General features: G+C 45.5%; 1 protein-coding gene across 2 annotated transcripts; it reads left to right on the top strand.

The window, feature by feature from the left end:
* The first annotated feature begins 1,199 nt into the window (after nt 1–1,199).
* LOC115643864 lies at nt 1,200–49,952 on the top strand. 2 transcript variants are annotated; one of them, XM_030547865.1, is made up of 20 exons: nt 1,200–1,287; nt 1,753–1,817; nt 5,820–5,909; nt 6,381–6,443; nt 8,722–8,814; nt 9,290–9,355; nt 10,520–10,609; nt 11,095–11,160; nt 13,377–13,442; nt 17,384–17,473; nt 17,937–18,002; nt 19,224–19,313; nt 21,798–21,863; nt 27,594–27,674; nt 35,401–35,493; nt 36,028–36,217; nt 41,035–41,145; nt 41,681–41,770; nt 45,057–45,170; nt 49,692–49,952. In XM_030547865.1, exons 2-20 carry the CDS (start codon nt 1,780–1,782, stop codon nt 49,719–49,721), a joined length of 1,593 nt encoding a protein of 530 aa, XP_030403725.1. In that variant the 5' UTR covers nt 1,200–1,287; nt 1,753–1,779; the 3' UTR covers nt 49,722–49,952. The 2 variants fall into 2 exon arrangements, with proteins under 2 accessions (XP_030403725.1, XP_030403726.1); XM_030547866.1 differs by lacking the exons at nt 10,520–10,609; nt 11,095–11,160; nt 13,377–13,442; ... (2 more) ...; nt 45,057–45,170; nt 49,692–49,952 and adding an exon at nt 43,483–43,806.
* Nucleotides 49,953–57,295: the final 7,343 nt, after the last annotated feature.

Below are 57,295 nucleotides of genomic sequence, written 5' to 3'. Positions count from 1 at the left end.
CTGCACTTACATTGCCCTCTCCCATATTACACCTTAAAGTGTCTTGATTTTGCCAGAGTTGGAAAATTGCCATTTTTGTTTAAAGTGGTTTCTGCAAAATGATTGTTCCCGCACATACTGCGAGGGGAGAACAGGGTTTGCTTTTTCACTGACCACTGCTGAACTTGACCTTTCTGCTCATTTGAGTTCACTCGCAGGCACACACACACACGCATGCTGAATCATCCCATGCTCAGCTGCAAAAGCTTGGTCAGTTGTGTTTCTGAGTAAGTCTTAACTACAGCTGTAGTCTCCAAAGCTGGACTTCCCCTAAAATATAAGTCTTGGTTCTGGAGTTTTGGCTCCAATCATTGTATGATGGAGCAAGCTCAAGCTGCACAGTTTAGATCCTGTTTCAGTTTTAAAAGAGAGGTTTTCAACAGCAGTGACACCCAGTGAAGTGCCAGAGAACTGCTTCTTCCTTTAATATTAAAAAATAGTTCATAAGCCAAGGATGGTGTTGAAGCTACAGTCTCAATGAAAAGTATCATTGGTTTCATCCTTGTGTTTTGTTTACCTCTGAACCCTAGAAGAGAATTATAGACTTGCGGTTGCCACTGGCCCCTGCCTTCCTCATGCTTTATATAGGGGAAAGGGATGTCAGATCCTTGCTCAGTCATTAACTGAATTGCAGGAACATCTTGAACCTATAAACCTGAGCTGGAAATCTCTCCAGAACAATATTGGCATTTCTGGTCTAGGAAGAACCAGAGAAACAGAGAAACATCCATGAACTGAAAATATCTTTATAATGTTCCAATTTTTCCTCTCTTCTCGATTCCTAAATGGGATTCTACAAAATAAAAAAAAAAGTGTCTTTAACCAAAAAGAAATCTGCTTTAAGCGAAATAACTAGACAGACTTTTTTCGTAACTGAAATGGTTTTAGATTCAGTTTGAGCTTTGTTTGGTGAGTTCTTACTTATCTTGCACAGTTCAACCTGCCCAGTGATTATTGCTTTATTAACCTATTGTAAGGTTTTATCCTGCCACCCATCATGGTAGTATCTTAGCACTTTTCACATAAAATCAGTTACAATAGTGAAGTCTCAAATGGCTTTCATGGAGACTGGGTAGAAGGTGGTGTTGGTGCTGCCGCTCTTATGCTGGGAAGGCTTCTAATGAGTTAACTGTCATCCCCGATACATCTCTGCCCTACAGAGGGAAAGTGAGCTCCACAGGACAAGCTCACAAATTTGGATGGAACCAAGATGGAACAATTTGTGAATTCTGTGGAAGACAAACTTAGGTAAGTTAGTGATATCAAATTTTATTCCATATTGTACCACTACCCTTGGGGCCCAAACAACTGTTCATGTTCCTAATGGTTCTCTGAGGTTTGCACCGTTTTTGTCATTTGTCCTCCTTGCCCTTTATTGAGATGCCAGCCCCTTTTTGCCTAAAGAGACAATGTGTGGCCCTCCTTGTCTCCAGAGGCTCAATGCTGGCCTTGCACCTTTGCTTGGTGCTGACTCCTAGAGAAAGAGACAGACAGAGGGTGGCTAAGATCATCACAAATCTCCCAAAGGCAGAGCAGCTGTGATCTCTAAGCCACCAGGCTAAGCAGATATGTTTTTAACCTATAAGTCTTGGCTGTTCGGTTTTTTTGCTGAAAGGCTGACTAATAATTTGGAGAGGCTTTAGCTTATGCAGATATTATTACTTTAGGATATTTTATTAAATCTAATCCCTTTTCATTATCTCTGCCCAACAGAAGTGAAATGAATTTCGACTTCAAGGCATGGTGAAACACCTACAGTTTTTGGAAGAAAGCCTCAGGTAAGTGGGGAGGTTCAGGCCTCAATGACAATGAAAATATTGTGATTCCTTCTTAAATATCTACTGTACAAAAGAAGTCTTGAAAATTTCCAAGTGTGGTTTTCCCTCACCAAGTTTACCAAGTGCTTGTGGGTGTTGATACTAAAATATCACATGCCTAGTGACTGGATTAGCTCCATTTCTCCTGGTTGGCATCTCTCTCCTCAGTGGGGTTTGTGCGAACAGAATGCCTGCACATGTTGTATGGTTCTTTCCACCAGTCCAGGGAGTGTTTGACGCCGGAGGGTCAGGTCCAGAAGCTGCCACCAACATCAATTTGTCCTGAAGGGCAAATATGACAGTGTGATGTAACACCACAGGCTGATTATGGCATGTGATTGACATCTTGCAATCCTGTCATGGTGCCAGGCAATACGATGACTTTTATTTCCATTCCAAAAATTTTTCTAAATAAGTGATACCCCCTTGCACATCAGCAGTACAGAGAATAAAGCCACTCATCCTTATAAAATAAGGACAGGTACTAAACTAATTTCGGCAGGACAGTGCAGCTGCCATGATAGCCTACACCTTGGGCTAGAGGGAAGAGAGAATCTTGTACACAGTGACCTCCTAACAGTTAAATAGACAAGCTCCTAAGGGAAGGGTGTCAGCTGGGATTCTGGTGAGGTGGAAAGGGGTGATCTGTGGGGGAGAGAAGAGAGGCTGTACCCTAGAGAGGCATTCCCAAGCATAAAATGCCAAAATGAATCCTCCGAAAAAAATAAAAAATAGTGATCAGAAGTGTGTATTGTATGTTTTCATTTCTATTCTGTAAATTGCCTCTTCACCTGGGGCAGGGCCAGTGCAAGGATGTTTCACACCCTAGGTGAAACTTCCACCTTGCGCCTTCCCCCTGCACCTTCGCCCTGAGTCCCCCCCCACGGCAGCTCCCCCCTCTGCCCTGAGGCACCTCCCCTGTCGCAGCTCCCCACCCCCCACCCTCTGCCCTGAGGCACCCCCACCCCAGTTCACCCTGCTCCGCACATAAGCACGAGCACCCGAGCATGCCATCGCTGCTTCACTTCTCTTGCATACCAGGCTTGCGGAGCAAATCAGCTTAGATGCCACAAGCCTGGGAGGCGGAAGTGAAGCAGCCATGGCGTGCTCAGGGAGGAGGCGGGGCAGGGGTGAGCTGGGATGAGGAGTTCCCCTGCATGCTGCCCCCCCTTACTTGCTGCAGGCAGCCCTCCCCACGCTCCCCTGCTCCAGCTCCCTCCACCTAAATGCGGCGGCGACCGTGGCATCTGAAGTCCAGCTGCCGCAGTTACTGCCTAAGAAAATGGCACCCTCAAATCCCAGTGCCCTGGGATTGCCTAGGTTGCCTAAATGGTTGCACCGGCACTGACTGGCGCCAGTCACCGTCCTCCCATCTATCTAGTGCATCTGTCACCTTTGAACTTGTTGGGACTCTACAAAGACAATATTTCTAACAAAATCCATTAAGGTGCATTTATATGAGGAGAGGGGTGTCAGGACCTTGCTTAATCATTAACTGAAGAGCAGGAACACTTGAACCTATAAACCTAAGCTGGAAATTTCTACAAAACAATATTGGCATTTCTGGTCCTAGGAAGACCCAGGAAACGAGAAGCATCCATGAAACTGAAAAATACCTTCATAGACTCTAGACTGGAAGGGACCTCGAGAGGTCATCGAGTCCAGTCCCCTGCCCTCATGGCAAGACCAAATACTGTCTAGACCATCCCTGATAGACATTTATCTAACCTACTCTTAAATATCTCCAGAGACTGAGATTCCAAAACCTCCCTAGGCAATTTATTCCAGTGTTTAACTACCTGATACTTAGGAACTTTTTCCTAATGTCCAACCTAAATCTCCCTTGCTGCAGTTTAAGCCCATTGCTTCTTGTTCTGTCATTAGAGGCTAAGGTGAACAAGTTTTCTCCCTCCTCCTGATGACACCCTTTTAGATACCTGAAAACTGCTATCATGTCCCCTCTCAGTCTTCTCTTTTTCAAACTAAACAAACCCAATTCTTTCAGCCTTCTTTCATAGGTCATGTTCTCAAGACCTTTATCATTCTTGTTGCTCTTCTCTGGACCCTCTCCAATTTCTCCACATCTTTCTTGAAATGTGGTGCCCAGAACTGGACACACTACTCCAGCTGAGGCCTAACCAGCAGAGTAGAGCAGGAGAATTACTTCTTGTGTCTTGTTTACAACACGCCTGTTAATGCATCCCAGAATCACATCTGCTTTTTTGCAACAGTATCACACTGTTGACTCATATTTAGCTTGTGGTCCACTGACCCCTAGATCTCTTTCTGCCATACTCCTTCCTAGACAGTCTCTTCCCTTTCTGTATGTGTGAAACTGATTGATCCTTCCTAAGTGGAGCACCTTGCATTTGTCTTTATGAACTTCATCCGGTTTACCTTAGACTATTTCTCCAATTTGTTCAGATCATTTGAATTTGACCTGTCCTCCAAAGCAGTGCAATCCCTCCCAGTTTGGTATCGTCTGCAAACTTAATAAGCGTACTTTCTATGCCAACGTCTAAGTTGTTGATGAAGATATTAACAGAGCCAATCCCAAAACAGACCCCTGAGAACCCCATTTGTTATACCTTCCAGCAGGATTGGGAGCCATTAATAACTACTCTCTGAGTATGGTTATCCAGCCAGTTATGCACCCTCCTTATAGTAGCCCCATCTAAATTGAATTTGCCTTGTTTATCGATAAGGATATCATGCGAGACCGTATCAAATGCCTTACTAAAGTCTAGGTATACCACATCCACCGCTTCTCTCTTATCCGCAAGACTCGTTATCCTATCAAAGAAAGCTATCAGATTGGTTGACACGATTTGTTCTTTACAAATTCATGCTGGCTATTCCCTATCACCTTGCCACCTTCCAAGTGTTTGCAGGTGATTTCCTTAATTACTTGCTCCATTATCTTCCCTGGCACAGAAGTTAAACTAACTGATCTGTAGTTTCCTGGGTTGTTTTTATTTCCCTTTTTATAGATGGGCACTATATTTGCCCTTTTCCAGTCCTCTGGAATCTCTCCCGTCTCCCATGACTTTCCAAAGATAATAGCTAAGGCTCAGATACCTCCTCTGTTAGCTCCTTGAGTATTCTAGGATGCATTTCATCAGGCCCTGGTGACTTGCAGGCATCTAACTTTTCTAAGTGATTTTTAACTTGCTCTTTTTTTATTTTATCTTCTAAACCTACCCCTTCCATAAGCATTCACTATATTAGACATTCCTTCAGACTTCTCAGTGAAGACCGAAACAAGAAGTCATTAAGCATCTCTGCCATTTCCAAGTTTCCTGTTACTGTTTCTCCCTCCTCACTGAGCAGTGGGCCTACCTTGTCCTTGGTCTCCTCTTGCTTCTATTGCATTGATAAAAATCTTCTTGTTTCCCTTTATTCCCATAGCTAGTTTGAGCTCATATGTAACTTTATAATGTTACAATCTTCTCCCTCCTTTCTCCTTATTTAAATGGGATTAGACAAAATTAAAAAAAAGTGTCTTAAACAAAAAAGAAAACAGCCGTAAGCAAATAGCTAGACAGAATTTTTTCATAACTGAAATGGTTTTAAATTTAGTTTGAATTTGTGTGGTCAGTTCTTATTTAATCTTGCCCAGTTCATCCTGCCCTAGTGATTACTGCTATCATTAACCCATGTTAAGGTTGTATCCTGCCACCATCATGAGTGTCTTAGCATTTTCCACATAAAGATCAGTAGCAATAGCGAAGTCTCGAAAGACTTTCATTGAGGCTGGCACTTTTCTTTCTGGGATAACATTGCTTGGGGTAGGGTTTTTTATTTTTTTTTTTTTTATATATATATATATATATTTTATTAACTTCCTTTCTTTTCTGTGAGGGTTTGGGTTTACTGGGTAAAGTGGTGTTGGTGCTGCTGTTCTTATGCTGGGAAGGCTTCTAATGAGTTAACTGTCTTCTCTGATACATCTGTGCCCTACAGAGGTGAAAGTGAGGCTTCACTAGGCAAGCTCACAAATTTGGATGGAACCAAGATGGAACAATTTGTGAAATCTGTGGAAGACAAACTTAGGTAAGTTGGTGATATGAAATTTTATTCCATTTTGTGCCCCTACCCTTGGGGCCGCCAAACAATTATTCATGTTCCTAATGGATCCCTGAGGTTTTCACCATTCTTGTCATTTGTCCTCCTTGCCCTTTATTGAGACGCCAGCCCCTTCTTTGCCTAGACAGACAATGTGTGGCCCTCCTTGTCTCCAGAGGCTCAGTGCTGTGGCTAGGCACCATTGCTAGATGCTGACTCCTAGAAAAAGTGACAGAGAAGGTTGGCTAATCATTACACATCTTCCACAGGGCAGGCAGAGCAGTGATCTCTAAGCCGACAGGAAGCAGATATGTTTTTAACTGTGTAAGTCTTGGCGGTTTCGTTTTTTTGTTGAAGGACTGACTAATAATTTGTGAGGGGCTTTAGTTTGTGCAGATGTTATTACTTTATGGATATTTTATTAAATCTAATCCCTTTTCATTATTCTCTGCCTGACAGAAGTGAAATGAATGCCCTATATCAAGGTATGGTGACAGATCTACAGTTTTTGGAAGAAAGCCTCTAAGTGAAGAGGTTCAGGCCTCCGTGACAGTGAAAAATATTGTGATTCCTCCTTAATCTACTATGTAAAAAAAGTCTTGAAAAGTTCTAAGTGTGGTTTTCTCCTCACCAAGTTTACCGAGTGCTTGTGGGTGTTGATACTAAAATATCAATATGCCTACTGACTGGACTAGCTCCATTTCTCCTGCTTGGCATCTCTCTCCATCAGTGGGGGTTGTGTGAACAGAATGCCTGCACAGTTGTTGTATGGTTCTTTCCACCAGTCCAGGGAGTTTACGCTGGAGAGTCAGGTCCAGAGCGTGCCTCTGTTATAAACAGATAAGTAAGAGTTAATAGAACAGAAGTATTTCATCTCTCTTTTGCCTGTAATGAGTTAACAAGTTCAGTGAGTCTGGCTGTCACCTGACCAGAGGACCAATCAGGGTACAGGATACTTTCATATCTTGAGGGAAGGACGTTTTTGTGTATGCTGTTAGAATTTGGTTGTTGTTCACTCTGGGGGCTCAGAGGGACCAGACGTGCAACCAGGTTTCTCTCCAATCTCCCTGATACAGGTTCTTATAGATTCAAAATAATAAGTACTGGGTGATAAGGTGAGATAGGTTTATGTTTGTTTTCTTTATTTGCAAATGTGTATCTGGCTGGAAGGATTTCAAAGGTGTATTTGGCTGGAAGGAGTTCAAATTTGTATTTTGCTGAAAGGATTTTAATTTGTACTTGTTTACTTAGGCTGGGAGGGTATTCCCAGTGTCTATAGCTGAAAGACCCTGTAACATATTCCATCTTAAATTTACAAAGATATTTTTACTGTTTTTTCTTTCTTTAATTAAAAGCTTTTCTTGTTTAAGAACCTGATTGTTTTTTATTCTAGTGAGACCCAGGGGACTGGGTCTGGATTCACCAGGAATTGGTGGGGAGAAAGGAGGGAAGGGAGGGAGAGAGGTTAATTTTCTCTCTGTCAGGATTACTTTCTCTCTCAGGGAGAGTCTGGGAGGGGGAGAGAAGGAGGGGAGAAGTTGAATTTTCCTCTCTGTTTTAAGATTCAAGGAGTTTGAATCACAGTGATCTTCCAGGGTAACCCAGGGAGGGGAAGCCTGGGAGAGGCAACGGTGAGGGAAAGGGTTTACTTTCCTTGTGTTAAGATCCAGAGGGTCTGGGTCTTGGGGGTCCCCGGCAAGGTTTTGGGGGGACCAGAGTGTACAGGCACTGGAATTCCTGTTGGTGGCAGCGCTACAAGTACTAAGCAGGTAATTGAGCTTAGAGGAATTCATGCTGGTACCCCATCTTTTGAACTAAGGTTCAGAGTAGGGAATTATACCATGACAGTCCTTCAATTTGCCCTTCAAATTGTCTGGAAGGGCAAATCTGACACTGTGATATAACACTGCAGCCTTATTATGACATGTGATTGGCATCTTGAAATCATGTCATGATGTGAAGAAAGATGATGACTTTTATTTCCATTCCAAAGAATTTTCTAAGTGAGTAATACCACATGGCACTTCAGCAGGACAGAGGATAAAGCCATCAATCCTGATACAGTAAGTGCAGGTAGTAAACTTATATTTGGCAGCCCTGTGAGTGCACCTGCTGTGGTACCATACACTACTATGGGGACTAGGGGAAGAAGAATCTTGCATACAATGGCCCCCTAACAGCTAATTAAGGGGTAGTTTGGACAAGCTTCTAAACTGAAGGGTGTCAGCTGGGATTCTGATGAGGTGGAAAGGGATGAACTTCGGGGGATAGAAGAGAGACTGTACCCTAGTGACGCAGTTCACTAGCATAAAATGCCAGAATAAATCCTCCGAAAAGATGAAGATTAGTGATCAAAGTATGTATTGTGTATTTTCGTTGCTATTCTGTAAATTGACTCTTTACCTGGGGCCAGTCACCCTCCTCCATCTGTCTAGTGCATCTGTCACCTGTGAAATTGTTGGGACTCTAAAGCACAATATTTCTAACAAAATTCATCAAGGTGCATTTATATGGAGGAGTGGGTTGTCAGATTCTTCCTCAGTCATTAACTGAATTGTAGGAATATCTTGAACTATAAACGTGACCTGGAAATCTCTCCAGAACAATATTGGCATTTCTGGTCCTAGGAAGACCTAGGAAATGGAAAGCCTCCATGAAAATGAAAATATCTTTATAATGATATAAACTATTTCCTCCTTTCTCCTTCTCTAAATGGATTCTACAAAATAAAAAAAAAGTGCTCTTATGCTGGGAAGGCTTCTAATGAGTTAACTGTCATCCCCGATATGTCTCTGCCCTACAGAGGTGAAAGTGAGGCACCACAAGGCAAGCTCACGAATTTGGGTGGAACCAAGATGGAACAATTTGTGAATTCTGTGGAAGACAAACTTAGGTAAGTTGGTGGTATGAAATTTTATTCCATTTTGTACTACTACCCTTGGGGCCGTCAAACAGCTGTTCATGTTCCTAATGGATCCCTGAGGTTTTCACCATTCTTGTCATTTGTCCTCCTTGCCCTTTATTGAGACACCAGCCCCTTCTTTGCCTAGAGAGACAATATGTGGCCCTCCTTGTCTCAAGAGGCTCAATATTGTGCCTTGGCACCATTGCTTGGCGCTGGCTCCTAGAGAAATGACAGAGAGAGGGTGGCTAAGATAATGACAGGTCTCCTACAGGGCAGGCCAAAGCAGTTATCTCTGAGCCAACAGGCGAAGCAATACGTTTTTAACCATATAAGTCTTGGTTGTTTCGTTTTTTTGTTGAAGGGCTGACTAATAATTTTGTCAGGGGCTTTAGCTTTTGCAGATGTTATTATTTTATGGCTATTTTATTGAGTCTAACCCTTTTCATTATTCTCTGCCCAACAGAAGTGAAATGAATGATCGATTAGAAGATATGCTGAAACACCTACAGTTTTTGAAGGAAAGACTCAGGTAAGTGGGGAGGTTCAGGCCTCCATGACAGTGAAATATGTTTCTCCTGCTTGGCATTGCTCTCCATCAGTGGGGCTTGTGCAAACAGAATGCCTGCACAGTTGCTGTGTGGTTCTTTCCACCTGTCCAGGGAGCATTTTACGCCAGAGGGTCAGGTCCAGAGGCAGCCACCAACATCAATTTGTCTTGAAGGGCAGATCTGACATGTGATATAACACCACAGCCTTATTATGCCATGTGATTGGCATCTTTAAATCACGTCATGGTGCCAGGCAATATGATGACTTTTATTTCCATTCCAAAGAATTTTCTAAATGAGTAATACTCCCTTGCACATGTATATTTTCATTGCTATTCTGTAAAATGCCTCTTCATCTGGGGCCAGTCACCCTTCTCCCACCTGTCTAGTACATCTGTCACCTTTGAACTTGTTGAGACTCTACAAAGACAATATTTCTAACAAAATTCATCAAGATGCATTTATATGGGAGGGAGGGGTGTCAGATCCTTGCTCCATCATTAACTGAATTGCAGGAGTATCTTGAACCTATAAATCTGAGCTGGAAATCTCTCCAGAACCAATATTGGCGTTACTGATCCTAGGAAGAACCTGAAAACAAAGAAGCCATGAAATTGAAAAGTATCTTTATAATGTTACAGTCTAGTTCCTCCTTCTCCTTCACTAAATAGGATTCTTCAAAATAAAAAAAAAGTTTCTTTAATAGAGAGATCTGCTTTAAGCAAAATAGCTAGACAGATTTTTTTTCGTAACTGAAATGGTTTTAGATTCAGTTTGAGTTTTGTGTGGTGAATTCTTCTTTTATCTTACCCAGTTCATGCTGTCCAATGATATTGCAATCGTTAACCTATGTTAAGGTTTTATCCTGCCACCCATCATGGTAGTACCTTTGAACTTTCCACGTAAAAATCAGTAGGAATAGTGAAGTCTTGATTGGCTTTCATGGACTCTGGCACTTCTCTTGCTGTGGTAACTTTGCTTGAGGTAGGGTTTTTATTATTTTTATTTTTATATATATTTTTCCTTCCTCTTTTTTTTCTGTGAGGGTACAGGTTACTTGGTAGAATGTGGTGTTGATGTGTCGCTCTTATGTTGGGAAGGTTCTAAGGAGTTAACTCTCATCCTCAATACATCTGTGCCCTACGAGATGAAAGTGATGCTTCACAGGGCAAGCTCACATATTTGGATGGAACCAAGATGGAACAATTCGTGAACTCTGTGGAAGACAATCTTAGGTAAGTTTGGTGATATGAAATTTTATTTCATTTTCTAACCCACCCTTGGGGCCGCCAAACAATTGTTCATGTTCCTGATGGATCCCTGAGGTTATCACCATTCTTGTCATTTGTCCTCCTTGCCCTTTATTGAGATGCCAGCCCCTTGTTTGCCTAGAGAGACAATGTGTGGCCCGCCTTGTCTCCAGAGGCTCAATGTTATGCCTTGGCACTATTGCTTGGCACTGACTCCTAGAGAAAGTAACAGAGAGAGGATGGTAAGATCATCACAGGTCTCCCACGGGGCGGGACAGGGCAGGGCAGAGCAGTGATCTCTAAGCCATGAGGCCAAGCAGATATGATTTTAACCATATAAGTCTTGGCTTTTTGTTTTTTTTGCTGAAGGGCTGAGTAATAATTTTGGGAGAGGCTTTAGCTTTCAGATGTTATTACTTTATGCATATTTTATTAACTCTGATCCCTTCTCATTTTTCTCTGACTGACAGAAGTGAAACGAATGCTCTATATGAAGGTATGGGGAAACATCTACAGTTTTTGGAAAAAAGCCTCAGGTAAGTGGGGAGGTTCAGGCCTCCATGACAGTGAAATATATTGTGATTCCTTCTTAAATATCTACTGTACAAAAGAAGTCTTGAAAATTTCCAAGTGTGGTTTTCTCCTCACCAAGTTTACCAGTGCTTGTGGGTGTTGATAATAAAATCTCAACATGCCTAGTGACTGTACTAGCTCCATTTGTCCTGCTTGGCATCTCTCTCCATCAGTGAGGGCTGAGAATGGAAAGCCTGCACAGTTGTTGTATGGTTCTTTCCACCAGCCCAGGGAGCATTTGATGCCAGAGGGTCAGGTCCAGAGGCTGTCATCAACTTCAGTTTGTCTTGAAGGGCAAATCTGACAGTTTGATATCACACCGTAGCCTTATTATGCCATGTGATTGGCATCTTGAAATCACGTCATGTTGTGAGGCAATATGATGACTTTTATTTCCATTCCAAAGAATTTTCTAAATAATAATACCCCCTTGCACATGAGCAGGACAGAGGATAAAGCCACACAGCCCGATACACTAGTGGAAGGTAGTAAATTTGTATTTAGCAGCGACTGTAAGTGCAGTGCCATGGTAGCCTACACTGCTTTTGAAGCTAAAGGGAAAGAAAATCTTGTATACAGTGACCTCCTAATAGCTAATTAAGGGGTGGCTTGGACAAGCTCCTAAAGGGATGGATCATGGATGTCATTGGATTCTGATGAGGGTGGAAAGGGGCAAACTGTGGAGGAGAGAAGAGAGGCAGTACCCTAGAGATGCAGTTCACACACATAAAATGCCAAAATGACTCCTCCAAAGAGATCAAAAATAGTGATCAGAAGTGTGTATTGTGTATTTTCATTGCTATTCTGTAAATTACCTCATCACCTGGGGCTAGTCACCCTCCTCCCTTCTGTCTAGTGCATCTGTCACCTTTGAAATTGTTAGAACTCTAGAATCACAATATTTTTAACAAAATACATCAAGGTGCTTTGTATGGGGAGAGGGGTGTCAGTTCTTTGCTCTGTTGTTAAATGAATTGCAGGAACATCTTGAACCTATTGCACTCAGCTGGAAAACTCTCCAGAACAATATTGGCATTTCTGGTCCTAGGAAGACCCAGGAAACAGAGAAGCATCCATGAAACTGAAAAAATCTTTATAATGTTACAACCTTTTCCCTCATTTCTTCTTATTTAAATGGGATTAGACAAAGTTATAAAAAAGTGTCTTTAACAAAAAAGAAAATGGCTGTAAGCAAAATAGCTAGACAGATTTTTTTTCGTAACTGAATTGGTTTTAAATTTAGTTTGAATTTTGTATGATGAGCTCTTATTTAATCTTGCCCAGTTCATCCTGCCCCAGTGATTATTGCTATTATTAACCCATATTAAGGTTTATCCTGCCACCCATCATAGTAGTGTCTTAGCACTTTCCAGTAGAATAGTGAAGTCTCGAGTGGCTTTCATTGAGGCTCTGGCACTTTTCTTTCTGGGGTAACTTTGCTTGGGGTAGGGTTTTTTATTTATTTTATTTTTTATATATATATATATATTTTATTAACTTCCTCTTCTTTTCTGTGAGGGTATGGGTTTACTGGGTAAAGGTGGTGTTGGCGCTGCTGTTCTTATGCTGGGAAGGCTTCTAATGAGTTAACTGCCTTCCCTGATACATCTGTGCCCTACAGAGGTGAAAGTGAGGCTTCACACGCAAGCTCACAAATTTGGATGGAACCAAGATGGAACAATTTGTGAAATCTGTGGAAGACAAACTTAGGTAAGTTGGTGATATGAAATTTTATTCCATTTTCCCCTACCCTTGGGGCCGCCAAACAATTGTTCATGTTCCTAATGGATCCCGGTTTTCACCATCTTGTCATTTGTCCTCCTTGCCCTTTATTGAGATGCCAGCCCCTTCTTTGCCTAGACAGACAATGTGTGGCCCTCCTTGTCTCCAGAGGCTCAGTGCTGTGGCTAGGCACAATTGCTTGGTGCTGACTCCTAGAAAAAGTGACAGAGAGAGGGTGGCTAATATCATTACACATCTTCCACAGGGCAGGGCAGAGCAGTGATCTCTAAGCCAACAGGAAGCAGATATGTTTTTAACCATGTAAGTCTTGGCTGCTTATGTTTCTTGTTGAAGGGCTGACTAATAATTTTGTGAGGGGCTTTAGCTTTTGCAGATGTTATTACTTTAATGGATATTTTATTAAGCTAATCTCTTTTCATTATTTCCTGCCCGACAGAAGTGAAATGAATGATCTATCTGAAGGCATGCGGAACCACCTACAGTTTTTGAAAGAAAGCCTCAGGTAAGTGGGGAGCTTCAGGTAGGGTGACCAGATGTCCCATTTTTTTTATAGGGACAGTCCTGAATTTTTTGTCTTTTCTTATATAGGCTCCTATTACTCCCGACCCTACCCCATCCCGATTTTTCATGTATTCTGTCTGGTCACCGTTGGTTCAGGCCTCGATGTCAGTGAAAAATATTGTGCATCCTTCGTAAATATCCACTATACTAAAGTAGTCTTGAAAATTTCCAAGTGTGACTTTTCCTTACCAAGTTTACCGAGTGCTTGTGGGTGTTAATACTAAAATATCAACATGCCTAGTGACTGGACTAGCTCCATTTCTCCTGCTTTGCATCTCTCTCCGTCAGCGGGGGTTGTTTGAACGAAAAGCCTGCACAGTATTGTATGGTTCTTTCTACCTGTAGAGGGAGCATTTGACACCGTAGGTCAAGTCCAAAGGCTGCCACCAACTTCAATTTGCCTTAAGGGCGAATCTGACAATGTGATATAACACCACAGCTTTATTATGCCATGTGATTGGCTTTTGAAATCATGTCATGATGTGAAGAAAGATGATAACTTTTATTTCCATTCCAAATAATTTTCTAAATAAGTAATACCCCCTTTCACTGAGCAGGACAGAGGATAAAGCCACCCAGCCTGATAAAGTGAGGTGGTGAACTTGTATTTGGCAGGGACTGTGAGTGCAGCTGCTGTGGTAGCCTACACTGCTCTTGGGGATAGAGGAAAGAGAGAATCTTGTATACAGTAACCTCCTTACAGTTAATTAAGGGATGGCTTGGACAAGCTCCTAAAGGGAAGGGCGTCAGCTGGGATTCTGGTGAGGGTGGAAAGTGGTGAACCGTGGGGGAGAGAGGAGAGGCTGTACCCTAGCAATGCAGTTCACAAGGATAAAATGTAAAAATTTTCCTCCTGAAAGATCAATAATAATGATTAGAAGTGTGTATTGTGTATTTTCGTTGCTATTCTGTAAATTGCCTTTTCACCAAGGGTCTGTCACTCTCCTCCTATCTGTCTAATGCATCTGACACCCTTTGAACTTGTTGGGACTCTATAAACACAATATTTCTAAAAAATTCATGAAGATGAATTTATGAGGGAGAGGGGTGTCATATCCTTCCTCAGTCATTAACTGAAGTGCAGGTGCATCTTGAATGTATAAACCTGAGCTGGAAATCTCTCCAGAACTATATTTGGCATTTCTCTCTGAGGTAGAACCGGGAAACAGAGAAGCATCCATGAAAGTGAAAAATATCTTTATAATGTTACAACCTATTTCCTCCTTTTTCCTTCTCTAAATGGGATTCTACAAAATAAAAAAAAGTGTGTCATTAACAAAAAAGAAAGCTGCTTTAAGCAAAATAGCTAGACAGATTTTTTTTTTCTGTAACTGAAATGGTTTTAGATTCAGTTTGAGTGTTGTTTGGTGAGTTCTTCCTTTATCTTACTCAGTTCATCCTGCCCCAGTGATTATTGCAATCATTACCCTATTTTAAGGTTTTATCCGGGTAACTATGCTTGGGGTAAGGTTTTTTATTTCATATATATATATATTTTTATTAACTTCCTCCTCTTTTCTGTGATGGTACAAAATTACTGGGTAGAAGGTGGTGTTGTTGCTGCCACTCTTATGCTGGGAAGGCCTCTAATGAGCTAACTGTCATCCCAATACATCTGTGCCCTACAGAGGAGAAAGTGAGGCTCCACAGGCAAGCTCACAAATTTGGATAGAGCCAAGATGGAACAATTCGTGAACTCTGTGGTAGACAAACTTAGGTAAGTTTCCTGATCCAAATTTTATTCCATTTTGTGCCCCTACCCTTGGGCCGCCAAACAATTGTTCATGTTCCTTATGGATCCCTCCGGTTTGCACCAGTCTTGTCATTTGTCCTCCTTGCCCTTTATTAATGCCAGCCCTTCTTTGCCTAAAGAGACAATGTGTGACCTGCCTTGTCTCCAGAGGCTCAATGCTCTGTCTTGGTGCCATTCCTTGACGCTGAGTCCTAGAGAAAAGACAGAGAGAGGGTGGTTAAGAACATCCCAGGGCAGGGCAGATCAGTGATTTCTAAGCACCAGGCCAAGTTAATATGTTTTTAACCATATAGGCCTTGGCTGTTTCTATTTTTTGCTGAAGTACTGACTAATAATTTTGGGAGGGGCTTTAGCTTGTGCAGATGTTATTACTTCATGGATATTTTATTAAATCTAATCCCTTTTCATTATTCTCTGCATGACAGAAGTGAAATGATTGCCCAATATCAAGGTATGGTGACACATCTACAGTTTTTTGGAAGAAAGCCTCAGGTCAGTGGGGAGGTTCAGCCTCCATGACAGTGAAAAATATTGTGATTCTTTCTTAAATATCTACTATACAAAAGAAGTCTTGAAAATTTCCAAGTGTGGTTTCTTTCTCACCAAGTTTACCGAGTGCTTGTGGGTGTTGTTACTAAATATCCACATGCCTAGTGACTGGACTAGCTCCATTCTCCTGCGTGGCATCGCTCTCCATTAGTGGGGGTTGTGCAAATGGAATGCCTGCACAATGTTGTATGGTTCAAACCACCTGTCCAGGGAGTGTTCAGCGCTGGAGTATTGGGTCCAGAGACTGCCACCAACTTCAATTTGTCTTGAAGGGCAAATCTGACAGTGTGATGTAACACCACAGCCTTATTATGCTATGTGATTGGCATTTGAAATCATGTCATGATGAGAAGAAAGATGATAACTTTTATTTCCATTCCAAATAATTTTCTAAATAGTAATACCCCTTTCATATGAGCAGGACAGAGGATAAAGCCACCCAGCCTGATAAAGTGAGTGGTGACTTGTATTTGGCAGGGACTGTGAGTGCAGCTGCTGTGATAGCCTACACTGCTCTTGGGGATAGAACGAAAGAGAGAATCTTGTATACAGTGACCTCCTTACAGTTAATTAAGGGATGGCTTGACAAGCTCCTAAAGGGAAGGGTGTCAGCTGGGATTCTGGTGAGGGTGGAAAGTGTGAACCGTGGGGGAGAGAAGAGAGGCTAGTACCTAGCAATGCTTCATAAGCCTAAAATGTCAAAATTTATCCTCCTGAAAGATCAAATTGATTTAGAATGTGTATTGTGTATTTTCATTGCTATTCTGTAAACTGCCTTTTCACCAAGGGCCAGTCACTTTCCTCCTATCTGTCTATGCATCTGACACCTTTGAACTTGTTGAGACCCTATAAACACATATTTCTAATAAATTAATGACTGTGAATTTATATGAGGGAGAGGGGTGTCATATCCTTCCTCAGTCGTTAACTGAAGTGCAGTGCATCTTGAATGTATAAACCTGAGCTGGAAATCTCTCCAGAACTATATTTGGCATTTCTTGTCTGAGATAGAACCGGGAAACAGAGAAGCATCCATGAAAGTGAAAAATATCTTTATAATGTTACAACCTATTTCCTCCTTTTTCCTTCTCTAAATGGGATTCTACAAAATAAAAAAAAGTGTGTCATTAACAAAAAAAGAAAGCTGCTTTAAGCAAAATAGCTAGACAGATTTTTTTTTCTGTAACTGAAATGGTTTTAGATTCAGTTTGAGTTTTGTTTGGTGAGTTCTTCCTTTATCTTACTCAGTTCATCCTGCCCCAGTGATTATTGCAATCATTACCCTATTTTAAGGTTTTATCCTGCCACCCATCATGTTAGTATCTTAGCACTTTCCACGTAAAAATCAGTAGCAATAGCGAAGTCTCGAGTGGCTTTCATGGAGACTCTGGCACTTCTCTTGCTGGGGTAACTATGCTTGGGGTAGGGTTTTTATTTATATATATATATTAATTAACTTCCTCCTCTTTTCTGTGATGGTACAAAATTACTGGGTAGAAGGTGGTGTTGTTGCTGCCACTCTTATGCTGGGAAGGCCTCTAATGAGCTAACTGTCATCCCCATACATCTGTGCCCTACAGAGGAGAAAGTGAGGCTCCACAAGGCAAGCTCACAAATTTGGATGGAGCCAAGATGGAACAATTCGTGAACTCTGTGGTAGACAAACTTAGGTAAGTTTCCTGATCCAAATTTTATTCATTTTGTGCCCTACCCTTGGGGCCGCCAAACAATTGTTCATGTTCCTTATGGATCCCTCCGGTTTGCACCAGTCTTGTCATTTGTCCTCCTTGCCCTTTATTAAGATGCCAGCCCCTTCTTTGCCTAAAGAGACAATGTGTGGCCCGCCTTGTCTCCAGAGGCTCAATACTCTGTCTTGGTGCCATTCCTTGACGCTGAGTCCTAAAGAAAAAGACAGAGAGAGGGTGGCTAAGATCATCCAGAGGGCAGGCAGATCAGTGATTTCTAAGCCACCGGGCCAAGCTACTATGTTTTTAACCATATAGGTCTTGGCTGTTTCTATTTTTGCTGAAGTACTGACTAATAATTTTGGGAGGGGCTTTAGCTTGTGCAGATGTTATTACTTTATGGATATTTTATTAAATCTACTCCCTTTTCATTATTCTCTGCCTGCAGATGTGAAATGAATGCCCTATCTCAAGGTATGGTGACACATCTACAGTTTTTGGAAGAAAGCCTCAGGTAAGTGAGGGTTCAGGCCTCCATGACAGTGAAAAATATTGTGATTCTTTCTTAAATATCTACTATACAAAAGAAGTCTTGAAAATTTCCAAGTGTGGTTTTCTCTCACCAAGTTTACGAGTGCTTGTGGGTGTTGATACTATAATATCCACATGCCTAGTGACTGGACTAGCTCCATTTATCCTGCTTGGCATCACTCTCCATCAGTGGGGGTTGTGCAAGTGGAATGCCTGCACAGTGTGTATGGTTCTTTCCACCTGTCCAGGAGTGTTCAACGCTGGAATAACAGGTCCAGTGGCTGCCACCAACTTCAATTTGTCTTGAAGGGCAAATCTGACAATGTGATGTAATACCACAGCCTTATTATGCCATGTGATTGGCATCTTGAAATCATGTCATGGTGTGAGACACAGTGATTACTTTTATTTATTCAAATAATTTTTAAATAAGTAATACCCCCCTTGCATATGAGCAGGAGAGAGGATAAAGCCACTAGCCTGATACAGTAAGGGCAGGGAGTAAAATATGATAGGAACTGTGAGTGCAGCTGCTGTGGTAGCCTACACTGCTCTTGGGGCTAGAGGGAAGAGAGAATGCTGTACACAGTGACCTCGTAACAGTTCATGAAGTGGTGGTTTGGACAATTTTCTAAATAAGTAATACTCCCTTGCACATGAGCAGGACAGAAGATAAAGCCACCAGCCTGATGCAGTAAGGGTAGGTAATAAACTTGTATTTGGCACGCACTGTGAGTGTAGCTGCCGTGGTAGCCTACCAAAAAGAATCTGCTTTAAGCAAAATAGCCAGACAGATTTTTTTCATAAGTGAAATGGTTTTAGATTCAGTTTGAGTTTTGTGTGGTGAGTTCTTATTTTATATTGCCCAGGTCATCTGTCCCAGTGATTATTGCAGTCACTACCTATTTTAAGGTTTTATCCTGCCACCCGTCATGGTAGTATCTTAGCACTTTCCACATAAAAATCAGTTACAATAGTGAAGTCTCGAGTGGCTTTTATGGAGACTCTGGCACTTCTCTTTCTGGGGTAACTTTGCTCGGGTAGGGTTTTAATATTTTTTTATTTTATGTGTTTTTTATTAACTTCCTCTTTTCTGTGCTGGTACGGGATTACTGGGTAGAAGGTGGTGTTGGTGCTGCCGCTCTTATCCTGGGAAGGCTTCTAATAAGTTAACTGTCTTCCCTGATACATCTGTGCCCTACAGAGGTGAAAGTGAGGCTCCACAGGGCCAGCTCACAAATTTGGATAGAACCAAAATGGAACAATTGGTGACCTCTGTGGAAGACAATCTTAGGTAAGTTTGGTGATATGAAATTTTATTCCATTTTCTACCCCTATCCCTGGGGCCTATAAACAATTGTTCATGTTCCTAAAGGATCCCTGAGGTTTGCACTGTTCTTGCATTTGTCCTCCTTTCCCTTTATTAAGATGCCAGCCCCTTCTTTGCCTAGAGAGACAATGTGAGGCCTTCCTTGTCTCCAGAGGCTCAGTGTTGTGTCTTGGGGCCATTGCTTGGTGCTGAGTCCTAGATAAAGAGACATAAGGTATGTCTACACTACGGGATTATTCTGATTTACAGAAACCGGTATTTGGAAACAGATTGTATAAAGTTGAGTGCACGCGGCCACACTAAGCACAGTAATTCGGCAGTCTGCATCCATGTACCGCGGCTAGCATCAATTTCTGGAGGTTGTCTGTGGGTAGCTATCCCATAGTTTCTGCAGTCTCCCCCGCCCATTGGAATTCTGGGTTGAGATCACAATGTATGATGGGGCAAAAACAGTGTCATGGGTGATTCTGGGTAAATGTCGTCACTCAGTCCTTCTTCTGTGAAAGCAACGGCAGACAATCATTTTGCACTCTTTTCCCTGGATTGCCCTGGCAGACACCATAGTATGGCAACCATGGAGCCCGTTCAGACTTTTTACTATCACCGTATGTCTACTGGATGCTGCTGACAGACACGGTACTGCAGTGCTACACAGCAGCATTCACTTGTCTTTGCAAGTTAGCAGAGATGGTTACCAGTCATATTGTACCATCTGCTGCTTTGCAAATTGGCAACAACAGTTACCAGTCATATTGTACCATCTGTTGCTTTTGGGTGCTCCTGGCTGGTCTCAGTGAGGTCGGCCAGGGTGCATGGACAAAAATGGGAATGACTCCCTAGGTCATTCCCTTCTTTACATTTGGTCTAAAGGTAGAGTCAGTCCTGCCTAGAATATCAGACAAGTCTACTAAAGAACAAGAGAGGCAAACGGCCACTCCGGGTCAGAGCCCAAGAAATCCACAGAAATGATGAGCTACATGCATTCTAGGGGGTGCCCCTGCAACAGCCCCCCGTTGCTTCCCTCCTCCCCCAACCCTCCTGGATACCATGGCAGTTATCCCCCAATTTATGCGATGAAGTAATAAAGAATGCATGAATAAGAAACTGACTTTACTGCGTCGGCTATCAGAGATAAAAGGTCGGGGGAGGCAGCCACCAGCTGCTATGATATTCCAGGCAGGACTGAATCTCCATTAGACAAAGCTTAAAGAAGGGAATGACCGGAGTCATTCCATTTTTGCCCAGGCACCTCTGGCCAACCTCACGAGGCCAGCCAGGAGCACTCACAGGATGATGACGACGGTTATCAGTCGTATTCCACCATCTGCCATCGAGAAGAGAAGGGGTGGGGATGCTGCTGGTAGTGCTGCAGCAGAGTCTGCCAGCAGCATCCAGTAGACATGGTGACATTGAAAAAGGGCAAGAAACGATTTTTTTGCCTTTTCTTTCAAGGGGCGGATGGCTGACGACATATACCCTGAGCCACCCATGACAATGTTTTTCACCCTTCAGGCTCTTGGGAGCTCAGCCAAGAAGCAAATGATTTTTGGAGAGTGTGGGACATGTGGGATAGATGGATGTCCTCAGTCCCCACTCCCTCCCTCCGTGAGTGTCATTTTGATTCTTTGGCTTTCTGTTACACTTGTCTCAGCTCCTTAAGTTTTCACACAGCGCTGTGTGAGTCCCTGTTGTGGCCTCTCTCTATCCTAGCCTTGGAGATTTTTTTCACATGCTTTGGCATTTCGTCTATTGCAACGGAGTTCTGATAGAACAGATTCATCTCCCCATACAGAGATCAGCTGCAGTATCTCCCGTGCGGTCCATGCTGGAGCTCTTTTTTTGATTCTGGGACTGCATGGTCACCAGTGCTAATCGGCGCTCCATGCTGGGCAAACAGGAATTGAAATTCAAAAGTTTGCGGGTCTTTTCATGTCTACCTGGCCAGTGCATCTGAGTTCAGATTGCTGTCCAGAGCGGTCACAATGGTGCACTGTGGGATAGCGCCTGGAGGCCCAATACCGTCGAATTGCGGCCACACTAACCCTAATCTGAAATGGCAATACCCGATTTCAGCGCTACTCCCCTCATCGGGGAGGATTACAGATACAGTATTAAGAGCCCTTTATATCGATATAAAGGGCTTCGTTGTGTGGACAGGTGCAGGGTTAATGCGGTTTAACATGGCTAAATTTGATATAAACTCGCAGTGTAGACCAGGCCATAGAGAAGGTGGCTAAGTTATCATAGGTCTCCCACAGGCAGGTCAGAGCAGTGATCTTTAAGCCAACAGGCCAAGCAGATATGTTTTTAACCATATTAGTCTGCTGTTTTGGTTTTTTGCTGAAGGGCTGACTAATAATTTTGGGAAGGGCTTTAGCTTTTTCAGATGTTATTTTTTATGGATATTTTATTAACTCTAATCTCTTTGCATTATTCTCTGCCCGACAGAAGTGAAATGAATGCTCTATCTGAAGGTATGGGGAAACACCTACAGTTTTTGAAAGAAAGATTCAGGTAAGTGGGAGGTCAGGCCTCCATGACAATGAAAGTATTGTGATTCCTTTCTTAAATATCTACTGTACAAAAGAAGTCTTGAAAATTTCCAGGTTTGGTTTTCTCCTCACCAAGTTTACAGAGTGCTTGTGGGTGTTGATAGTAAAATATCAAACATGCCTATTGACTGGACTAGCTCCTTTTCTCCTGCTTGGCATCTCTGGGTTGTGCGAACAGAATGCCTGCATTCACAGTTGTTGTATGGTTCTTTCCACACTGCTCTTGGGGCTAGAGGGAAGAGAGAATCCTGTATACGGTGACTTCCTCACAGCTAATTAAGGAGTGGCTTTAGGGAGGCGCAACCCATTGGGTGACCTAGGCGGTCGCCTAAGGCACTAACATTTGGGGGGACGGCAACCTTGGCAGCTGGGTCTTCGGCCACTATGGTCGTCGGTGGTATTTGGGGGCGGGATCTTCCACCACCTCTGTCGGGGGGGCGGCATTTCGGGGGCGGGACTTTCTGCCTCCTAGGGTGGCAAAAAAAGCTGGTGGCGCTCCTGTGTGGCTTGGACAAGCTCCTAAAAGGAAGGGTTGTCAGCTGGGATTCTGGTGAGAGTGTAAAGTGGTGAAACAGTGTGGGGAGAGAAAAGAGGCCGTATCCTAGCAACACAGTTCACAACATAAAATGCCAAAATGAATCCTCTGAAAATATCAAGATTAGTGATGAGCAAATTTCAAACAGGTTGATTCCAAGAAATACAGAAAATTTAAGATGTTTTTGGAGCCTTGTCTGAACCCCGGATAACTGTGAGAACAGGTTTTGGTTTTAGATTTCTGTAACTTTCTGTGCCTGGTCAGGATGGCATTAGAATGACAGCCACCTCTTCCATGGCATTTGGAGCTTCCAATCCCAGCTAGAAAAGGAAATACAGAGGCAGCCAGGATAAGGGAAATAGCTAGTCAATCTTTTTCAAACCTGAAAGGTTTTTCTTTGAATTTTATCAACTGGCAAGTTGGTTGATGTAGGACAAAGGTTCAGCTTTTTAACAGAAAGTGATCCATGATACTGAGATTGGAGCTAGATCCAAATTTCCCCCCAAATTCAGATCAATTTGGACAGGGGCATCATCAGTGGCAGAGTACATTTTTTGTGGGGCTCTGGGCCAGAGCAAGTGGGAACTCCCCACCTCTTCCTTCTGCAGTCCCCTGCCTTTCCTGCTGCCAGGGAAATTCAGGCTTCCCCTCGCTCCCCACAGGAGCCCTGGGGCAGGCAGAGCAGGTCAGGGCATGGGTGTGCCCCTTTTTCCAGGGTCCCCCAATTGGCCAGAGCCCCTGGGCGCGGGCCCCCTTTCCCCAGTGGCTAATCTGCCACTGGGCACCATTTAAAGGGAGCTGGGGGGGCTCCTCCCCCAGAGTTTCATACAGTAGGTTTCTTGTTTCCTGGAGGAGCTCTTAACTGCAGCACAGCATATGTGTGGAATGTGACTTCTACAGAGGAGAGGGGCTGCTCCTAGCTTGTGCCTCTTAGGCAGGGAGTCAGTATTTTGTTTACAGAGGCAGGAATTAAGATAAGAAAGGGGTGGTGATTAAATCAAGGATCTGGAAGTCATTAATGAGCCTATAAAACAGGAATCCCTCTGCAGGGGGCAGGAGGTGTTGAAGAGAGAATCCAGGAGACCCAGAAGAAATACAGTGAAGCCCTCAGAGCCAAGTTTACATTCAGAAAAGAGGGAGATTTCAGGGGTGTAGGTCAAAAGAAGGGGTCAAACCCCAGGGAAGGGATAGCAGTGGTGTAGAGAAGTTTTCACTCTATCTGTGGTACTTTTGTGACCCCATCACCATAGTATCTGAGCACCTCTCAATGTCTAACCTAGTTCTCCTCGCAGCCTCTCGTGAGGTAGAGCAGTGCTGTTATCCCCATTGTATAGATGAGGCACCAAGGTCTTGTTTATACTACTTTGGTCAGCAAAAGTTATGCCGCTGTAATTAAAATAGCTGTTGCATGTCCACACCAGCTCCTTATGTCAGCATCCACACTAGCAACTCTTGCATCGACACAGAGAGCAGTGCACTATGGGTAACTATCCCACTGTGTAACTGGCCACAGGGTGCTTTGGGAAGGGTTTGCAATGCCTTATGGAGCAGGTACAGTGTCTCGTGATGCAGGTTTCTCAATCCCATTATTCCAGGGGCATCCTAGTAGATTGTCAGCTGCTTTTCAACTGACATATGTGATGAGAGGGAGCTGTGAGTGGTATGTCTGGGGTGAGGGGAGACAGGAGGCTGACCAACCTATCCTGAGGCAGGTGGAGGGGGACACCCCCCCCGATGCCAGCCCCTGGCTCAGCACAGCAGTGTCTCCCCCACGCCACCCTTCTGGCAGAAGCAGCCTACTCTGCCTGCCTGCCTATGGTTCTGTGATTCCCTCAAAGCTCTCCCACAGTGTCCCCAGCCCGGGAGCAGCATCCTGAGCAGCTCTCTGTGCTGAAGAATGTCAAAGCAGCACAGCAGTTTCCCTTCCCTACCCCACGTTCCCTGCAGCAGCAGTCTGCCTGCAGCTGTGTTCCTACTGGAGGGCAGAACAGGAGCATTCCCTGTTAATGATTTGGTCTTTGTTCCCCAAACAGAGCAGCACCGCTCAGCTCTCAGATACTCCCCAGAGCTTTGAAAGGGGAGGAGCGCAAGCCTGCAGGGCAGCAGAGATCAAAACAATGAGCAGAGCGGTAATGGCAGGCATTGTGGGATACTGGTGGAAGCCAGTTATGTTGACAAAACAAACAGCAGCGTCTATACTAACCTTTGTCACTTTAACTTTACCACAAAAAGTTTTATGCCTCTCATTGAGGTGATTTTATTTGTCGGCAAAACAGTAGAGTTTTGCTGCCAAAAGTAGCTTTATAATGTGTATCCCTCCCGTTTTGTCAGCAAAAGGCAGCTTTTGCTGACAAAACTTTGTAGTGTGGACAAGGCCTTAGGCATGGAGAGACTAAAGGCTAGATTTTCAAAGGTATTTAAGGAACCTAGTGGGAATTTCAAAAGCGCCTAAAAGGTTAGATGTCTAGCTGCATCTTTGGGTGCCTTAAAAACCTTAGAAACTCAGTCCCTTAGGAACTGGCCTAAGATCATATAGGAAGTCCATAGGGGGAGTAGAACCTACGTCTTTCAGGGCTAACTCCCTATCTAGCAAACCAGCCTCTTTCTCTAGGAAACGGTCCCAGGTGCTTGGAAGGATGTCATGGTTGACAGCATGAAAGCAGCACAGGGGTCAGAAAAGATGAAGAAAGAGAGAGAGATAAGAGGAGATCACTTAACTCCCACGGGATGGCAGGTTCTGCCCCATGCTGGGTTATAGAGCAATGGTTGCTGTGCAATTTTACATTTTAACAGAAACCCATTTTGTTTTGTCACTTTTTGTTCTGAGTTCAAGAAAAGGAAGGAAGGAGAAAGTGTCATATGAATATCAGGTGTGTTTTTGCCTCAGATTCTTAGGGTTTCATGTATCCAGGCTAATTCCAGAACAAAGAACAGAAATTGCATCCACAGAGTCCATAAAGTCGATGATTATTGTCATGATTTTTATTATTCACTGGGCACCATCTGTGTTCTCAGCACTGTTCAGAATATGCCAGAAAATTTAGTCCCTGAGTCAATGGGTATAAAATGTGTAGCCCTGGTCAAGATGGCTCAGATATGTGTAAGCTGGAGAATGGTCCCGCTATTGTGGGGAATTTTCCTGGCTTCTGCACTACCCCGGTGAAGTCGGCTGGTGAAAGGATCTGAGTCCTCACTCCCACTTTCTTTACCCAGAGGCCTCCCTGTCCTTGAGGACTCCCCTTCCACTCGCCTGTCTGGCAGAGTCCTTGTAACCCCAACAAGGCTGGGCCCAGGATTCCTGGGGGGCTCGACCCCCCACCCTGCTGTGGTCACCAGGACAGGGGCTAGGGTGTCCCCACTCCGGGGTACTCTCTTTGCACAGCGCACCTCCCTGACCCACTGATCACATCATACAATTTAAAGCAATACAAGTTATTTAATTAGCAATTAATTTAAAAAAGAATAAGGAAAAATGGAAAAGGTTAAAGGAAAACACATCACCCTGCTCTGTGGCAGAGAACATTACATTTTAGTGCTGAGAGCTAGCAACCAAACACTCCCGCTGAATGTTAGTAAGGGGGCAACAGTCCACTTACATATGCAAGTAGGAAGTGTGCAGTTATGGAGCACATGATAATATCTATGAGTGGAGGCACTGATGGCAATAGACATTTTACTGGATTAAGGACTAACAGATTTGACCTTCCAACTTTCTTTCAACAGGAAGAGCTTCCCAGAGCTCCTGTGTCTGTTTATTTTCCTTCCTGCCTGCAGTGGCCCTCATATACCTCAGAAGTCTCCATTTTTTTTTCTCAACTTTAAAATGTGGAATTTTCTTGGTGTTTGGTTTTAAATGTTCTCCTGTGAGAAATGCAACTCAATCACTGTAGTATTGTGTTTAAGAGCCTTCTGGAAACTTACTAGCCTTTAAACAGAAGTGAAAGCAGTGTTGCCAACTCTCATGATTTTGTTGTGAGTCTCATGATAATTAGACATGCATCCAATAAAGTGGGTATTCACACATGAAAGCTCATGCTCCAATACGTCTGTTAGTCTATAAGGTGCCACAGGACTCTTTGCTGCTTCTACATGATAATTCCTGCTTTCCTTAAAGCCCTAGCTCTTGGAGTCAAGTGGATATATGATTATTTCAGCCTTCATTCTTAAAGAAAAATTTAAGTTTCTAGACCTAGTTGCTGTGGAGAAAGCTTCAAAATGTGACCCCATTCCACTCTAAAGGCTCAAAAAGCAGAAGGCAAATAAAAAGAATATCAAATCTATTACTTTTACATAATCTCATTATTTTAAAGCCCATCTCATATCCTGATATTTAGGCGTTTGTCCCGATATTTTGCCGAACTCTGCTTTTTTTTTTTTTTTTTGCTCCACCAGTGACTCCCCCGATGTGTCCCGATATTTTCTTCTTCTCATCTGGTCATCCCATGAGCCTGATTCATGATTTTTGAATATTTGGGTTTGCCAATACTGTGAAAGTGACTTGAAAGTGTCAGTTTCACTCATGTTTATGGTCAGTTTTGTGCCTATTATTTGTAGTGGATTAATACCTCAGAGCCCCAGGCAAGTGCAATATAAACTCAGGGAACCTTGCCCTAGTAGAATGTTTCCAAAAGTTAAATGATCTATTCCAAGCTTAGTGAACTGCAAAAAAGTGATAGAAAGTAATCTAGATTTTTCTACAACTGTTTCAGTTGTTGTCTTCAAAACTTAGTAACAAAGTAAGAATATACATTAAAATTTTAAATTTAACCAGTACTCTTTAAGTGTCTTGACACAAGATGTCAGAACATGTTAGTATTACAGCTAAGTGGGTCTATTATTTCTTTATTTGTCTTTCTTTATATAGGAACTAGATACAGTGCTCCTGTCAGCTAATTTCTAAGTTATCTGCAAAAAACCTAGAGTTTTCAGGTGCCAAAGTAGCCCCTGAAATCACTGTTAAAGTTGCTCCGCCCCCCCCCCCAAAATCTGAAAAGGTGCCCCTGAAGTTGGATCCAGAGATTTTGTTCAATCAAGTACAGTAGGCTAGTTGCAAAGGCCAGATCAGACCTGGATCTGAACTTCTCCAAAGTTTAGGTTTCTGGGTTTTGGTTTGTTTCTATCTGTTCTTTTATTCAACTTGGTTTATCCCATCTCTAGTCAGGAAGCAGGAAGCAGGATTGATTCCTGTTGTTCCAGATCACAGAAGGCCGCCAGCAAGAGTCAGTGCTTCGCTCAGCAGTGAGTATTGTGTATTTTTATTACTATTCTTTGAATTGCCTCTTCGCTTGGGGCCAGTCACCCTCCTCCCATCTGTCTAGTACAGGGATTCTCAAACTTCATTGCACCGCAACCTCCTTCTGACAACAAAAATCACTACAGGACCCCAGGAGGGGGGACTAAAGCCTGAGCCCACCCAAGCCCTGCCACCTGGGGCAGGGGGGGAGGCAAAGCCAAAGCTCCCTCACCCCAGGCCGGGGGGCAAAAGCTGAGGTCCAATTGCTTCAGTCCCAGGCAGGGGGCCTGTAACCTTAGCCCTACTGCTCAAGGCTAAAGCCCTCAGGCTTGGGCTTTGGCCCTGGGCTCCAGCAAATCTAAGCCAACCCTGAAGACCCCATTAAAATGGGGTCATGACCCACTTTGGGGTCCTGACCCACAGTTTGAGAACCACTGGTCTAGTACATCTTTTTTTGGAGTCTAAAAACACAACCTTCTGAACAAAATCCATGAAGCTGCATGAAGACTGCAGCCCATGCTTTAGTGCTCAGGGAAAGGGGATTGTCAGGAGAGAAGAACAAGCAGTGTTGCTTGTCCATCAAAAGATGTTTCTTACCCAAGGTTTTGGCACACAGGACCTGAACCTGCTTCTAACAAAGTCAACAGGAGTTTTGAAGTTGACATCAGTGGGTGCTGGATCAGAGCATAGTTTGTAATACACATTCTTCTTCGAGTGCTTGCTCATATCGATTCCAATTAGGTGTGTGCGCGCCGTGTGCACGCTCGTCGGAAGATTTTTACCATAGCAACACTCGGTGGGTCGGCTGGGTCGCCCCCTGGAGTGGCACTGCTATAGTGCCGGATATATACCCCTGCTGACCCAACCGCCCCTCAGTTCCTTCTTACCGCCCGTGACAGTCGTTGGAACTGTGGAGCACGGCTTTGCTGGTCTCCACATTCCTAGCTTCTCGTAGTTCTTTGTTCTTTACTGTGTTTATAGTTCGAGTTCTTGTTGTTATAGTTAGTGTTAGTACTTCTATTCATAGTTAGTGTATATAGATAAAGGGAGGATCGGGATTAGCCTCTTTCCTCCACCCCGGTGTGGGCCCATGCCCAAGGCACCGGGATTCAAACCATGCTCGGCGTGCCAGAAGCCGATGCCAATAGGGGATCCCCATGACTCCTGCCTCAAGTGCCTAGGGGAATCCCACCTTGCTGACAAGTGCCGCATTTGCAAGTCATTTAAAACAAGGACGAAAAGGAGCAGGACTTTCGACTGAAGCAGCTCCTCATGGAGTCGGCACTTAGTCCTGCAACGCCGGTACCGAGCGCCCAACAGACTGCCTCGGTAAGGAGCGCCCCTTCGGCACCGGATCATTCCAGTACTGAAAAGGAGTCCCGGCACCAACCTCTACCAGCACCGAATCCTCAGCACTGCTCCCTTTCCCCGACTGGGAAACGACATAGCGCTCCAACTCCAGCCTCACAGAAGGAGCGCTCGTCTAAGACGGTTCGTCGGGCACCGTCATCCGCTGCGGCACCATCGACGCCGGCATCGCAGATTGCAGCTCCACCTAGCGCGGTGCCGTCGATTTTGGTCCCACAAGGGCCGTTGAGTCCGGTGCCAGACAACTCCCTGGCTCCTGCTGTGGTTGATCTTGCTCTCCGTTCTATGCCGAGACTTTCTCTATGGCAAGGGAGCTCATTGCTATGACGGAGCCGATACGCCGATACGTCCTCAACCCCCGGCACTGCCCGTGCGGGTCGTTCAATCCATCGGCAATCCGGCCCTGGTAAGGCCTCCTTCCGTTGGTCCACCAGAGAGACGTCATTCCAGATCACGGTCTCGCAGACACTCTCGATCACGTCGTTCTCGCTCCCGGCGCCGCTCGCAGTTCCGGCACCGCTCTCCATCGTGGTACCGGTCACACTTGTGGCGACGTTCAACATCTCGTTCACCGGACAGATACTTCTGGTACTGATCCGGCTCTTGGCACCAATCTCGGTACCGTGTATCCCGCAGTCGCTCCAGACGAAGGGACTCGAGATCCCGGTCCACCTCCCAGCACCGGTACGGTAGAAGGTCCCAATCTCGCTCGCTGTACCACCATAGCTCCCGGTACCGCTCCCTGGTACCTCCCCGGGATCGAGCGTCAAGAACAGTGGTGCCCTCCCAGGGTCTCTCGGCACCACCATTGCCTTCGAGACACACATCGGTATCGTCTCAGGCTGGTAGTGCATCCTACCACCAGGAGCGTGACTCTGATGTCCCCAGCCAATATCCGGAGAGACAAAGCCACGAACAAGAGCCTCATCACTGGTCCTTCTGGACACCATGGGCATACCACCAGGCACAAGGTGCCCCATCAGTGGCTCAGCGTTCGGCCCCGTCAGAACACCGGGTACCAGAGGCAACAGTGAGCCGCCCTCCTCCTACGGACACAGACGAGGCTCCAATTCCATCTGCAGTCACCGAGGTTCCACCTGATGCAGATGACGCCCCTCAAGTACACGACCCACCTCAGGACCCATTGGTCCCAGGCCTCTCCTCCTCCTCCTCACCTGATGAGGCGGTAGCAGGAACGTCCTCCTTAGGCCCTCCACCAATAGATCTCAGGGCCCATCAAGACCTCTTGGGGCGAGTGGCTCAGAATATGAACTTGCAGATGGAGGAGGTCACTGAAATAGAGGACCCGGTCATGGACATCTTATCGGTTGATGCACCTACTAGAATGGCTCTCCCGTTCATCTGCACTATACAAGCTAATGCGGACACCATTTGGCAATCCCCAGCTTCAATTCCACCTACAGCTAGGGGAGTAGAGAAGAAATATATGGTCCCCTCAAAGGGTTATGAATATCTCTACACTCACCCACCTCCCTGCTCTCTGGCTGTCCAATCAGTGAACGAACGGGAGCATCATGGCCAGCAAGCATCAGCTCCTAGGGCGAAGGAGGCTAGATGCATGGACCTCCTAGGCTGCAAAATATACTCGGCTGGGGGCCTCCAACTTAGGGTGGCATACCAACAAGCACTCCTAAGTTGGTATAACTTTAATACGTCGGTGTCCATGGGGAAGTTTATGGAGCTTCTTCCCAGGAGTCCCGTCCAGAGTTTACGGCCCTGCTTGAAGAGGGTAAAAAGGTAGCAAGAACCTCCCTGCAGGCCTCTCTGGATGCAGCGGATTCGGCTGCCAGAACTCTGGCATCTGGAGTGACAATGAGGTGTATCTCCTGGCTCCAGGCTTCAGGCCTTCCCCCTGAATTGCAGCAGTCCATTCAGGATTTACCCTTCGAGGGCCAGGGCCTTTTCTCAGACAAAACTGACCCCAGGTCGCAAAGTCTGAAGGACAATCGTGTCATAATGCGCTTGCTGGGTATGCACATGCCAGTGACCCAATGAAGGTCCTTCCGGCCCCAGCCACACCGCCCTTACAACCAGACTAGGCCGCGATAGGACGCTACCAGAAGGCGTGGCAGGGGGAATCGGGGAAGGCAGTCTGGCCCTCAAGGAACCCAAAGTCAAGTGCCTCCTAAACCACCAACGAGGCCCAAGCAAAACTTTTGATGGGACGCCCGAGGGCGGCCCAACAGTTACCCTACCGGATCTTTCTCCCTCCTTTTTCAACCGCCTCTCCCATTTCCTCCCTGCCTGGTCCCAGCTAACCTCAGATCGTTGGGTCCTCCGCACGGTGGAAGCGGGATACCACCTCCAGTTTGTTTCAACCCTTCCCCCACACCCTCTCTATCCGTCCCTCTTCAGGGACCCCTCTCATGAGCAATTCCTCTTACAAGAGGTCCAGGCGCTCCTAAAACTGGGAGCCATAGAGGAGGTGCCAAAAGACATGAGGGGCAAGGGGTTCTATTCCCGCTACTTCTTAATCCCCAAGGCAAAGGGAGGTCTACGACCGATCCTAGACCTGCGAGAACTCAACAAATTATGATAAAGCTGAAGTTCCACATGGTATCCCTGGAGACCATCATCCCATCCCTGGATCCGGGAGACTGGTATGCTGCCCTCAATATGGAGGACGCTTATTTCCACATCGTCATTTATCCACACAGCCATACAGTCACGGCCACACAGCCGGTACCTCCATTTTGTGGTCAACCACCAACACTTTCAGTTCATGGTACTTCCCTTTGGCTTTCTACAGCTCCAAGGGTCTTCACCAAATGCATGGCTGTAGTAGCCGCCTCCCTCCGGTGTCGTCGAGTTCAAATCTACCTGCATCTCGATGATTGGCTCATTCGAGGGACTTCCCAATCACAAGTATTGCAGCACCTGTACATCATCAGAGACCTCTTCGGGAGCCTAGGCCTCATGATCAACCCAGAAAAGTCTACTCTGACACCCACGCAAAGAATAGACTTCATCGGAGCTGTTCTGGACTCCAATCTGGTCAGAACCTGCCTCCCTCAGTCGCGTTTTCAAACAATGGCTTCAATAATTCAAAGTCTTCAATCCTTTCCGACAACGTTGGTGCGCACCTGCCTCAGCCTAGTAGGTCACATGACCACCTGCACCTTCATGACCAAGTACATGAGGCTACGTCTCCGTCCCTTCCAAACCTGGCTTGCTTCAATATACCGTCCACACAGAGACAGTCTGGATTCGCTGCTCACTATCCCCAGGAAGGTTCTCGACTCCCTCACTTGGTGGTTAGACCCCTCTCTGGTCTGCGCAGGGATGCCATTCCACCCACCGCAACCCTCGGTAGCCCTAACCACAGATGCATCATCTCTGGGTTGGGGTGCCCACCTCGAGAGCCTTCACTCTGAAGGCCTTTGGTTGCCCCAAGAGCTGACCTTGCACATCAACGTGAGGGAGCTGAGAGCAGTCCGTCTAGCATGCCAGGTGTTTCGGGACCATCTACAAGGCCGTTGTGTATCAGTGTTCACAGACAACACAACGGCCATGTTTTATATAAGCATGCAGGGCAGGGCACGCTCCTCTCTCCTTTGTCAAGAAGCCATCCGCCTCTGGGACTTTTGCATAACCCACTCTATCGATTTGGTAGCGTCTTTTCTCCTAGGAGTCCAGAACACTCTGGCAGATCACCTCAGCAGGTCCTTTCTGTCTCACAAGTGGTCGATTTGTCTGGACGTTATCCATTCTGTTTTCCGGAGGTTGGGCTTTCCCCACATAGACCTCTTTGCCTCCCGAGAGAACAGGAAATGCCAGGTGTTCTGCTCCTTCCAAGGACGCTCCCCAGGCTCCCTCTCAGACGTATTCCTGATCCTGTGCAAGAGGCACCTACTTTATGCCTTCCCACCGTTTCCACTCGTCCACAGAGTCCCACTCAAGATCCGCAGGGACAGAGCCCACCTGATCCTCATTGCTCCAGCATGGACGAGGCAGCATTGGTACACCCTGTTGTTCGACCTCTCAGTGGCAGACCCGATCCCCCTGCCACGCTGGTTGGACTTCATAACACAGGACTTTAGCAGGCTTCACCATCCAGACCTGCAATCCCTTCATCTCACAGCATGGCTGCTGTGTGTTTGAGCCAGTCTGAGTTGCGCTGCTCTGCCTCAGTACAACAGGTGCTCTTGGGCAGTAGGAAGCCTTCCACTAGGATGACATATCTCGCCAAGTGGAAGCATTTCTCCTGCTGGTGCGCTCAGAGTAACTTAGTTCCTGGACAGGTATCTGTCCCTACTGTCCTGGATTACCTATGGTCCCTGAAAGAGCAGAGCCTGGCGGTCTCTTCTATAAAGGTGCATCTGACAGCTATTTCCGCCTTCCACCCAGGACAAAGTGGCCGTTCAATCTTTTCTCACTCCATAGTTTCCAGGTTCCTTAAGGGATTGGAACGGTTGTACCCTCAAGTCAGACGCCCGACCCCTACCTGGGATCTAAACCTCGTGCTAGCCAAGCTTATGGGTGCCCCTTTTGAGCCTCTGGCCACCTGCTCGCTGCCTCTCCTGGAAGACAGCCTTCCTCATCGCTATCAGCTCGGCAAGACGAGTATCAGAGCTTCAGGCTTTGACAGCGGATCCCCCGTATACGGTATTCCACAAGGACAAGGTACAGCTGCGACCACACACCCTTTCCTCCCTAAGGTGGTGTCTGCTTTTCATGTCAATCAAGACATCTTTCTCCCAGTCTTTTTCCCGAAGACGCACTCATCGCATCGGGAACAACAACTATATACCTTGGATGTCCGCAAGGCTCTCACCTTTTACATCGAGAAACCCAAACCCTTCCGACGTTCGCCTCAGCTCTTTGTAGTGGTGGCAGACTGGATGAAAGGCATGCCGGTCTCTTCCCAACGAATTTCATCTTGGGTGACATCCTGCATCCGAACATGCTATGAATTGGCTCACATTCTGGCTAGCCATCTCACTGCCCATTCTACTCGTGCACAAGCCTCATCTGCCGCTTTCCTGGCCCATGTCCCCATCCAGGAAATATGTCGCGCTGCTACCTGGTCATTGATTCACACCTTTGCCTCACATTATGCATTGGTTCAACAGTCCAGAGATGATGCAGCATTTGGCTCAGCAGTTTTGCATTCTGCAACGTCTCACTCTGACCCCACCGCCTAGGTAAGGCTTGGGAATCACCTAATTGGAATCGATATGGGCAAGCACTCAAAGAAGAAAAGATGGTTACTCACCTGTGTAACTGTTGTTCTTCGAGATGTGTTGCTCATATCCATTCCAAATCCGTCCTCCTTCCCCACTGTTGGAGTAGCCAGCAAGAGGGAACTGAAGGGCCGTTGGGTCGGCAGGGGTATATATCCTGCGCTATAGTGGCGCCACTCTAGGGGGCGACCCAGCCAACCCACTGAGTGTTGCTAGGGTAAAAATCTTCCGACGACTATGCACGCGGCGCGCACGCACCTAACTGGAATGGATATGAGCAACACATCTCGAAGAACAACAGTTACAAAGGTGAGTAACTGTCTTTTACCTTTCACTTACATATCTGGGAATCTAGCGAATCCTGCAGTATCTAAATCAGGGGTCTCAAACTCAATTTACCTTAGGGCCAGTGCCAGTCCTCAAATCCTCCCAGCAGGCCAATAATGTCACTGAAGGTAGTGTTCAGAAAAGAAAAAGTTTATGTTGTATTTTTTTATTTCGAATTTCTTAGAAATAATAAAATTGTCATACAACTTTATACAATTCTTTGCCTGCCGGAGAGTTATTAGTGTTTGCCAGACACCTGGCAAATCTTCAGTTCTGTCAGTTTGTTGATGTTTGGCCTCAGTGACTGAGCAGTTGAAACTTTCAGGATTGCAGCAAGGTGTGCATCAGATAGTTGTGTTCGGTATTTTGACTTGTTTATATTCATTGTGGAAAAAAGTGATGCTGCCTCCAGGGCTGACTCTGCCTGGCAACTAACGATGCTGCCTGTATGGCTGACTCTGCCCAGTGACTTGTGATGGTATCTCTGTCCCTCTCCTCCAGCCAACGGGAGCTGCGGGCTGCAGTTGGGAGGTTCTCAGGCCACAGATGGCCCACGGGCCGGGACTTTGACATTACATCATTGTACGACAACATTGCATTCTCTTATCACAATTCAACAACATCACAAGAGGTGGCAGCAGCATCACAACATTGCAAGGCCATAAATACATCTGGGACAATAACTGTCCTGTGAGCTGGGCTTGCGGAATAGATGGGTGAGAAGTTGGGACTGTCTCATAACTTGATTCTGGACTGGATGGCTAATCCTAGTCTTGCCTTGTGCTTCATTGGTTGGTTGGTGATATTTATTTTGGCCGTGAATCGATTTCAGGGAGCTTCCCAAAATGGTCAGCGCAGAAGAGTTTCATCAGAAGGAAGAAGAATGTGAAAAGCTGAAGGAACAGAAAAGAGTCTTGGAGCAAAAGTAGGAGATTTGTAAATATTTCCTCCAGAGCTTATCTTTCTACAAAGAGTCTGATCCTTCTCCCAACACTGTAACCCCTCCATGCCACCTTGGCAGCCAAAGTGTCCCCTCCCCAGATTCTCAGTCTCCATGAGCCATGTGTACTACTGGCTGCAGTGAGATGGGCAACTATGGCAGCTCTGTGTCTGTCCCAGTATCCAAGTGCAGATGAAAGAGGCAAGCTCTCAAGACAAAACCCAAGTGCTGTTTAGACCATGCTAGCTGCCACTTGTGGAATATCGCTGTGATGGTGATACTTTTACAGACAGAATCTGGCACACCCGGATGCTTACTAGTCAGGGGGATATGAGTTTGGGATTGGGAACTGCAGAGTGGAAGTTGTGTGCTTGTGAATTACATGGCAATTATTAAAGTATTTCAGGCTTATTATTAGCCATCACTTTATGAATTAAAAGCCAATTAGCCTTGGTGTGTGTCCTTTGTATTTAGCACTTACATTTTAAAATGAACTTTTTCACCTCCTTCTGGCCCTAGATTGGACCTTGTCTTGGCCAGTGCAATGGGAAGCCATAAGTTCTCTGAGAACTTGAATGACCCCTGTCGATTATCAGCTGTGTTGGAGATGTACGACAGGCTCAGGATACATGAATGGGAGAAAGCCAAATGTGCTGCAAGTGTCTCCACCTTTCCAATGACGTATGAAAAAGGTAGCACCATAATTAAGGTTTGTTCCTATTCATATCCTAGAACTCAAATGTATAAAGTCTGGAAAAAATAATAGCACTGTAGTAAACTAGATGTGACCTAAGCACATCTTGATGACAACTGGCCGAGGACATAGGGGTACGGGGATCCCCTGGGTTCATCAAAAGAACATCATGTATGATCTGTAATGAAAGCCTGTGTCACACGTAACATCATAACCAGTGTAAAAGGAATGTATGGAGGATATGTGAGGAGTTAAATGTATCCACTGAAAATTAGGTTCTGTGGGACTGGTAGTTGAAGGCAGGTCACTCAGAGGCAGTGCACCATGAGATAAACTCTCCCGACAAGAGGAGAAAGATACTTATCTCTCTGGTGGGCCGTTATGTGTCTTACAGTAAAATTCTATTCCCATACTGAGTCAAATGTTCATTAAGAGTTTGCAGAAACTTCAGAAGGAAATTAACTGAAAGGGATAAACAGCCAAGGGAGCCCTGTTTTCAGATGAAGATCAGAGGTCTGGCTTGGTATATCTAGAGGGTGCAGAGAGATGTTCTGGCATCCTTCAATCAGTGAAGACAACCAGCGGGCTTGATCTTATGAAAGGGGATCTCACCCATCCTGGTTGAAAATGTTGGGGAAAGGACTTGAAGTAAGCTATCCTGTAAGAAAGTGGTTCTAAACCAGGGGCATGTGTACTCCTGGGGGTACACAGAGATCTTCCGGGCGTACATCAACTCACCTAGATATTTGCCTAACTTAATGGCAGGTTACATAAAAAGCACTGGCAAAGTCGCTAAAATTTCATACAGACAATGACTTGTTTATACTGCTCTGTATACTATATGCTGAAATGTAAGCACAATATTTACATTCTGCTTGATTTATTTTATAACTATATACAGTAAAAATGAGAAAGGAAGCAATTTTTCAGTGACAGTGTGCTGTGACATTTTTGTATTTTTATGTCTGATTTTGTAAGCAAGTTGTTTTTAAGTGCAGTGAAACTGGGGTATGTTAGACAAATCAGACTCCTGAAAGGGGTACTGCAGTCTGGAAAGGTTGATAACCACTGCTGTAAGAGATGGGAATATTTTGTGACTTTAGTTTAGGCTCTAGCAAGCACGATATGGTTTTGTTTTCTATGTAACTGTTTCCAATATTCTTACTTACTACCATTTGAATCTTTGCCCTTTAACAAAAAATGTATTATTCTTTCACTATCAATATCTCTAAGCGCTGTGTGTTAAATGGAGTGGTGATCCTGAATTGAATCTAGTAAGGTGGTGTGTACTTTTCCTCTGGCAACAGAGAATCTGAGAATTCTTCTTCAAGATGCGTCCCTATGGTTGCTCCACTTTAGGTGTATTTGCACCCCTGCACCTCTAATCAGAGACTTTAGGTAGCAGTGTCCATTTGGCCTTTATATATACACTCACCCTCCCACATGGTCTGCCTTGAGTCTAACTAGCACTGCATAGGCAAACCACCATCAGTTCCTTCTCGATCACCTTCGGCCTCAAACAGAATGTGTAGCAGTCCATTAACTTTCTTTATATTGGTAGCAGATAGTTAGAGTTCATAGTGATTTGTAGAGTTTCCTTTTCTTTTGCTAGACTAGAGATAGAAACTACCCCACTGGCAAATATCTCCTTCTCCTCACCAGATGAGGTAGTAATGCCCCATCCTCCATCACTGGCCAATGACTGTAAGCTCTTCCAACACTTCACTAAGAGGGTGGTGGATGCACTACAAATTCCTCTTGAGGAGGTGAAAGACTTCTACTATAAATGGTTAGACATACTGCACACTCCCTTCTCTTCAAGAATCACCCTCCCAATCAACAAGGTGCTTATGTACCCTGCCAAGGTCATCTGGCAGACATCAGACTCCATTGCGCCAACATGCAAAAGGTCTGACAAAAAGTATTACATGTCCCCTAAGGAAGCAGACTTCCTCTTCATGCATCCTCAGCTTAATTCTATAGTTGTGGATGTGGTTAATGCATGGGAAAGCAACATCATACCAAGTCATCATACCAAGTCGACCAAGGGTGTTTTCCAAGATGATTTCCATTGTAGTGGCACACCTATGAACATGAGATATTGTCATCCACCCATACCTGGATGACTTCCTTCTTTAGGCTCATTCCTTCCAAGATTCCCTGCAAGCCACTCAGATGATTATGCACATGTTTGTGCAGCTGGGTCTACAACTTCAACACCCAGAAATCAATCTTGACCTCACTGCAAAGTCTGCAGTTCACTGAGGCCAAAGTCGACACAGTGCAAGCAAGAGCATTCCTCCCACTGCACAGATCCAACACCCTTAGGAGTCTCATAGAGACAGTCCAGGCCAGCCTCCAAATGCTAGCCAGAAATTTCTCCAACTTCTCGGGCACATGGTGGAATGCACTTTTATGACTCCACACACTTGGTTGTTCATGAGATGTTTGCAGATGTGGCTCAGATCTGTCTACTCTCGGAACAAGGACGGGCTGAACAAGCTGCTATCGATGCCCTCCAGGGTCAAATACTCCCCGGACTGGTGGAAAGAACCACACAAGGTCCATGCAGACATTCCAGTCGCAGAACCCACATTAACAGTGATTCTAAGAACAGACACATCTCTAATAGGCTGGGGAGCCCACCTAATGACTGCAAAGTCCAGGGCAAGTGCGGGGAGGGATAACTCAGTGGTTTGAGCATTGGCCTGCTAAACTCAGGGCTGTGAGCTGAATCCTTGAGGGGGGCATTTAGGTATCTAGGGCAAAAATCTGTCTGGGGATTGGTCCTGCTTTGAGCAGGGGGTTGGACTAGACGACCTCCTGAGGTCCCTTCCAACCCTGATATTCTAAGTGGTTTCCCATGGAAGCAGTTTGTCATATCAATCTTTTACTATTAAGAGCTGTCAGAAATGCCAGTGACACTTTCTCCCATTCATCAGGGTTACTCACACAAAAGTCCTTACGGACAGTATAATCTGCATGTTTTACATAAATCACCAAGGATGCACCAGATGCATGGAAATGCTGAAACTTTTAGAACTGGTGCATCTACCACAATGTGCTCCTTTCAGCCACTTACCTACCAGGGATATAAAATGTGACAGCTGACAATCTCAGTCAGAATTTCTCACACAATCACAAAAGGGAAATAAATGAATGCAGCAGTGCTCCACAACATATTCATCCTATGGAGCACTCTGACAATAGATCTGTTTGCTACTTACCAGAACAAGAAATGTGCCTACTACTGTTCCAACTTTGGACTAGGGAAACAATTCCTGGGGGATGCTCTCATCTTCTCACAGGGCAGGGAACTATTGTAGACCTTTCTCCTGTTCCCTCTGATGTCCAACGTCCTGTTAAAGTTATGGCGAGAAAAAGCAAAAGTTATACTGATTACTCCCTCCTGGCCAAGACAAGTTTCATACCCATACCTTGCACAGTTGGCAGTATGTCCTCTGATTCCTCTTCGGCCCATTCCCCACCTGCTCTCCCAAAAGGACAGGTGGATTCTTCATCCCAACTTACAGATCTTTTAGCTCCAGGGTTGGCATCTTCTTGGTTCCAACACTTAGAGAGTGAATGCTCTGAGGAGGTGAAAGAGGTGTTACTATATAATAGGAAATTCGGGACTCATCCTCGTTACTTTCAAAAAGGGAAACAATTCCAAATTTGATGTGATTCCAAACCCAACATCTTCCTCCTTCCCTTTGATCCTAGACTATATGCTAGACCTCAGAAGGTGTGGGCTCTCTCTTAGCTCTTAGCAAAGTATATCTAACAGCCTTCCACCATCCAGTGGACGGATGTTCAGTATTTGCCCAACCAATGACATGCCTTAAAGGCATGGGAAACCGCTTCCCACATGTCAGACCACCCACTCCAACCTGGGACCTCAATCTAGTTTTGAGAACCTTGACTAGACCACCTTTCAAGCCTATGGCCACTTGCTCTGTGTTACACCTATCCATGATGATGGCATTTCTAGTAGCCATTACCTCAGGGCCGGGAGGCCACACCCCCAAATTCCTCCCAAGGTAGTTTCCTCCTTTCATATGAACCAGCTAATTCATCTTCCCGTATTTTTTTCCAAAACCACATCGTGCCAACAGGGAGGCAACACTACATATGCTGGATGTTAGGAGAGCCCTGGCATTGTATTTGGACTGAACTAAGGACTTGAGGAAGTCTCCCAAACTCTTTCTTTCATTAGAGGAAAGATCCAAGGGCTCCGCAATACCAGCTCAAAGACTCTCCAAATAGGTCTCCAGTTGCATTAACCACTGTTACTATGCACATAACCCGCTGCCTCCATCAGAGATCCACACAAACACCACAAGATCTGTTTCCACTGCAGTTGCATTTGTTAAAGATGTCCTCATCTCAGAAAAGTGTAGAGTGGCAAGCTGGGTCTCTGCCCATACTTTCACAGATCACTATGTGACCACCCGGGACTCTGCCTCTGATGCCATCTTCGGCTCTACCATACTATTGTCAGTAGCAGACCCCACTCCGAAGCCTCCCTGAACGGGTGGTTCATGCACCACCCCTGTTGACGACTCAGTTGTTAGCTCTTATTTTCCAGCCAGTAGGAGGCACCCACACTGGCACTCAGTTGATTAACCTCCACAGATTACTGCGATAGCTTCAATCCCTGCTGGCTGAAGCATTTTTGCACGTGGATTCAAGGTGCATTTCTACTGATTGAGGGATGTTACAGTCGAATGACCTCTCTACTGAAGATGAGATTTAAGTTTTGTACGTATTGCACCATGACTCTTGATCCTCATCAATATTTACAATGATCTGTTGCTATCTTTGCACCGCAGGCTGTGTTTTCCATATGTGAAGAAGATCTGTCACAAAGACTGGAGCAAATTTTTGAACACCTTGAGATTCCAGTTTCGAAGAAAACCACAAGCCTCTTTGACAGCCAACAGGTATTTAACATTATAGTGCATTAGGACTTGGGTACCAGAGGGAAGCTGGGTAACCTGCTTAGATCTGCCACCTCTCTACAGTCTTATTCACACAAGGGAAATATCTCAAGTGTCCCACAGTTGCTAAACCTGGTTCCGCACCACCAGTGTGAGCGAAGCTGGAAGCCCTAACGTAGACAGGCAGCTACAATGGAAATAACCTGAGCTAAACTGTGAGCTGTGCAGGACAGGCAGAGCAGAGGGGAGAACTGTGATTCCTTTATGATTGTAATTGGTATGATGGGAGAACGGCTGAGTCCTATGTAGTGTGGTAGGTCACATGACTGAGACACTAATTCTGTCATTGACTGACTGTCTGGAATGCACTTACAAGAGTTAGAAACCTCCTTCCAACCCCATGTCCCAGTCTAGGCATTTGCCCGAACCCTGGGAGGTGGAAGTTTCCAAATCACTGTTGGGCCAATAACCAGGAAGTGGATTATTCCCATTTCATATTGGCTAAGGCAGGCTGTTTTGTTGTTTGTTTGGTTTGTAGCTGCCCCCTGGGCTGCCAAGTGAGATAAAGAATCACCTTAAACATCTCTATTTTAACTATGGAGAAGACTTTTACCAAGCCAAGAGTAGGGTGAGTAAATACTAAGCCTGGGAAGGGGGTTCCATTTCCAAAAATGTCTGTGAAACTCACGGTATTGAAAGACACCCCACTGAGTTCTGTGCTGTATCGTCCACATCTACCAGGGGGCTGGGATTCACCAAACTCCAAGAATTTTCCTGTCCAGCCCCTCCCTTTTACTCCTCTTTCTGCCCCCCTCAAAGCAGACATTGTGGAAACCCCTCTGGATGTTCCTCCCTTCACAGCCTGCTGATACCATTCCTTACATCAGTCAGAAGTGGCTCACAGAGTGTCTATGGGTATGTCTACATCTACAATTTTGCAGCGCTGGTTGTTACAGCTGTATTAGTACAGCTGTATAGGGCCAGCGCTGCAGAGTGGCCACACTTACAGCAACCAGCGCTGCAAGTGGTGTTAGATGTGGCCACACTGCAGCGCTGTTGGGCGGCTTCAAGGGGGGTTCGGGGAACGCGAGAGCAAACCGCGGGGAAGCAGGTCTCCTCCCCCGAGTTGCTCCACTGTTCCCCGAACCCCCCTGCAAGCAGATCTCCTTCCCCGCGGTTTGCTCTTGCGTTCCCCGAACCTCCGTGCAAGCAGGTCTCCTTCCCCGCGGTTTGCTCTCGCGTTCCCCGAACCCCCCTGCAAACCGCAGGGAAGGAGACCTGCTTGCACAGGGGTTCGGGGAACGCGAGAGCACACCACGGGGAAGGAGACCTGCTTGCACGGGGGTTCGGGGAACGCGAGAGCAAACCGCGGGGAAGGAGATCTGCTTGCACGGGGGTTCGGGGAACGCGAGAGCAAACCGCGGGGGAGGAGACCTGCTTCCCCGCGGTTTGCTCTCGCGTTCCCCGAACCCCCCTGCATACCGCGGGGAAGGAGACCCACTTGCGAGGGGATTCAGAGAACACCGGAGCAAACCGCAAGGAAGGAGACCTGCTTGATTACCAGAGAGGTATCCTCAGGTATGCTGGGATACCTGCTTATTCCACGGAGGTCAAGAAAAGCGCTGGTAAGTGTCTACACTTGATTACCAGCGCTGGATCATCAGCGCTGGATCCTCTACACCCGAGACAAAACGGGAGTACGGCCAGCGCTGCAAACAGGGAGTTGCAGCGCTGGTGATGCCCTGCAGATGTGTACACCTCCTAAGTTGCAGCGCTGTAACCCCCTCACCAGCGCTGCAACTTTGTGATGTAGACAAGCCCTATATCTGGTTTTCATGTTTTGTCATGAGAGGTGGACGTAGACAATCTTGTGTTATGTGGAAATGGGAAAACAGTAAATGGGTGGAACCCAAGTTTCAATAACCATATTCCAACTCTACAAGACCAGACTCTGTTCTGTTTCTTGTGGTAAAAGTATATGAGCTGCAATGGCGCTGCTGCATCACTTTGCAGCTCTTCTTTCTCCTGTTGCCTGCAAAGCTCTGTTTGGAGAGATGGGGATATGGGGATCAAAGGCAGCCAATGGCTACTGGAATTATGTCAGATCTCTGGCATGCTGAACCCAAGAACCTCTCCAGACGAGAGATAAGAGAAAATAAAGGATCCTCAGACATGCCTTTCCTACTACCATCAATTCTGGGCTAGGAATTCACTTGCTGATATTAGTCCATATTTAGAAGCGGCAAAGTGAGACGAAGGGTGGTGATAGAGTCTGCTTTACAATTATCATAACAACATCACAGAGTGCCTACAATAATCACTGTCCTCGCTTTATTTCAGCCTGCTCTTGCTCCTGATCAACAGAGGTTTCAGCCACTTGTAAAGTTCACAGCAAAGTGCTACAAAATTTACTGTTTGTTGCTTCTTCAGAACCCGCCCATTAAAGTTATGCGGCCTACAAACGGAAAAATCTCAACAGCTTACATAGAGCATGTGGACAATAAAGTGATAGAAAGCTCTATTCCAATAAAGTTTCTGTGGCCAGTGCTGATCTGTGGGAACCAGCTAGTTAGAAAGGGTGTAATCTATGATTAAAAGTAATGGCTATTTGGAGTCAAATTAAACCCCTGTGTTGAAAAGCAGTAAAAAGCAAGTAAACCTGCAGCCTGGTGGTATGTGTCTTTTTTTTTTAATCCAGCAAATTCCTGGGTTTTAGCTCTTGTAATTTAGCTTTGGAGGGGGAGAAGACAGGAGAGTGTAGGATTTACTAATAGGGTATTATATGTCTCCAGATATCTCATGGAAAACATTTTTCTTAGAAATACTTTTGCTGCTGCCTGTCTCAAACTGTAGGAACTTATTATCCCTGATTACTTCCAAGTGTCATTTGTGTGAAAACAGAATCTCCATTTTTAATTTATCGGCTGCTTACTCTCCACAGTTGGGAGTCACAGTCCACTGCATGTGACATTGTCACAATATAGCTCCACAACAAATAGGATCATGCCTTCTGCTGGAGAATAAGCAGCAGGAGGGGAAAAAGATGAGGTGTTAAGGAGCAAGTATCCTGTTTGCATGAAAATCTGCTTAGTAATCAAGAATTAGGAAAGGGAAATGCAGGACATGGTAATATCAATCTTGAGTTCCAGGACTCACTAGACTCACCAGCATCACAGAGATCAAAGGCTGAGTATACATAAGTGACCAGTTGTAGATGTCAAAGGATGATTGGAGCCCAGTAGGAATGCAGCCTCACCTCCTATCGACCCATTAGAACCTAGCTGCTTCTCTTGAAGTGCTAGGTTTAACTAATCCTTCCACCATCTGTAACATTTGGTCCCCATTCCTGCCTCTCTTCTTCATCCCTAGGTTAGATAGGCTGGGCCAGGAGCAGAGTGCTGCTGCAAAGTTGCTATTATAAAAGCACAAACAATGCTTTCAAGCCCACAGGCAGAAATCAAAAGTAACAAGGAGTTTCTGTAAAAGTTGTATTTTTTTACTAATAGGGGGCACACAGAGAGGAAAAATGGAGGTGGAGGATGAGTGAGAGAGAGAGAGAGAGAGAGAGAGAGTGTGTATGTGTGTGTATGTGTTTGTTTGTGTGTGTGTCAGAGAGAGAGAGAATCTCACTAGCCCAGCCTCACCTCCTTGATCCAAAAGGGTAATATCCCACCAATGCTCTGGAGACCCTGCCAATATACCCTAGGGTCTTCCTAATCCCCAAATTGTGCCATCAGTTTAGCTCTGTGTTTGTGAGTAAGAACTGACCATTGTTAAGCAGCATTTGTACCAGAGTGATGTCAGGTCAAGTTCAATGTGTGCTGTGGTTTTAAAATAATTACATCTAAATTATTCAATCATTTCAACCTTATTAAGAACAAAATTTTGATTAATTCTAGGTCTTCCCTCCACAGCAATCAGCACCACTCATTTGTCCCCTAAGAACCTGGACAGTGTCTGAGTTTACAAGAGGAAAATATATAATAGTTTGTACTCTTACTGCAGTGGATGGAGACCTAAGCCATGAGGTAAGTGGGGAAGTGGGATACCAGATGGAAACACAAGGAGGGTGCAACAGGAGAGGCCTTCTGATTCATGCTGAGAAAGTAGGGCAATCGACTAGTTATCATAGAATATCAGAGTTGGAAGGGACATCAGGAGATCATCTAGTCCAACCCCCTGCTCAAAGCAGGACCAATCCCCACTAAATCATCCCAGCCAGAGCTTTGTCAAGCCTGACCTAAAAAACCCCTAAGGAAAGAGATTCCACCACCTCCCTAGGTAACCCATTCCAGTGCTTCACCACTCTCCTAGTGAAAAAGTTTTTCCTACTATCCAATCTAAACCTCCCCCACTGCAACTTGAGCCCATTATTCCTTGTTCTATCATCTGGTACCACTAAGAACAGTCTAGATCCATTCTTTTTGGAACCCTCTTTCAGGTGGTTGAAATAGGAGGAGGGATAGCTTGGTGGTTTGAGCATTGGCCTGCTAAACCCAGGGTTGTGAGTTCAATCCCTGAGGGGGCCATTTGGGGTTTAGTCCTGCTTTGAGCAGGGGGTTGGACTAGATGATTTCTTGAGGTCCTTTCTAACCCTAATCTATAAAAAATCCCCCCTCCTTTTTCTCTTCTGCAGACTAAATAATCCCAGTTCCCTCAACCTCTCCTCATAAATCATGTGCTCCAGTCCCCTAATCATTTTTGTTGCCCTCCGCTGGACAATATCCAATTTTTCCACATCCTTGTAGTGTGGGGCCCAAAACTGGACACAGTACTCCAGATGAGGCCTCACCAATGCCAAATAGAGGGGAATGATCACATCCCTCGATCTGCTGGCAATGCTCCTACTTATTTAGCCCAAAATGCCATTAGCCTTCTTGGCAACAAAGGCACACTGTTGACTGATATCCAGCTTCTTGTCTACTATAACTCCTAGGTCCTTTTTCCGCAGAACTGCTGCCTAGCCACTCGGTCCCTAGTCTGTAGCAGTGCATGGGATTCTTCCATCCTAAGTGCAGGACTCTGCACTTATCCTTGTTGAACCTCATCCGATTTCTTTTGGCCCAATCCTCTAATTTATCTAGGTCTCTCTATATCCTATCCCTACCCTCCAGTGTATCTACCACTCCTCCCAGTTTAGTGTCATCTGCAAACTTGCTCCGGGTGCAATCCACGCCATCCTCCAGATCATTAATGAAGATATTGAACAAAACAGCCCCAGGACCAACCCTTGGAACACTCTGCTTGATACCGGCTGCCAACTACACATGGAGCCATTGATCACTACCCGTTGAGCCCAATGATCTAGCCAGCTTTCTATTCGCCTTATAGTCCATTCAGCCAGCCCATACTTCTTTAACTTGCTGGCAACAATACTGTGGAAGACCATATCAAAAGCTTTGCTAAAGTCAAGGAATAACACGTCCGCTGCTTTCCCCTCATCCACAAAGCCAGTTATCTCATCATAGAAGGCAATTAGGATAGTGAGGCATGACTTGCCCTTGGTGAATCCATGCTAACTGTTCCTGAGGACCTGCTCCATGATTTATCTTAGGTGCCTGTACATGAACGCAAGAAGCCTGGGAAACAAGCAGGAAGAATTGGAAGTCCTGACACAGTCAAGGAACTATGATGTGGTTGGAATAACAGAGACTTGGAGGATAACTCACATGACTGGAGCATCATGGAGGGTATAAATTGTTCGGGAGGGACAGGCAGGGGAGAAAAGGTGGAGGAGTTGCACTGTTTGTAAGAGAGCAGCATGATTGCTCAGAGCTCCAGTATGAAACTGGAGAAAAGCCTGCTGAGAGTCTTTGGGTTAAGTTTAGAGGCTAGAGCAACACAGGTGATGTCATGGTGGGCGTCCACTATAGGCCACCAGACCAGGAGCAGGAGGTAGACTAGGCTTTCTTCAGACAACTAACAGAAGTTTCCAGATCACAGGCCCTGGTTCTCATAGGGGACTTCAATCACCCTGACATCTGTTGGGAGAGCAATACAGCAGTGCATAGACAATCCAGAATATTTTTGGAGAGTGTTGGGGACAACTTCCTGGTGCAAGTGCTGGAGGAACCAACTAGGGGCTGTGGGCCTCTTGAGCTGCTTCTCAAAAGCAGGGAAGAATTGATAGGGGACATAGAAGTGGGTGGCAGCCTGGGCAGCAGTGACCATGAGATGGTCGAGTTCAGGATCCTGATAAAAGGAAGAAAGGAGAGCAGCAGAATAGGGACTCTGGACTTCAGAAATGCAGACTTCGACTCCCTCAGGAACTGACGGGTAAGATCCCCTGGGAGGCTAATAGGAGGGGGAAAGGAGTCCAGGAGAGCTGGCTGTATTTAAAGAAGCCTTACTGAGGGTGCAGGAACAAACTATCCCGGTGTGCAGAAAGAATAGCAAATATGGCAGGCGACCAGCTTGGCTTAACAGAGAAATCTTCAGTGAGCTTAAACACAAAAAGGAAGCTTACAAGAGGTGTAAACTTGGACAGATGACTAGGGAAGAGTATAAAAATATTGCTCAAGCATCCAGGGGTGTAATCAGGAAGACCAAAGCACAACTGGAGTTGCAACTAGCAGGGGATGTGAAGGGTAACAAGAAGGGTTTCTACAGGTATGTTAGCAACAAGAAGAAAGTCAGAGAAAGTGTGGGAGCCTTATTGAATGGGGGAGGTGACCTAGTGACAGATGATGTGGAAAAAGCTGACGTACTCAATGCATTTTTGCCTCCGTCTTCACAGACAAGGTCAGCTCCCAGACTGCTGCACTGGGCAGCACAGTATGGGGAGGAGGTGAGCAGCCCTCAGTGGTGAAAGAACAGGTTAGGGACTATTTAGAAAAGCTGCACATACACAAGTTCATGGGACCGGATGCAATGAATCTGAGGGTGCTGAGGGTGTTGGCTGATGTCATTGCAAAGCCATTAGCCATTATCTTTGAAAACTCATGGCAATCGGGGGAAGTTCTGGACAATTGTAAAAAGGCAAATACAGTGTCCATATTTTAAAAAGGGAAGAAGGAGAATCCAGGGAACTACAGACTGGTCAGACTCACCTCAGTCCCTGGAAAAATCAAGGAGCAGGTCCTCAAGGAATCCATTTTGAAGCACTTAGAGGAGAGGAAGATGATCAGGAACAGTCAACATGGATTCAACAAGGGCAAGTCATGCCTGACCAAGCTGATTGCCCTCTATGATGAGATAACTGGCTCTGTGGATATGGGGAAAGCTGTGGACATAATATACTTTGACTTTAGCAAAGCTTTTGATACAGTCTCCCACAGTATTCTTCTAGCAAGTTAAAGAAGTATGGATTTGATGAATGGACTATAAGGTGGATAGAAAGCTGGCTAGATCATCGGGCTCAGTGGGTATTGATCAATAGCTCTATGTCTAGTTGGCAGCTGGTATCAAGCGGCATGCCCCAGGGGTCAGTCCTGGAGCCGGTTTTGTTCAACATCTTCATTAATGATCTGGATGATGGGATGGATTGTACCCTCAGCAAGTTCGCGGATGACACTAAGCTGTGGGGGGGAGGTAGGTATGCTGGAGAGTAGGGATAGGGTCCAGAGTGACCTAGACAAATTAGAGGATTGGGCCAAAAGAAATCAGATGAGGTTCAACAAGGACAAGTGCAGAGTCCTGCACTTGGGATGGAAGAATCTCAGGCACTGCTACAAGCTGGGGACCAACTGGCTAAGAGGCAATTCTGCGGATAAGGACCTGGGGGTTACAATGGATGAGAAGCTGGATATGAGTCAACAGTGTGCCCTTGTTTCCAGAAAGGCTAACGGCATATTGGGTTGCATTGGTAGGAGCATTGCCAGCAAATAGAGGAAAGTGATTATTCCCCTCTATTGGGCACTGGTGAGGCCACATCTGGAGCATTGCGTCCAGTTTTGGGGCCCCCCACTACAGAAAGGATGTGGACAAATTGGAGAGAGTCTGTTGGGATATGTAAGGGTTAAGTAGAGACCTGGGAAACCACTGGTTTGCTGGTATGGTATTAGTGAGTAAAGTCACAGGCAGGCACCATTTCTTCACTTGATAGATAAGTGTCATCCATTGCCCTCCCCTCCAGCTTGTGGGGGATAGATAATCTCGCAGGTGCATAAAGAGTATGGGGATCTAAAATATACTTTTTATGTAAAGCAATATTATTTCTCCCTCCCTTCCTTTCCCAGCTACATAAAAGAGCCCTTATTCATGGCCCCTTCCTCCCTCCCCTGAGAATTGCTGACCAGGGAGATGTGTGGCAACAAATTGTTGCAAAGAAATGTATTTTCAAGGTAAAAATGCCTGTGTGATCTGCGTAATGCTGTGCACAATCAATAGAGGTGAGTTTACTAACAGAATGGGTGTTTTTATTACGTAATAAGGGGTTTTGAAGTGTTGTAACGGATGTAGGCATGTACATGCTAACTTAAACAAAACGAGTGTACTGTGACTAATTCAGTGCTTACTTGACAATTGGGTCAAGGGGAACAAGTATCGCAATAAAGAAGACCGTACTCAAATCCGTCTCTGGGTCAACCTGCTCCTTTTTCTTCTAACAGAGTCCAGTGGAGGGCAATGAAAATGATTAAGGAGCTGGAGCACATTACTTATGAGGAGAGGCTCCCAGCTAAGGTATGAAACTGGAGGGGCTGAAGGTGCCTCCCCCTGCCCTCCCTAAATGGAGCCCTTGGCATTAACTCTCCAAGTCCTATATCTATTGTATTTTCTTGCACAGAAAGCTGGTGTTCCTGGGGCTATATAAATCTACACTAGTGTACTGTTGATGTATCTGAGCTGTAATAAAAACACTTGTTTTATTTCAGTGGGACATGACTAACGAAAGTCCCCTGGTGTCCTCGATATCAGTGTTATTCACTGGTTAAAACAGAAATGCTTTAGGTGCTCAGATACTACAGTGATTAGGGCAGTATAAGGGCTTGTCTACACAGGGGATTAGTTTGTACTGAGTTGATGCACTACATACACTGGCTAATAGTGTATCCATGGGACAGCTGTGTCCTTTTTCAGTTTGGATCAGTGTGCACACATGGTGGGGGCTTGGTGTTCATTAAGCATGTGGCATTTCAGGTGTGTATCCTGGAAGGGTTGGACCCCTCTTCCAAGGTACCACCTGATGTACTGGGGTCCTACTGAGCCCGTTCATTCAGCCAACCTGGGCTCCTTTACCCAGTCCAGCTGTGCCAGGCCCTCAAGCCTCCTCTAGCACACACACTGAGCTGCAAAGGCACACACGCACTGAGATCAGCTCTGTGTGCGAAGACTCAGCTTGGGGATTGCCCAGCACTCAAGTACACACCTCCTTTGGGTGCAAACCCAAAATTATATTGTTTTGCACTGCCCAGAAAACTGTACAGTGTATGCTCATGAAATTCACTCCCTCCCTCAGTGTGGAGGAAGATATGCACAGTTCCCCCAGTTATGAATTGCACAAACTGGGGTTTAGAAAACAAAACAAGTTTATTAACTACAAAGGATAAATGTTAAGTGATTATAAGGAATACTAAACAGATCAAAGCAGAGTACTGAGCAAATAAAACAAAACACACAAACTAAGCTTAATACACTAAAATAACTGGTTAATAGTAAGAAATTCTCACCCTAAGTGTAGTTTTAGGCAGGTTGCAAAGTTTCTTGGAGGTAAACTGCACTGCTTGCAGCTTAGATCTCCTGGTATTCCTTTCACAGGATAGACCTTTTTCGCCTGAGCCCCATCCCCATCCCTCTCCCCCTCCTTAGTTCCTTTGTTTCTTCAGGTGTTTTCAGCGTCTTCCTTCTTGGGCAGGGAGAAAGTAGAGAAGAACCAAGATTAACTCACTTTCCAGCCTTAAATAGGATTTACATATGGTGGGAATCCTTTGTTTCAATCCCATCCCTCTCCTTCCAATGGAGAAATACCAGAAGTCCAAGATGAATCCAGTACCAGGTGACTTGATCACATGACCCTGCAGAGTCAAAGCAGCATCCCAGGAAACTTCTCAGGAAGGAGGGAAATTAGCATCTTCAAAGTCCTATTGTTCTCCCTAATGACCCATTCCAGGCTGATTGCATTCTGTATAGTGTGCGTTCCCCAGGTGTAAACACAGTTGTAAATATTACATTGTCAATATTCCTAACTTCAGATCAGAAATGATACATGCATACAAATAGGATAATCATATTGAGTAAATTATAACTTTTCCAATAATACCTCACATGACCCATCTTGCAGTCAGGGCCAGCTCCAGGGTTTTTGCCACCCCAAGTGGCGGCTGGGGGGGAGACAAAAAGTGTTCAGCGGCAGCTCCACTGCGCCGCTTCTTCGGCAGCAATTCAGCGGCAGATCCTTCCCTCCGAGAGGGACCGAGGGACCCGCTGCTGAAGAGCCTGACATGCCGCCCCTTCCTCTTGGCCGCCCCAAGCACCTGCTTGCTGAGCTGGTGCCTGGAGCTGGCCCTGCTTGCAGTAGTAGTGAAGTAGTGCAGTAGTATCATAACAATATTTCTACAAAGAATATGGAGAGTAGTGTCACATATCTCAGAATCCTTACTTGGCTGCTGAGCTGTGCACATGCTGGGATTTTTCTTGCAGTGCGTTGTGGGAAACATAGTGGAAGCGAGTGGTATTCTGGGACTGGGGTTAAATTCCACAAATCACATAAGTCTGTTCCCTCCTTCCTGTGCTTCCTCTCTTTCTGGGAAAGTTAGCACCATTTTCAAATGGCTGTTGGCCAGCATGGACGCAACAATATGTTGTGCTGCTCTACTGCCAATATGCAGAGATTGTGTGGACTTTATATGAGCTCTTGGCAGTGGGTAGCTTTGGTTTTGGATTTCAGCTAAAGCTGATGTGGCCATAACAGTGGCTCCTCCAGCACCAGCCATATAAATAAGAAGAAAAAGAAAGAAGAAGTGGGACCGCTAAACACTGAGGATGGAATGGAGGTCAAGGATAACCTAGGCATGGCCCAATATCTAAATAAGTACTTTGCCTCAGTCTTTAATAAGGCTAATGAGGAGCTAAGGGATAATGGAAGGATGACAAACGGGAATGAGAATATGGAGGTGGATATTACCACATCTGATGTAGAAGCCAAACTTGAACAGCTTAATGGGACAAAATCGGAGAGCCCAGATAATCTTCATCAAAGAATATTAAAGGAACTGGAGCATGAAATTGCAAGCCCATTAGCAAGAATTTTTAATGAATCAGTAAACTCAGGGGTTGTACCGTACGACTGGAGAATTGCTAACATAGTTCCTATCTTTAAGAAAGGGAGAAAGAGTGATCCGAGTAACTATAGGCCTGTTAGTTTGACATCTGTAGTATGTAAGGTCTTGGAAAAAATTTTGAAGGAGAAAGTAGTTAAGGACATTGAGGTCAATGGTAATTGGGACAAATTGCAACATGGTTTTACTAAAGGTAGATCGTGCCAAACCAACCTGATCTCCTTCTTTGAGAAGGTGACGGATTATTTAGACAAAGGAAATGCAATAGATCTAATTTACCTCGATTTCAGTAAGGCATTTGACACGGTTCCACATGGGGAATTATTAGTTAAATTGGAAAAGATGGGGATCAATATGAAAATTGAAAGGTGGATAAGGAACTGGTTAAAGGGGAGACTCCAAGGGGTCGTACTGAAGGGTGAACTATCAGGCTGGAAGGAGGTTACTAGTGGAGTTCCTCAAGGATGGTTTTGGGACCAATCTTATTTAACCTTTTTATTAGTGACCTTGGCACAAAAAGCGGGAATGTGCTAATAAAGTTTGCGGATGACACAAAGCTGGGAGGTATTGCTAACACAAAGAAGGAACGGGATATCATATAGGCAGATCTGGATGACCTTGTAAACTGGAGTAATAGTAATAGGATGAAATTTAATAGTGAAAAGTGCAAGGTCATGCACTTAGGGATTAATAATAAGAATTTTAGTTATACATTGGGGACACATCAGTTGGAAGCAACAGAGGAGGAGAAGGACCTTGGAGTATTGGTTGATCACAGGATGACTATGAGCCGCCAATGTGATATGGCCGTTAAAAAAGCTAATGCAGTTTTCGGATGCATCAGGCAAGGTATTTCCAGCAAAGATAAGGAGGTGTTAGTACCGTCATATAAGGCACTGGTGAGACCACACCAGGAATACTGTGTGCAGTTCTGGTCTTCCATGTTTAAGAAGGATGAATTCAAACTGGAACAGGTTCAGAGACGGGGCTACTAGGATGATCCGAGGAATGGAAAACCTGCCTTATGAAAGGAGACTCAAAGAGCTTGGCTTGTTTAGTCTAGCCAAAAGAAGGCTGAGGGGGGATATGCTTGCTCTTTATAAATATATCAGAGGGATTAATATTAGGGAGGGAGAGGAATTATTTAAGCTTAGTACCAATGTAGACACAAGAACAAATGGGTATAAACTGGACACTAGGAAGTTTAGACTTGAAATTAGACGAAGGTTTCTAACCATTAGAGGAGTGAAGTTCTGGAACAGCCTTCTAAGGGTAGTAGTGGGGGCAAAAGACATATCTGGCTTTAAGACAAAGCTTGATAAGTTTATGGAAGGGATGGTATGATGGGATAGCTTAATTTTGGCAATTGATCTTTGATTATCAGCAGGTAAGTATGCCCAGTGGTCTGTGATGGGATGTTAGATGGGATGGGATCTGAGTTACTGCAGAGAATTCTCTCCTGAGTGCTGGCTGGTGAGTCCTGCCCACATGCTCAGGGTTTAGCTGATTGCCATATTTGGGGTTGGGAAGGGATTTTCCTCTGGGGCAGATTGGCAGAGGCCCTGGAGGTTTTTCGCCTTCCTCTGCAGCGTGGGGCATGGGTCACTTGCTGGTGGATTCTCTGCAGCTTGAGGTCTTCAAACCACAATTTGAAGACTTCAATAACTCAGACATAGGTTAGGGGTTTGTTATAGAAGTGGATGGGTAGGGTTCTGTGGCCTGCTTTGTGCAGGAGGTCAGACTACATGATCATATTGGTCCCTTCTGACCCTAAAGTCTATGAGTCTATGAGCAGCAGAGGCAGGAAGAGGAGGAAGAGGATGACACTGAGCAACTGCTACTACACAAGCTATGCCTGGAGCAGCTTCACAAAGTGCTGCACTTTTCCTGGGCTTGAGAAACCAGCATCAATTAGTGGGAGAGAATCATTCTCAGCCCTGGCAGGATGAGCAGCGGCAACAGTACAACTCCCAATTACAAGACATATGTACCTCAGCCAGAGCAGTAGCCTTACTACCTTTATGGGCATGCAGTGTCTGTGCCTACATCTGCCGCATGTGACCTGTGAATATTAACCAAACTTTTTTTCATGTAACAAGTATCTCAAACTTTTTAATTCCACACAACTATATAATATCGTTATTTGATTCTGGTGCATTATGGGAGGGAAATGGAGAGAAAGGATGCGGCTGTGTTTGCACCATATGGCTACCATTTTGAGCATGTGAATGAGGTTAGGGCGGTGGGTTGCACTCACCAGACTGGAGAGATGTGCGGAGGGAGAAGGAAATTAGCAGATGGGTATGCGCCCTCTCTGGGATGGGTTTGTAGAGAGCTGTTGGCCAAGGATTCAGTATGAGATAGAAGTCCATTGCGCAGCTAGTCCAGCAGCCATTTTGAAAATGTGTTCTGGGGTGAGAACTAATGGCCATAGCATTGGTGAGGGAGCGGGGAAGGTTGGGCTAGAGTTGCCAGGCGTCTGGTTTTTGACTGGAACGCCCGGTCAGAAAAGCACCCAGGCAGCTCCAGTCAGCACTGCTGACCAAGTCGTAAAAGTCTGGTCAGCAGTGCAGCAGGGCTAAGGCAGGCCCCCTACCCAGCTCTGCATGGCTCCTGAAAGCCACTGGCATGTCCCTGGGGGCCCCTAGGTGCAGGGGTGGCCAACGGGAGCTGCAGGGGTGGCACCTGTGAGTGGGGGCAGCGCACAGAGATGGGGACAGTGCACAGAGATGCCTGGCTGTCCCACGCCTAGGGGCTGCAGGGATATACTGGCCACTTCCAGGAGCTGCCTGAGGTAAGCACCACCCGGAGCCTGCACCACCTCCAGCACCCCAACCCCCTGCCCAACCCTGAGCTTCCCGACACAAACTCCCTCCCAGACCCCACACTTTGCACCCACTCCCACACTCCAAACCCCTCATCCCTATTCCATCCCTGGCCCCACATCAAAGCCTGTACCACCAGCCAGAGCCCTCACATCCCCTACACACTCCAACCCCATGCCCCAGGCCGGATCCCCCTCATGCACCCCAAACCTCTCATCCCTGGCCCCACTCCAGAGCCCACATCCCTAGTCAGAGCCCTCACCCCCTCCCACACCCAAACCCCCAGCCCAGTGAAAATGAGCAAGGATGGGGGAAAGCAAGCGGTGGAAGAAGGGGGGATGAAGCAAGTGGGGGCGTGGTCTCTGTGAGGGGTGTGGCAAGGGTGTTCTGTTTTCTGCAATCAGAAAGTTAGCATCCCTAGGAAGGACCTGAAGAATGGAAATGCTTCTAGTTCACATCCACCAAAAATGGCAGCAGTGGAAACACACAGGTAAACAGAAAAGTCGGTCATGGATGTCCGCAAAGCAGTGTGGGATAGCAGTGGGAGGACTGCCAAAGTAATTCACAGCAGCAGTGTGCACGTGAGTAGACTGAACTAACGCAATTCATACCAAACTTAGTCCACTTTAAAAGAGGACACCAGAATTTGCACCAAATAGGGAGTCAGTGTGCTTTGTGGATTTGCGGTGTGTATACACAGGTATTTTTAATCCGCACTAATGTGCGTTAGTACAGAATAACCCCCCAACACCTCCTATGTAGACAAGTCATAAGAACCTGAATAGGATTGAGTGCCGTTAAAAGACGTGATCCCATACACACACTTCCAAGGGTGTCAGTCAGCTCCATACGTGCCCATTCTCCTGGAACGCATAAATGTGTGGGGAGGAGGAATGGGAAATGTGGAACTCTGAAAAAGACGCAAAAGCCCTTCTGCCTTGCTGCTCCCACAGCACCAATCAAAATAGAATGAGCCTCAAGCAAAGAGCAAAGGGCAGCAGGAATGTGACATTTAAGTGTTTAACAGAGGCTGAAGAAGCAGTTGCTTTGTTTCTTTCTAAATTAGAAGCTGACTGACTCTCTCGCCCCAAAACATAGGAGTTTCCAACCCTCTCCTCCGCCAAAGCCCATGTGATAAATGAAAGGAGGGGTAGGCAGCCAGCCAGTTAGCTATAAAATCCCTCTTAGTAGCTGTTCTCTACTTGCTTTATTTGTAAAGGGTTAAAAAGTCTCCTTGTGATGCATAGATAAAGGGAAGTGAGTGGGCACCTGACCAAAAGAGCCAATGGGAAGGCTAGAACTTTTTAAAACTGGGAAAAAACTTCCCCTTTGTCTGTCTGTGGTTGTTCTCGGGGAGAGGCAGACAGGGAGTAACTATGCTGTGAGAAGCTTGGGGCCAGGTATGAAAAATCATTGGTATCATACCTAGAAACTATGCATTTGAAATCCTATATATGTAAGTAGATCAGGAAATGTCTAGGAAGACGTGATCAGGTTTCTCTCTTTTTATTTCTTTATGGCCTGTGGACTCCTCTTTGCTAACCCCAAATGCTTTAGGTTTGCTTGTAACCTTTAAACTGGACCTCAAGAAAGTTATTGATGCTTAATCCTAGTAAGTGTTTTGTTTAAATCTAGCAATAGCCTGAGTTTCCAGGTGTTTTTCTTTCTTTTTGTTTTTAATAAAATTACCTTTTTAAAGAACGGGATTGGATTTTGTGTCCTAAGAGGTTTGTGCACATGTTGTTTAATTAGCTGGTGGCAACAGCTGATTTCCTTTGTTTTTCTTTCTCCGCTCTTCCTCGGAGGGGGTGTGAAAGGGCTTGAGGGTACCCCACAGGAAGGAATTCCCAGGTGCGCCTTCCTGTGTTCCTAAAGGGGTTTTGCATTTGAGTGGTGGCAGCATCTACCCATTCAAGGTCAGAGAAAAGCTGTAACCTTGGGAGTTTAATACCAGCCTAGAGTGGCCAGTTTTAATTTTTAGAATCCTTGCAGGCCCCCACCTTCTGCACTCAAAGTGCCAGAGTGAGGATTTAGCCTTGATAGCCCAGCACTACTTTTGTTTCCTTTCCCCTGACATTGTGTTTCTGAAGAGGAGAGGAGGAAATGTTAAAT

Source organism: Gopherus evgoodei, chromosome 1 (assembly GCF_007399415.2).
Source record: "Gopherus evgoodei ecotype Sinaloan lineage chromosome 1, rGopEvg1_v1.p, whole genome shotgun sequence".
Lineage (NCBI taxonomy): Eukaryota > Metazoa > Chordata > Testudines > Testudinidae > Gopherus > Gopherus evgoodei.
Note: the sequence above shows the minus strand (reverse complement) of the source record. Positions and strands in the feature narration are given on the sequence as shown.

Coding starts and splice junctions, on each gene's coding strand:
- LOC115643864 (XM_030547865.1), top strand. CDS start 1,780: ATGGTGAAACACCTACAGTTTTTGGAAGAAAGCCTCAG. Junction 9,356..10,519: donor TTTTTGAAGGAAAGACTCAG/GTAAGTGGGGAG, acceptor CTGTGCCCTACG/AGATGAAAGTGATGCTTCAC. Junction 36,218..41,034: donor AAGGTAGCACCATAATTAAG/GTTTGTTCCTAT, acceptor TTTGCACCGCAG/GCTGTGTTTTCCATATGTGA.